The sequence below is a fragment of the Nymphaea colorata genome, chromosome 2 (assembly GCF_008831285.2).
Source record: "Nymphaea colorata isolate Beijing-Zhang1983 chromosome 2, ASM883128v2, whole genome shotgun sequence".
NCBI classification, from domain to species: Eukaryota; Viridiplantae; Streptophyta; class Magnoliopsida; order Nymphaeales; family Nymphaeaceae; genus Nymphaea; species Nymphaea colorata.
The window spans coordinates 4,722,502-4,793,921 of NC_045139.1; the positions used below are offsets into that span (position 1 = coordinate 4,722,502).

General features: G+C 37.2%; 5 protein-coding genes and 1 pseudogene across 8 annotated transcripts; 2 read left to right on the plus strand and 4 right to left on the minus strand.

Annotated features, from left to right (window-relative positions):
* Window positions 1–3,613: 3,613 nt before the first annotated feature.
* Window positions 3,614–6,648, minus strand: LOC116248756 (transcription factor MUTE). Of its 2 annotated transcripts, none has more exons than XM_031621720.2 (3): window positions 6,496–6,648; window positions 5,352–5,735; window positions 3,614–3,941 (listed from the first exon to the last, which is right to left on the minus strand). In XM_031621720.2, the coding sequence occupies exons 1-3, from the start codon at window positions 6,589–6,591 to the stop codon at window positions 3,876–3,878; spliced, it is 546 nt and encodes a 181-aa protein (XP_031477580.1). In that variant the 5' UTR covers window positions 6,592–6,648; the 3' UTR covers window positions 3,614–3,875. The 2 variants fall into 2 exon arrangements, with proteins under 2 accessions (XP_031477580.1, XP_031477581.1); XM_031621721.2 differs by having other exon boundaries at window positions 6,535–6,640.
* A 2,930-nt stretch (window positions 6,649–9,578) lies between these two features.
* Window positions 9,579–16,558, minus strand: LOC116248958 (dual specificity protein phosphatase 1-like). Of its 3 annotated transcripts, XM_031622015.2 has the most exons (7): window positions 16,407–16,558; window positions 16,141–16,260; window positions 15,565–15,741; window positions 13,037–13,172; window positions 11,656–11,776; window positions 11,070–11,215; window positions 9,579–9,983 (listed from the first exon to the last, which is right to left on the minus strand). In XM_031622015.2, the coding sequence occupies exons 3-7, from the start codon at window positions 15,670–15,672 to the stop codon at window positions 9,940–9,942; spliced, it is 555 nt and encodes a 184-aa protein (XP_031477875.1). In that variant the 5' UTR covers window positions 15,673–15,741; window positions 16,141–16,260; window positions 16,407–16,558; the 3' UTR covers window positions 9,579–9,939. The 3 variants fall into 3 exon arrangements, with proteins under 3 accessions (XP_031477875.1, XP_031477876.1, XP_031477874.1); XM_031622016.2 differs by having other exon boundaries at window positions 11,656–11,710; window positions 16,141–16,552; XM_031622014.2 differs by having other exon boundaries at window positions 16,141–16,544.
* Window positions 16,559–19,087: 2,529 nt separating this feature from the next.
* Window positions 19,088–28,116, minus strand: LOC116248215 (sodium/hydrogen exchanger 6-like). The gene is made up of 22 exons (XM_031620875.2): window positions 27,806–28,116; window positions 26,697–26,748; window positions 26,507–26,566; window positions 26,386–26,410; window positions 26,204–26,289; window positions 25,989–26,100; window positions 25,669–25,731; window positions 25,560–25,579; window positions 25,370–25,467; window positions 24,512–24,540; window positions 23,410–23,441; window positions 23,267–23,314; window positions 23,114–23,174; window positions 22,935–23,032; window positions 22,775–22,850; window positions 22,658–22,677; window positions 22,013–22,110; window positions 21,832–21,941; window positions 21,616–21,699; window positions 19,904–20,004; window positions 19,574–19,647; window positions 19,088–19,485 (listed from the first exon to the last, which is right to left on the minus strand). Exons 1-22 carry the CDS (start codon window positions 27,981–27,983, stop codon window positions 19,418–19,420), a joined length of 1,593 nt encoding a protein of 530 aa, XP_031476735.1. The 5' UTR covers window positions 27,984–28,116; the 3' UTR covers window positions 19,088–19,417.
* Window positions 28,117–42,909: 14,793 nt separating this feature from the next.
* LOC116246777 (uncharacterized) lies at window positions 42,910–44,309 on the minus strand. Its single transcript, XM_031618642.1, has 4 exons — window positions 44,235–44,309; window positions 43,653–44,188; window positions 43,206–43,552; window positions 42,910–43,148 (listed from the first exon to the last, which is right to left on the minus strand). The coding sequence occupies exons 1-4, from the start codon at window positions 44,307–44,309 to the stop codon at window positions 42,910–42,912; spliced, it is 1,197 nt and encodes a 398-aa protein (XP_031474502.1).
* Window positions 44,310–45,225: 916 nt separating this feature from the next.
* Window positions 45,226–51,042, plus strand: LOC116246779 (protein DETOXIFICATION 16-like; annotated as a pseudogene).
* Window positions 51,043–59,232: 8,190 nt separating this feature from the next.
* Window positions 59,233–66,377, plus strand: LOC116246781 (protein DETOXIFICATION 16-like). The gene is made up of 9 exons (XM_031618644.2): window positions 59,233–59,248; window positions 61,133–61,326; window positions 61,709–62,084; window positions 62,265–62,433; window positions 63,969–64,054; window positions 64,175–64,232; window positions 64,326–64,564; window positions 65,999–66,117; window positions 66,237–66,377. The coding sequence occupies exons 2-9, from the start codon at window positions 61,150–61,152 to the stop codon at window positions 66,375–66,377; spliced, it is 1,365 nt and encodes a 454-aa protein (XP_031474504.2). The 5' UTR covers window positions 59,233–59,248; window positions 61,133–61,149.
* The last annotated feature ends 5,043 nt before the right edge of the window (window positions 66,378–71,420 follow it).

Sequence of the window (71,420 nt, forward strand, 5' to 3'; positions counted from 1 at the left end):
CATCATGACACACTTCTCTAGCAACAATCCCAGGCAACCAGTATCAAAATTTGTGATGTTTGGTAAGTGTTGAGAAAGAAGAATGCTGAAGAGGCCTGGAGGGAATTGGCATGGCTCCGACAGCCCACCCTATGGCACAGTGGTTTGTTTAGTTGGGATGTATTGATCTAAGCCACAGAGTGGTGCGTCGACTGAGGTGCTAATGCAGCCCAACGACAACCCACTCTTGTTTTTCTTTTTTCATTTTTTTCCTTTTCCTACCTTTTTCTCTTTTCTTTTCCTTCTTGTCTCTCTCCTCCCTTATTTTATTTAATAAAACTTTGAATTTTGTATGAGATTAAGGTAACCATGATAAAAATTTTAAAATATAGACAAATAAATAAATAAATAAATTTTATATATATATATATATTTATATATATGCCTTCACCACTCCCGCATCCCACACACATGTGACTAAGCCTGGCATTGGGTTGGCCCGGCCTGGCCGATAAGGAGCCAAACTCGTCTCGAGTCTGGTCCGACTATTAAAACGCGAGTTCGAGCCCGACCCAATTAAATTAAAAATATATATTTTAAATATAAAATAATATATAAATATAATTAATTGTAATAAAATATAAGATATATATAAATATTAAAAATAAATTATCGGGTGCACTGAGGCCGGCCAGATAAATCGGTGCTCTTTTTTCGGGCCAGGCCAGGTCTCTGCCGACGGCCCGGGCCTGGTTCCCAGCCTTGCACAACGACAATAACAACAACAACGACAACTATAACAACACCAACAACAACAAACAACGACTCTTGATAGGCAAGAAAAGAAATGGTTTTTCTCTAGATATGCCTTTTGTCTTAACAACGAGGAGACTAGCATGCTCTCATCTCATGCTCGCACTTTGTCTACAGTTTAGGAGTTTGTAGCTAGAAAGTTTAGTGTAAGGCTTTCTCCCCCTTGAACAGTGGTCATGGCTCTTAAGCACTGGTTCTTATGCAGTTTCAAATGGGGCTGGTTAAGTAGGCGTAGAGCTACAATGAGTGGCAGGCGTCCCCCACAGATTTGGCAAATTCTGTGTGGCAACATGCTTCGTAGAATTCAGATTATGCAACAGAAGCCTGCACATTATACTTTGGTTTTGTTGATGCAAAAAATATAAAATCTGTCTTCCATCAGCTTTTGGTGTTTCCCTCTTGCGGTCTGCATCTTTTTTCCCCATGTAGATTCTGTGTTTTGCTTGGATGCTGATTCTTTCATGTATATATTTGCTGTTGGAATAAAAGAGGGTTTTATCTCCTCCCTTCCCCCTTGCAGAATTGGAGTTATTCTTATGAAAATATTGATTTGTCTGACCAACATTTTCTTCATCAAATTGTTTTTGTACATTTGACTGGTGAAGGCTTTTATTCTTTCTATCTGTACACATGAACATCAAATCATGTGACTGTGTACAGAGAGAGAGAGAAAAAGAGAGCATCAATGAAGATGAGACCTGTACTGGCACCATAAGAAGAAGATAAATGATAAACAATTCAGACCACCCCTCATGTTGTAAAAGGAACTTGGGCAGAATGAGACAAAATGTCTTCCTGAGTCTCATTAATAATGCTGTACCCGATTATGCTTAGTTCCACAACTTCGAGACTTTGACACAGACAGCCCCATGAGGCTGCAGATGAAGCCGTTCATAATTAATTGCAAGAAGACGAATAACAATGGCAATAACAGTAGCAGATTCATAATTAATTGCAAGAAGACAAATAACAATAACAGTAGCAGATTCACAATTAATTGTAACAAGGAAAATAACAATGACAGTGGCAGCAGAGAGTAGGACTAGTGACAATGGCTACATACAGTGATTTATTAGAAATGCATGAAAATGGCGTCAGTTTTGTAGATTACAAAATAAATAAATAAATAAATCACTGCCCGTATTGGCTGTATCGTTTCCTAAATCAACAATATAAAAATGATATTTAATTTTTAAACAAAACAAATCATGACTGTTATTTTTTGTGGGTGTCAACCAGCTTCGGCTTAAGTGGGCTTGCCAGCTTCATTTAGTAGCCGGCAGAGAGTTTGAATGGTCCCGGCGTGAACCCCTCTTGTGCCAGTGAGGTAGAACCATATATTGTACTCGTTGGCATGCAGCAAGGGTTGCACATGAGACAGTACCAAAGCAGCTCTTGACCTTGGAGGTTAAAGAGAAAGATGGGGAAAAGGTCGTGGGGGAGCTTATGCTCTCACTCGGGCAGTGGGATGCTCCTCCTCTCGCCTAAAAAATGAAGCCATGACAGAACAAAAGTGAATGATCTGTTGAAGTTTCGCCTAAAAAATGAAGCCATGACAGAACAAAAGTGAATGATCTGTTGAAGTTTTTGAAAAGTTTGGAAGGAAGAAGGAAAACTAATAATCAACATGGAAAAAAGTTTATAATTTGAGTATATTTAGACTCATCGACATTAGCCCGAACAGCTTAACTCAACACTCTTCAATACCATTAGGAGTGTGGAGTTAGGGTTGACAGTTTCCTCTCGGATTAATGTAGATGGGCCTTCTCTATCTTCTCTCTCTCTCTCTCTCTCTCTCTCTCTCTCTCTTTCTCGCCCCTTCAAGAAACTAAAAGGCAGTTTGGCTGAACCACCTTAACTTGTGTTTTCTTCTCTTCTATCTTTGTGTGTGATTGCCTCCTATTTTTTGTTCCTCGAGCCGAAAAGCATAGCACTTATACAGATATTATACATGTTAACACTTTAACAAAGCGCCTGAAAAAGTTTCAGGGAAAAAGTTTATGAAGTTGCATGGTAATATGCAAGCGACGGTTGGTATGATCCTGAACCATAAAGAAGAATTTTTTGGGTCTGTTCGTTTCTTCCCCATCGATTTGTTTCCTTATTAGTTCCTCTTCCCTTAACACTACGAAAAAAAACCGCCCATTACTGACAGTTCAAAACCGTCGATAAAAGTGCGGAAAATTTGAACCTGATGAGGATAATGACACATTGACATTTGAACTTAGTGATTGCAGACTTGCTGGTTGATTCAGAAATCAATTGAGTCTTTACGGAAGTTCCTGATCCTGGTCTGATCGTTCGTGCCAGCGGTCGAACAAAGAGGTAGTGACGTTTACGGCAGGTAGGGGCCTTGGCCACCCTTTATATTTAAAAAACTTCAAAAATTTTAGTTTAAAATATATAAAAAAAAAATGAAAATCTGTATTTCAGCCCCTATTAAAATTCCGAAACTAGACGAAAAATTCTTCGGTCTGCCTCTAGTGACCTTGAAACAAGGTGGATACACAATCAAATTAGATACTCAACTTTCTTGCATTTTAAATGGTGAGGATATTCGGGTATAATACGACAAGCTTGAAAGATATAAAAAAATACAATAAATTTTTAAAAAATTTTAAAAATGAAGAAATTAATAAAATACAAACATCAACAGTAGATTTGCAACAAACCAAAATTGGGAAATATTGGCATTAACCAAAACATAACTATATAATGCATAGAAGTGCTATATCGACTTAAAGAGTTAGATGTACGAGTATTTCATTAGATAAACACAAATATCATGAAAATCAATTTAATTAGTTTAACATGAAACAAATTGTATACTGTAAATTTGCATCTGATCATCATAGAAAACTGGTGCCTGGTTTCCTCCGCATCATATTTAACGACTTTGTAAATTTACACATTCTCTCATTTGGGCACTACAGCACTAACCAGTTCACTTGAACTGAAACATCACATAATAAACATGACAAACATTCGCAAAGACAGATAGCTTCAATTATACATAAAGTTTTCTTATTTGACACTGTTTCTGCTGAGAAAAATTCCATTCCTTCATGTCCACATCATGACATTCAGGTGAAGGTCTGCTGCACTTCATGAGCCAATTCCTCCACACTCAATTGGCACTCAAGTCCTATCTGTCAACAATTAAGTAAAAAAATGAGTTGAGAGAGAGAGAGAGAGAGAGAGAGAACTGTCAGAAACTGAAAGATGGTATACAAACATGGCAATGGAAATTATATAGAACTTTTGTCCCTTTAGGGAAAATAACCATATTGATGTGATTTACATCATATATTTTCAAAGACAATGTTGTTCAAGTTAGGTTTAGGTAGGTTTATAAGTGGATCTGAGCATCAACATATCTTAAAACTTTATAAATATTCTAACTTTAAAAAACTGTGTTAATTTTCCTTTACTAAAAGGTTCATCTATCATCTTTAGCAAATTGACCATGATAAATAAATTTGTCAGTGAAGTTGTTTATAAATTTGTTTTTCACAAGCCAAGATTGACCCCTAAGGTGTTTGGCACACCTAATCGGGCTAGTAGCTGGCAGGCAGCACTTCAATTGTTTGAGTGTCATGGACATTAACTCTCTTTATACCAATGGGTGAGACCAGTGAAACAAGCGAGACACTGACACAACCTTGGACGTTATGCAAGAGGAAAGAGAGTCACTTATGGAGTTTTATTCTCCCAATGAAAGGAACGCGGATGCACATTTTCTTACCAAAGGCTTGAAGTTGACATTGATGGGACACTGAGATAAGTTTACATTCAATCCACATCATACATTTCGCTTGACTAGTTGTACTTGAGCACCACTTCAATGAGGCAACGCATGTTGAGAATTTAATGAGAACCAATGGAATTTCATATGCAGTCATTGGGGAAGCCACAAATATTTCATCCCTTCCCCATACTTTTAACCACTGGATATAAATTCATATATTTGCATATAACAGTTCCTCAACTAAGAAAAACTATTTGAGTTTGACGTAGGTGGTTAGGTTAGGGATTGGTATGAAACTAGTCACTTGTTCAATTCCCATAGATGCCAACCTTGTATCCAAGACAAAGTAAGTATTAACTTGTCTTGGGTCTATATGTGCCCTCTGGATTGTATACTTGAGACTGAGTAACAAAGTCTCCCAATGCATTTGTGGATTTTTTTTGTCTCGCACACACAATATCTATATATATATATATATATATATATATATATATATATATATATATATATATATATATATAGAGAGAGAGAGAGAGAGAGAGAGAGAGAGAGAGAGAGGAGAGAGAGAGAGAGAGAGAAAAGTTCAATGGCTATTCTGCTTTTCAAAGTCAGCAACCATTTAACCCTATAGGGAGAGAGAGAGAGAAGTTCAATGGCTATTCTGCTTTTTACCCTGTTGGATGATAGACGTTTAATGAGCATCATCAATCACTCCTTATATATATATATATATACACACAAATTACATCTAGTTCTCTGAGTTATAGCTTGCAGAATTGAATGGTTTAAAAAAAAGATGAAGAATATGCACCTTGATTGTGAAGGAATAGAGAACCGTGTCATCCATGCTGCTGATGTTCAAGTGAAGGACCTCAAAGGAAAGCCTCTCCAGGGCGGAGATTATTCTTACTACTTGGCCGGGAATTCGCCTGGAAATGGTTCTCAGGAGGACATTGGAGCCGGACAGCTTGGCTTCGACGTCAGCGAGAGAAGAGTTGCAGCACGCACTCAGCTCCCGGATGTTGTCGAACCCGAAGATCGGTGGGCTGCCGGGAGGAGCCAGCGCCATCCTTGGGCTGGGAGATGGGCTTGGGCTCAAGCTCTTCCTCCTTTTCGCAGACTCAAGAGCCTGTAAGACTTGGTGCAGCTCCTTTATGAACTCGATAACACCACCTATGATCGATGCTTGATCTCCCTGAGATGGAAAAGCAGATTACTTTCATTTTTTTGGATTGAACACATAATAAAGAAAAGAAGTCTATGATTTAGAGTATAACACGTAAATATGTGTACTTACACGAGATCTTTTGAAAAGTCGTAACTCAAGGGCACAGGCGTATGTGTATCTGGTTTTTATGTTTGAATAAATTTCCATTTAATTGCTGATCATTCTGATCATTCTGTAAACGGAATTTAAAAAAAGAGTCCGATATTTCTGTACCTCCTAGTACAAACTTAGAAGAGAAGTAATTTATCCTACCATATAACCAACTTTAGATTAAAATGTCTCTAATACAGTGATATGGCGGTTTGTGAGGGAACTAACACTATTAAACTAACACACGAATACAGTGTTCGACCCCAAACACCCACCCTACTTAATTAAAGCCATGTAGGAAGTAAAAGCACCGAAAAGAGAAGATGAATTCATAAAACAGTTACGCGAAGAAGTATACTTAAGTAGGATGGTTCAATCCTGTTAAATGTTAGATGCTGGTAGATGACTAAAATTTAAGAATGTATCACAAAAAACTTTGTTTGGCATCAACTACTGACTTCAATGACAACTTATAATTCCTAGCAATAAATTGTTGAGTATCACAACTCTCTAGCATGATTGACTTTTCCTAATAAACACAATCTCGATGGATAAGCAAATAATAAATAATAAACAATAAGGATATCATATATGTATTTATATAAATAATACTTAAGAGAGGTATACAATTAGTTACCCTTTTTACATAGAAGCATGGTGTGAGAGAACGCAGGACCTTGAGGTGCTCATTCATTTGCTTCCTCCTGTTCCTCTCCACTGCTATGTGAGCCATCCTCGTCCCTCGCTTTCTTTGGCTTTTTTCGCTTCTTCTCTTTTAACACTGTTGCTCTCACCTGCCTCCTTTATATACTCATGCATCTCCACCCAAATCAATAGATCGCCAAGAACCACCTGGTATTCTCACATAAACACCAAAATGCCCCTCCACATTAAACATTTTAAGGATTTGTCTTTTTCTGTATACTGTCTGCCACTAGAAGATTCTTTTATATGCATTTCTTTGTGAAAGACTCAATTTTTAACTTATTTACTATGTTATTTACATATTTTTAGAAGGCCTATATATATATATATATATATATATATATATATATATATATATATATATATATATATATTTCTTAATCATCCATTATAATAAATCAAATAGCCCTACTTTCTATTTCTTTTAATCCTTAATGTTTTTCTTGTAAGTGTGCTTCTAAACACCAAAATTTTTTGTTTGTAGTTCTTAATAGTATAACAGATTTGCACACGAGAACAAGGACTTTTTTTTCTTGGCTTTAAAAGGGGACGAAAGGTTCATGAAATAACTTAATTCGGCATTTATCTAAGCTCGCTTGTTATGAAACTCAAAAAGAAAATTATATTTTTGCTTTAGGGAAGAACGAGGGCGCCACGTCGGGGGTAATTTGGTCTTAGTGGAAAGTCAAGGTATGAAACCGTCCAACTGATCAGGTGAAGGTGCCCTCGATCTTGGAGTCGGTATGAATAATCACGTGGAGTGGAGGGTGCTTGAAGTCATTGAATGGTCTTTGTCAATCTCGTGATCATTTACATCGCCCACATTTTCATCGTCTTGCTATTGAATTATCATGCATGACGTGCATCGCCCACATGAGAGAGAGGATATATATGGTGTAACTTAACATGTATGTGATCTTATGAAGAGAGAGAGAGAGAGAGAGAGAGAGAGATGGTACGACTTAACATGTATGTGATCTTATGAATACAAGAGAGAGAGAGAGAGAGTTTAACATCTATATGATCTTATGAAAAAGAGACGGAGTTTGATCGTTGGTACCACTGAACATGTACGTGATCTTATGAAGAGAGAGAGAGAGACAGAGATGGTGCAACTGAACATGTATGTGATCTAATTATTGTGTGTAAGAGAGAGAGAGATAAAGAGATTGACGGTGCAACTTTAACAATTACGTGTACTTATGAAATATATATATATATATATATATATATATGGTGCAACTGAACATGTATGTGATCTAATTATTTGATGTATTTTTTGTCTCTCTAGTCATGCATTGTGGCTTGTATGCGTGAGAGAGAAACAGAAAAATTTATGGTGCAACTTAACATCTATGTGATCTTACGAGAGAGAGTGAGATTGATCGTTGGTGCCACTGAACATGTAGAAAAACAAAAATCTTATGAAGAGACCTACAAAGAGAGAGAGAGATAGGTGATGCAACTGAACATGCATGTGATCTATTTATTTATTTGATGCATGGTTTCTCTCTCTAGCTCATGCATTGTGGCTTGTTGCATGGAGTCTTCGCTCCCATTTCCTGCTCTGTCTTCCTTGGGTTCTTCGCTTGCATGTACTCACGTGATTCGAGTGTAAAATGAGATACAACCAAACCCCTCATTCTTCCTCCTCGCCTCGTACTTAGTGTTCCTGTCACCTCAGGGATACGTGGCATACGCTTCTGACTTGTGAATGTGTGATTTCAACATTTATAATCATTCCAAGCGTGGCCCTAGCAACGCATGTTCAAGCTCAGATAGTAGAGTAGCCCCAGCAATTATGAACTCTCTCTCTCTCTCCCTCTTTCTCTCTCTTTATATATATATATATATATATATATATATATATATATATATATATTACTTGTACGTCCCAGTCGATCTGCTTTCCGCAGGCAGAATTCTTGTGGAGATATTATTGGATTCATTTCATTCATTCTGCATATGTTAATTAATTGGAATATTGATTGATGTGAATGACTACTGAGTTCAAATTGAGATGAGGGAAACATAAATTCCTTTGCAGATAACTGGATTCATATATGCTTCGGATTAGTTGAAGATCCTGTACTAATTTTGAGTTTCATAATGTTTCAGACTGGTCAGGCTCAGATTAGCGCATGATATATTGGTAATACTGAAACCATCATCACTCGCATGACGTTTGTTCACATAAATGATCAATATCAGTACTAGGTCGAGATGGATGACCAGGTAGGAAGCAGAATATGCATTGTAAATACTTTCATTAGTCTAATAAAACACCTGGAAAGGGGTGTGTGCAGTTTTTGTTCCAAATACTTTCATTAGTCTAATAAAACACCTGGAAAGGGGTGTGTGCAGTTTTTGTTCCTTTAGAGGTTTGTTTAACAAATAGAATGGTATGTAACTGTTTTATAAACATAACTCAAAAATTAAGTCAGATTCATGGAATACCTTAACAAGTATTATATAACTTTAATAAACAATTACAAAGCATTTCATTTGCCAAACAAGCCTTAAAGGTTAGAGATTTGAGTTTTTCACAATGATTCATGAAACAATTACAAACTGTTCTATTTGCTAAACCGAATCTAAAGTTAATGAATTTAGGGTTCTCACAATTATTCATAAGCTGATAGATGTATGCCTCAGGATTTTGGCATTTATTCAGAAAATAGGGTTATGGACATGGATTCTTTCTGCAAATCAATGTTCTTAAAAGAAAGATTACACTAAACACAATTTTATTACGATGTTATTTAAATATATAAAAAATTAATTTATGTTCAGCTCCATGTCAAAGCACACGCTATGAAGAGTACAGACCATAATAATGTCCTTGCCACATGTTTAATTGCCACAAAGCACCTGTATAATTGAGGCCTACCAAGTCAAGTAAGAACAAAAATTTCCATATTCAATTTGGATGTAGCAAGCTACGTATAATCTAATCAGGCACCCATTTTCATCATATGCCCAACTCAGTTTAAGGCATGAAATCAGGTTCACATGTAAACACCAAATTAAGCCATAATTTAACTATTAATCATGTCTGACATAGTTTGCTGAATCTGAATCAGACGATCCAAAAATCCAATCCACATCCTTGATGGGAGAATCACTTGACCTGAAGTTTGAGGTTCCCAGAGACATCTCACACGCACAAGCAGCTCAAAAAGAAGAAACGTCTCAGCAAGGAGGTGAGAAGAAAAGAAATCGACCTAATTAGAGTATATAGATTGAACAATCACTCACATTAAATGTATTCATATTTCAGAAATTTGAAGACAACAGTAAATTGACTGCACCTATATGTGTTAGATCAACTATACAAAATGCTTATTTCCTCCAGAGAAGTATGCGGGTGGAACAGTTACTGAGACGAATCTCCAACATTAAGATTTTTTGTTCGGTTTGCTGCACACAAAAAAAAAAAAAAATCATGAATCAAAATTTTCATGTAAAGTAAAACAAATCCAATAACACCTATGACCATTTTTTTCAGTGCACATATAAAGGGCACTTGGGCACTCGTGCTCCCAAACCATGGTGTTAGATTACAAGAAAGCTCATTTATTACCCTATCCATTTATGACAAGAACAAAGATTTCAAGGGTGCTGCATCCAGAGGAGTCTGATTATATTATATTCTTTGGGAGTAAAATAAAGTCAATGGCATGGCTCAAGATTAGGTAAATTGCACAGACGATTAAATATGTATTGGTTAATCTAGCCATTATTCTTGTTGATTACTACCATGGAACTGCTCCCAAGAATTAAATCACTAGCTTATACATAATATTTCCTTTGCTGGTGTATCAACTGTTTAATGATGCCGTGTAGGTGCCCAGAGGCACATAAAGTAGTTGCGTATCTGAAATTAGACACTTGGAAACTGACTGAAATGGTGTGACGCCTTTCAAGCACATCTGGATTTCCTAACAGCTTACTCATGAAGGCATCTATTTTCTTCATTCTAACATGATTTTTACAGTAGCCCAGACGTAACAAGCAACAATTTGCATATTATGCATCCATTTTCTACATCACTGAATTGCTGCTGCTTGATTTCAAATAAGCTTGATAAAATCTAACAGATAAAGCATATGACATAATCTATGGAAATGACAAATGGAAGGAAAGGAGGGAGGTTGCGGCTGATGTGAGATTCCACCTTTTTCTCAGAAAATAAAAGCCTTCAGTATCCTGCTGACATGACCAATGAGGCGTCATCATTTACAATTTTTTTTTCTTTCATTTTCCAACGGGTTGATCAAGAAATAATTAACTTCTCCATGTGGTAAGAACGACAGATACAGATGAGCATTTATATGTCATCAATAACCTAATATCTGTTATTATACGGCCCCATTTAAAAATAAATAAATAAAATAAACTAGGTCTATTGAACCACAAACACAATGAAGAAGTTCGAACCTAGAAAAATGAAATTAACAAAGGCTTCCAAATAAAATATTGAAAAAAGATGAGGACAGATGATACCTCCAAGAGACTTCTCAAAATTTTGCAGCTGCAAAATGAAACCTTCATTAGGAGCAATTTGGGGTCTCTTACTCTTCACATGACCTAGAGCCTCAGATAAGCTCATGTTTCGATTTTTCATCAAGTATGCAAGTACAATCGTGACACTGCAAGAAAGGCTAGAAATCACCAAAACTTGGAGATATATTCACAATGGAAAATGTCAATTTTCAGTAACTGACAAGCAACACCAATTTCACACTTCCCCAGTTAAGTGCTGATGAAGTTAACAACTACATATATGTTGCCACCTTCACCCATAAAACAAACAAACAACTAAAGTCATTCAGGTAAAACTTTATGCATCTTTTTGCTCCAGAAAAATCTGAAACAACATGGTGGTTTAGTAAATTAATTGTCATTTGGTATAAACTCTGTGCGAACTGAGTAAAGAGAACTCTTAATTTGAAAATATATCACCCTTTTGGATTTACTAGAGGCCCCAGTTGTATAGCAACTAAGCAAAGCAGCACAGTGGTTAGCAGGTAAGGATATGGAGGACCATATTCTAGAGAAATAAATGTCAGACATGTAAAAGGTAAACCACCTTCTGGATCTGCCTGCAAAACAATGCACTAGAACACCACCCCCTGCCGCTTTGGCTTCATCAATGAAGGAGAAACACTCATCAAAATACTGCTCCAAATTTGTATCACGAGTGTCAAGCACTGATATCCATGAAAATAAAAAAGTGAACGTCTAGAAAGACAAAAAAGTTCATGCAGCGTAAGAGTACCTAGGTGGCCTATTTCAGATGTCTGAAAGTTCATATAGCAAGTTCAGTTGAGAGGCCACTATGATGGCAAAAGAAAATAGAACCAAAAAGAATAATGGTCAATTTTGACTTCATATTAACGTTTTAGATGGCTCCCATAATGCCAAGACATTGGAGTTCTACAAGAGACAGAACCTCTTCACAACTGACAATTGACCAAGAAACTATCGGTCAAAATTCATTATCCACACCTTTTTTCCGAGAAAAAAGAAAAAAACCAATAAATTTTCATGTCAACTATTTGAATCCAGAAAGTGTAATCAATCCTAGTAGATAAAATTGTAAGGCTATTTAGAAAATTAGAACTAGGATCAAAATATTCATCTTTCAGACATTTGAGCTGGCAGTGACAGAATGATGAACCTACAACCACCAAATGTACTTCTTTGCAGAACCACTCAACAACATCACGATCAACTATTATAGTTCCAAACAGTGACATCATAAAGAGGATTCATAAACATCATTCCAACAAAAACAAAATATCATCATCAACTTAAATAAGGAAAATAATGTATCTTTCTGACATATGCTGACATAATAATAACTTGTTTGTAAGAGTTCAATCATAAATGGATCTGCAGATAACCACCGTGAAAAATATCCAATTTCATCCTATAGCAACTGGACATAAATTATTTAAAGATCTTTCTGCTGATCATTGAAGTTTATTTTGGAGGATTTTTAGCACCACCTTCACTTTCTAAAGTAAATTAAGCATTTTTTCATTCAGTTTCCATTTTCTTGTTTAAATGAAAGTGTAGCTACAAGCCTAGAATTGTTATGCCAAAAATGATGTTTACAAGCTGGTAGTTTAACATTTACAGTTTTCCAATATTTACAATTTTCGTTCACAATAAGTCACCTTGATCAGAGAACCTGAAGCATTTAAAGCATCCATTCATCGGTGTAAGGATGGAAACACAATTATTTATGTAAAATAATAATAATTGACAGGCTTAGTTATTTGTGGTTTGAAGAAGTAGCACACATTTTTTATCACAAAGAATAACTTGTTTCTGCCAAATGCTGATACTGTGATGGAAATCCAGACTACCATGTCACTGTATGCAATGTAAAGTAGTTTCTTGGTGACTGACTTATCTTGATATGAAATGCAGAGAAACCGGAAATCTAAGAGAAATTATAATACCTTCAATTTTCTTGTAATGAAAATCATCCGGATATGGAGAACCCAAAGACTTGGCCACCACTAGTATATGAGTGATATTGAAGTTCTTCAGTGCATCCTTGTTATAAGCTACTCCAACAGAACCCAAGAAAAGACCCTGTAAACTAGACATTGTATTATCATATCTTTGAAGAACAATTATTTGATGAAAACATGGTCAATTCTGACAAGAATATCAGCAATGAGAGAAAGGATAACATCTACAGTGAACTAAATTGCCAATATATGTTCACACTCATCCCATCCTAACTGCAAATATGTAGAATTTATTTCTGAAGCAATTTTAACACAACCATGGAACACGTGGTTAGAGAATAGCAGAGAAAAAGAACAACTAAACATGGGAAGCTGAAAGCAGAACACAAAAAATTAGTACCATAAATAGAATTGAAAATGAATCAAAATTTTAAAGATGTGAACTTCAGTCAATGACAAATTGAACCACCATGTGTAGTTCACAACTTAAAATATCCTAGGACTAGGAAAGTGAAACAAGATGTTGCAAATATGCTTAATTCTTTCTTTTCATCTTCTCCTTTCTTTTAATTGTTCACATTTTAATCCAGAACAAAAGGAATTAACAGTTACTGTAGTGCACCTGATTGCATATGCGCAAAACCATTTGAAGCTTTTCAATTCCTAGCCAAATAATGAGCCTCAAACAGCGTGAAGCCTTTCATAGAGTTCTAACTAAGTGTGTTCAAGAAAAATAAGAAGAATATCCATAAACCATTTCGCTGTCAATGAAATCCACATGCAACTTAAATTGTTCAGCTAGAATTTTCAGAATGGCTATTTCTCTGTCTTATGGAAGATCAAAGGGTGAACCAAGTGGAAGCATCACCAAAATCAAAACTGCAATCATGTCCAGATATGCAGTCTTTCTTGCAAATTCATTTCATCAGGTTATACCAGATAAGGGGAATAACTGTACATTATGAAGCAAGAGAAACAGGACAACATAGATTATATTCACCTTCAGATTAAGTTCATTTCAAATGAGAAAGCAAATACTGAAGAACATAGGAAGAACTTTGGGTATGGGAAGATTGGTTAAAACGGCCCGGTTAGCTATGGATCCACATTCACGTGGAGGCACACCAAAAAGTGAGAATTTTAGTAGACTTGGAATACATGCTTTAAGAACTAGTTTTACTTTTTCATTGTCTCGACACAAAAGATGGATAAACTCATGGCCAGTCTATGTGCAGGAACCGTAACTGTTATTATTATAATAAACTCTTGAGGCACACAACATTTCGGCTATGCCCATTGTACCTGAAACCAGCTGGTCAAAATGTTTAGGTAGGCATTTACCATTGGTGCCCTGTACCTTTGCCAGTTCTTTCTTTTGCCAGCATCGTCATGTACACCAATGACTTTTCTCTAATACTAGCATTTTCTATGGCATGGAATTTAAGACTTATTTTGCAGATTTATCATGAATCACAAGAATGTAAAACAGAGCGCATGTTAGCCTTTTATGTGATAAAGGTTGACCTACACATGCAATTTCATGGGCATATTAGCCTTTTCTTTCTTGGTTAAGAAGAAAGAAAATTTCCCCTAAATTAGAAAATTCTGCTACAAGTTGATTGCATAAAATATTTCGTAGTTTAGATTGAGGTCCAGGAAGGGAGAGAAATATTAGAAAGGACAAGGACAAAATAAGAACCGATTATATTTAACAAGGCTATCTTGCTGCAAGAACACAGCAGATTTAGGTATTCTAACCAGGCGATAATCAAACTCATTTCAGGGAGAACCTTCTGGCAACAATTGGGCCAAAAACCAATTAGAGATATGAATATGAACTCTTGGGCTTAAGAGTAAGGTATCCTCATCTACCAATCAATGCACAATCTGGTTATCTCATCTTTTTAACTGCTCAATTTGACATCTCCCTTAGAAAAAGAAAGGATAAAATAAAAAGTCTCTGCCAATGATATACGGAATGTAGAATGTGCTTTCTCAGAACAAAAGGTGATCCTGGAATTACAGCACATTGGTTCCACACATAATATACCCTCGTCAATAGCACAATGGCAGAATCACATACTTCATACAAATGGACATGTACAACAAAGTGTTAAAACCAGATTCTTTTGCCTTTTCCTTGAACTGTTACAGATTTATTGCTAGCAGATCACCTGAAGTGCATATCAGCTAGGTAAATGAATTGGTCCAGAGATTTATTACTAGCACTAAATAGCCAACAATGAATCATGAAAATTGAACTAAGAAACATGACCAACATTGGCAATCACTTTTCCGAATATTTGCATTTTACCAATCAATGACATTATAATCATACAGATCAATGCACTAAGAACAAAATTTAGCAGCAAAGTCTCCTCGATGAATCATAATAACATGTAGGACCTTAAATCTCATCACTTCTAAGCCATCCACATCCATCATCAACTACAAATAAGAACGGATTCACATTCTTCAAGCAGCTCAATGTATTTAAACGAATAACAACTTACCGGTTCAATCTGGCATGGCATGTTGTCAACCTTTGCATATTTTGCAGCGTAAAACGCCCTCAAGAATGTCACAATTTTGTTCTTGTATATCTCGTCCATATCGGCCATGGTTAAACAGCAAACTAGCAAATCAACAGCAAAGCGGCGTTGCAAGCAAAAGCATCCTCAAACGATTTTCTGCAGAACTCCTCAATCAGAACTTTATATTATCTGACTAAGAAATGAGATAACTATTACCACATTTTGAATATTACATACAACTGCACTAATCCAATCAAATGCTAAACATATTGATCCTATTATCGTTCAATGCAGTAATCCAACTAAATTCTAAGCATATAACTAATTCCTTTCGACTTGATCCTTTTATCTTTTAACCAACCACCGCACAAATATATTCAAATTAATTTTGAAGACACACAGGAAAAAATTAATGCCTCGCAAGAACCACGCGATCACAAAAACGCTCAATTGGTAAGCTAATTTTGCAAAAAAAGAAACATGCACGTGATAAATGGTAGTCTTTCAAATCACAGAATCATTAAACGCAAAGGAGACTCGATAAGGAAAACGTACCGCCAGAGGAAAAAAAAACAAATGTCACAAGGACAAATCATCAAATTGGGTTGTCTTCAGCGCAGCAAAGGCAAATTACTAAATGGCAGATTGAACCTTCACAGTCTGTTCATCAAATACCTGATTAAGAAAGAAACCAAGAAATAGTGAGAGAGAGGAGGGAGGGAGAAGAAGAGATTTAGAGCCCCAGAAAAAACGCCGCTTCTGCTTCTTCCGTGAGTGCGCTTGTGGATGCAGAGTTTTTTGAGGAGGACAGGAGGCCCCACCGAGATTGAGGCCCAACCACTTTCCCACCTCGCCTCTCGCCTGCACCACCTCAGGCCGACGCGTCCTCACCTCTAATTTGTTCACAGAGAGAGAGAGAGAGAACGAGAAGGGAGGTGCCTTTCTTTTGAAAAATTACGAGACTTGCGGGCAATTGACATCAACGTGTGCGCTTTTTTTTGTCAATTTTTTTAGTTACGACAATTGCAGTTAGGATTTTATCGTAGCAATGTAACATGATGTCCGACCCTTTCTTTCCTTTACAACGTCGTCCCATATGTTGGGGAGTGCAATTGCATCAGATTTGTCTCCGATTCGATACGCGTCGTATCGGTTGTGCCTAAGGTCCTCACTTGAATCTTCTCGACTTGTTGTTTTATGTGATTTTTTAAACAATTCAAAGTTCAAACCCAGACAGAGAGAGGGAGGAATAGAACATGGATATCACAAATAGAATATAGAAAGTTGCAGGTCAGCCAGTGAGAGGATTACAACCCATGACTCAGAAAAGAGATAGAGAGACAAGACAGCGAACCATCAACTTGGTATGTGTTTTATCTCATAAGAGTTGTTTGGCAACAATAACAGAATAATCGATGTATCTACCATAAAAATTAAGATAGATTCAACAGACAGTTTAAAAAGTGTTGCATAAATCTGTATCAACTTTTGGTCGCAAATAGTATAGTTTTTAAAGACAGGAATATAATGTCCACAAAAAATCTTGAGGTTAAAAGTTAATCAGTTGTTTGTTAATGTGAAGTTTAAGCTATGAGATGTCATGGACTCAAAATTAAAGATCTTTCTTTTTCTTTTGCCAAAAAAGTTTTAAAGTTGGGGCATTTGTTCAAGAGTTGATGCCTATAAGAATTGAACCAGATTCTTTTTCAAAGGCTACTAAGTAATATGGTTAACAAATTTTCATTTGACCATCAGGCAGTGACCCTGATATCTTGGGGCTATTTCATATAATTGGATTCAAGTTCACTCAAGTTTCAACACTAAATTAAGGTTTCAAAGAGGTCCCATGGGGCACCGCCACCCCTGAATTGAGCCAAAGATTAGGGACGTGGTAATACAACCTGCTACTCATTTAACGGAACGATGTAAGAATGTTGACACATGAGCATGTCCACTGCCTTCCAACTTTCTCATTCTTTAATTGACTAAAAGAAATATACCTAAAAAGAGACTATTATAATAAGCGAATTTTAAACTTGAATTGACTTAAAAAGGAAAAAAAAAAAGAAAATTATACAGTCTCATTTTGAGAATCATCACAATCACCTTCATCACCTTAAACAATCACCTTCATCATTATAGCAAATGATGAAACTCATGATATAGTGTAACAATGATGAAAAGTACTTGTATAGTTATATATGAGAAAAAGATTTTAATAAACAGTACTTTTCCAAATGTAATTTTGTTATTCAGTTTTTTCTATTTTTACAATGTGCTTATTTTTGTGATTTTGAAAAAAAATTTATCATAATTTCATCTACACATGAAAACAAAATTATCCAACAAAGTCGACAATATAGGTTTAGGTGCATCTTCTCTAATTTGTGTATTTGGAATATCGTGGATCTTATAATTTCATTGTTTTGTTACAAAAATTCAATCATCATTAAACAAAAAGAGTCAACAAAAAAAAAAAAATAGTAAGCAAACCTTTTCCTGCCAGAATAACATTTTTAGGTCGGCCATGAGAAACTTTATAGTATTTAATATAAAATGCAAATACCAGTATAACATTAGCATTACAAAAGGAACAATCTACAGAATCGATGGGTTAGGTGGCATTTCAATAAATAATATAAACTACGAAGCAAAACTAACCAAAAATATTTATTACTAATTCAATACACGCACACCATATATATATATATATATATATATATATATATATATAACATAAAATAAATCAACTTTGTGAGGCACCAGCCACTGGTGGCTACTAGATTCTCTTATGGGCCTCATCCCACCATTCATCTTGGATCAACATGCGTGTTTAAGGACACTAGGGACATAGCCCATGGTCTTCTTCCTTTCATCCCAGCTGAGAACTCGTTTACCAGGTCCCTCCGTTGCAAGCAAAATCATTTGAATAATCCATTTCCCCCCAGAAGTGTTCATGAAAGAATGGGGCGTTCTCGTTTACTGCGTTACCACCGGCGAATCACCATAGACTCGAAGTGCAAGAGCAGTTATACCACCTTGGTGGTTTGACATTTATCCATCCGGTGCAAAGATAGAAGAACAATTGAACAGATCACGCTCACAGATCGTAAATCACACTACAAACAACATGGGGGTGGTTGATTACTTCAAAGTTTAAATCCATGAATCAGATCTATCTTGCTTTTTGCTGATATGGCAACATGAGACCGTGAGAGAAGTGGCTCTCAAAGGGTGCCAAGATTCAAGAAGGTTTCATTCCATGCGTGGCGCCTGATGGCCCTTGGCGCTTCTCTACCCATACCTCCCAAAAGATAAACATTAACACATTAATTCAAGGTCCTGATGATATTATTATTTGTTAAAAGTTTGCGTTTTCAATCAATAAAAAGAAAAATGTTTTAGAATTTTCTCATATTCAACAAATCTTGCAGCTAACTCGAGTTTTCTCCCACCTATATCATACTTGAATGACGCGGCCTTTTCAGAATAACTCCCATCATAATGCCAATAAGAAACATGTCCCGTCGTGATTTAACTATAAACTGTGGTTTTTAATGAGTTCATCTCAACCATGTCCCCCTTTTTCTCTGCCGCTTGGCCTATAATCTGTATGCTTCAAAAACAACTCCCTTTTACATTTACACCCCACCTACTTACCTCCAGCATACAAGCAACGTCAAATTTTCGGCTTGATGATGCTGAAACCACCGTTAACTTGTGTAGTTGCTGGATGTTTATATAATTATATACATTCTGCAGACTGCAGGTCTAAAGATCCATTCCCACAGGCCCGCAGCATAGACCATCAGTTGCGGTGGATTTGTAATGCTCATAACAAGTCACCTCGTCTGCCAAAGCTGCTGCCTCTTCCACGGTGTGACGAAGACGACGACTCTTCTGGTCAAAGATTAAACAAAAATCAAAACATGAGATGGACTTTTTAGACACAATGGACATTGTAGGACTTAAGGCCTCGTGATCATACCATTTCCATCTCCATTCTGAGCTGTGAAGAATGGTGTTAGGTAATTCCTATCAAGTGCAGTGAAAGATGTAGTACTGCAACAAGAGAAACCAACATATATGAATCAAGTAATGTAATTATAAGAATGGTGTGAAGTGTTCAAACTCCATGTGTGTGCCACCCCCTGCATAAGCCATCCATTGGAGAGGGAAGGGATGGCAAGGGTAATCACTCAAACCCAGGTTGCAGTTTAAGTGCACAAAATCCAGGGGATAGAAAAACACTTGAAAGTGAAAAACGAGAAGGGGAATGGAGAATGAGGATGGAATTATAAGGTGATTTAAAGAGAACCTTTTGTGGAACTCTTTTAGTCTCATTTTCAAGTTCTGCCCAGGTGATGCTTCTTCCTCATAGGTCGGAGCAATGTAATTGTTCTCTTCTTCATCAAAGCTCTGAAATGGAGATATATGGAATTAAGTAGTGCAGTGCCCCTCAATGTATGTACTCTGACAGAAAAGAACGCCAGACAGACCAAACTCTGTCTAACGAAAATAAATTAACGAATGAAATAAATACGTATATGATGTGTGTCTGTATGGTGTATGGTTGGACTTCTAAGAAAATCACTGCTTTGGGGAAAAAAATTCCTCCAGAAATTCTAGAGTGAATTTAATCCTCAGAAAATGGTTTCTTTTTTTTTTTCTTTTTTTTCTTTGTCTGTTTTAAATGGCGAAGCCACGAAGGTGTGACCCAATCACCAAGCCTTAGCAAAACAACAGCATGGAAAAAGCACAGGCAACAGAGAGATGGGACTTGATCTCGGGTCTTTAACATTAGCCATAAGGATCAAAAAAAAAAAAAAGATAAAGATTCATGGTAACTGGTAACAGGCTTTGGTATGACCAATGCGATGTAAACAGGGATGGGCCCGTTAACTGAGGTATCACACTGGGGCTGAGTAGACAATCAGACTGTGTCTAACCAAAAGGGGAGATCTGCAGACATTTATTTTGTATTGCAGGTATGCATGGGGAAAGAGCTGAATGAGTCAAACAAGGTGAGTGCAGTATAATTTTTCTGAGAAGGTCAAAGTGTATCGTGTTTGTCATGAGCTGCAAGGTAGTCGTGCAGTGACAAATACAGTTCTTTTCACCATTCTCTCTTGAACTTTGGGTTTTAATAATGTTTTGAGTTTAAGCTGGATTGAAGCTTGAGCTTTAGGTCGGAGGTGTGACTTAACAACTGTGAGATCATATAAAGCATAATAAAGGCACAAGTCTCTTTTTGCTCGAGTTTATGTAAGATGACATGAAATTATAAATAAAGTAAATAAGAAATGAATTGATTTAGCGTGTAGATATCAGAGGGCAGCATGTACAAAGAACACATACATATACATAGAGGCCTTTGATTTTTCCATCCAGATTATATCTGTCATATGAAGGCTGTCCAGCTGGTTATCTGTCTAATTGTCACAGATCCAACCATCTAAATGGACACAAAATGTCCATCATTAAAATTCAATGTGTAGATCAGATTCTGAAAAGGTTTAATATTAATGGTCTTAGCTTTCTTAGCTCATAAATCTGCTCTAGACATTGAATTTTCATGCTTCTTTTCCATCCTACACTTTTTAAGCATCCCTGCATCAACTTGTATGACTAAGATTTTGGAAAACGACTAAAAATACCAGACCATGAATGACAAATCTACTAACTATATATATATATATATATATTAATGGGGCCCACCACTCACTTTTCCTTCACCAAAGAGCAAGGACGGGGCCCACTTTTTACAAAGAAAAAATGGCAGGCATGGTGTGTGAGTGTGTTAGACACAAATAAGTTTGAAAAGCCAATTGGTAGTTCATTTGGTGAATAAGCTTAAATGAGCTGAAACTTGAAGAAGGACAATTTGCTGGTGGTCGACTCACTAATTCTATATAGCCAACTTGATTTCAGCTCATCCGAGTTGACATGAGCACCATACCAGCTGAAGAGGTTCAACAACAAGCTACTTGGTTCAATTCGCAGCCCTAAACATGGGTAAAGGAAACTTGCCTCATCTAACCGACTGCTATAACCATCACCGACAACTTCCAAAGCTTCAAGCATAGTTCCTGTCGAACCTCCAATTAGCAGGACCTAAGGCATTTATGCAAAGTAACAGTCAGTAAACCACATAGACATACCATCAAAAGAAAATATCTGCAAGACAATATATTAACGAAACTAATAGAAATTGGCTGTTTTTCTTAGTAACCTCATTGGACATACCGATAGGACAACTATTGCAGTTGTAGCAGTAAATATTGTCTGTCCATGTCCTTCTGGAAGATCATGGACAGACTGCAGAGCGAGAGCAAATGCCATTGCACCTCTCAATCCTGTTCAAGATAACCTAACTGATTAAAATGAAAAGAGTCATCTAGAATGACAATAAAACTTCTAATCTTACCACTATACCAAAGTGCTTTTTGATGTTTTGTTGGTATCTGCCTGTTTGCTGGTCGGATCAAGTTGACCAGAAAGGCACATGAGAAAACATTTGCAGCCCTTCAAAATAAAGATAGCAAAAGATTAAATTAAATCTGCTAAAAAAGAACAATATAGCATTCATTGTCATTTGTCATAATGTAATAAACCAGAAAATATGATTGTTAGCCATTGTCAGCAGCACTATATGATATGTCTAAATCATCATGAACCCAATAGAACAGCGAAAAAGCAACAGCTCAATAGAAATTTAGAAACCATGGAATTACTATTATCATCTAAAAAATCCACTTGAAAAAACAAAATATTGCAAGCAACCAACATTTAGTCATTCATAGAGTTTTAGAGGTGAAAAATGTCAAATGCAACCAGCGGATTTGTTTGAAAGCAATAGTTTTGCTTCACTGTAAAAGAAAGGCTTTGTTTGGCTACTAGGCTGAATCATCCAGAAGATTGTTGACAAAGAAAAGTAAAATTTAAACAGGCCACGGTAAAGAAAAAAGAGTACAAGCAACAAACAGAGAAGTCTAAACATGCTATCTTTCTTGTTTGAATTCACCTATGAAGATAATGCAAATTAGTTAATCATGATGAGTTATCAATTTACCTTGCAATACCAATGAATAACTGGAGTCACAAGCCAGAAGGTCAAGGAAATGATATTTTTTATCAGCTTCTAGAGCTAAACTGAATGAAGTAATCTGCATGTAAGTATGAAGGATACAATTGAGAAAAAGATAAATCCAACGTGCGACCAGCTCTGTTGTTCCATTGCAATATCAAAGCCCATGTATATAAATCTGCACATATGGAAGAAGGGTACAAATATTTCATGAACATGAGAATAAAACACAATGTCCAACAGAAATCAAACACCATCTTACATGAAGGTCTCCGCCAATGACGATATCAAATGGAAAAATGCAGCAACAAATCTTTGGGAATTTTCTGATAAGTTCGAGAAAGTATAGTGTTTCATAACCTGAAAAAAACAAAAATTACAAAAAAAAAAACATGGGATGAACCCAACTAAGATAGGCCATCCATTGGGAAATGGACTTACTATTCCGGTGAACAGTATCGAGACGATGCCGGAAAGGCCAAGACCTTCAGCAAGCATGTACCTGCATGGCAGTAATCAGTTCATTATATACCAGACAAACAATAATTTCCATGAGAAACACAAGGACTGCAGGAGGCATATGAAGTTGCTTACGAGAAATAGGGGAAGAGGACAAACAGACAGCATTCTAAATTCTGAAGACTGAGCCAAAGAAGAAAATAAGCATGTCAAGGATTCTAAAAAAAAATAAAAAAGAAATAGACTGACATGATTAAAAGGTGTGAACTTGTACTTACTTGTCAATATCTAGACCAGCATATTTAAAAAGGTATGGCGATGGTTAAGGCTCCCAACACTTCTATTGAAAAGCATGAAACCCATGGACGAACAATATTAAATTATTAATATATACATGAAAAAACAGTTAGTCCAGAATCTCCAGATAAGTAGATGCACCAATACAAGGCTTCAAAGAAACCAAGAAGTCGTTAATGGCATTTTAGTTGTCAAGAAATTTTCTGTACTTTTCCTAGTCCCTTTTGCCAAAGAAAGGTAAACTTGTGAATTCGCTGGTTGCCTATCCACAGCTAGGCCAATTGTTTCCATAGTCACAAAAAACCCATCTTTTTTGAAAAAGACCTGACAAAAACATTAAAAGCAATGGAAAAAAAAACAAAAGAAGCCTGTCCTTTTCCTGCTTTTGAAAAGCAAAACTCCAAAACGACTTTTTCATGTTTTCATCACATTTTTTCTCATTATTTTACATTATTTTTGCTTTAAAGTTTAAAACTTAAGTTAAATATTTATCTTCATTTCTATCATTACTAGAAGATCATTTTTATCATTTATCAAAATATTTTTATGTTTTTTTTGTTATTTTTTCATTTATTTTACTTTTCTTAATTTTAATTTTTTTTTTCTTTTCTTAAAAAATTGCCGAAATTTTTTCCAAGATTTTCCAGCTTTGCCGCTAAATACCCAAGAAAAATCTCGACGCTTAAAACCCGTTAGCAATATTTGTAACTATGATTGTTTCACAACCAAGTAAACATTAGTAGAAGGAATGCCTCTTAGCATAACATGCAAACTCGAAATTTTTAGCGTTTGCCACCAAGGGGACACTAGCATGGTGAGACTGAAAAGGTAAGTACTTGTTTATTATGCCACTATATTATGAACTATAACCTAAATCACTCCAGCTCCTTAAGAAACCAAGGAAAACTATCCCTAAAATCCATACCCATTGTCTTAATGTCCAGAATTTTGGCATGTTTACATTGTTGATGGGTGAACAGACATGTGCTTCTAATGTAGTTCTCTCAAGCAGAAAGACGCACTACATAATCTGATACTGATTTTTCAGGTGCCTTTACAAGTGCAACATGAGTAGAAGGATATCAAAGCAGAAATAAAGCCCACGCTCACTCCTGCAAAAAAGGGGAACCCAAAGTACCAAAACAATTATTAATAAAGATGAAATGCACCTTCAATAGCACAAGGAAGCTTTAAAACGACAAAATCAAGATATATCTCAACATACAGCATGTTCATCAGAAAACACGGTTTGAACACATTGTCTTACTTAAATAATGTTTTTTTACTAATAAAAAAATGAACGGCTCTTATAATATCAAAATTTTGAGAGTTAAAAGATCGATTTTTTTTTTTTTACAAAAATAACTTGAACTAAATCATGATTTATATTAAATTAATGTTTCTAAACACATTAGAAGGTTCATATTTTGTTTAAAACACTTTTTAACACGAAATTAAGAGGTCTGTGGCTTTTATCCCTTACCCAGTGGTCTGGTATCCACCAATCACTCTATAATATATATATTTATTTATAATATCTCATGCTAAGGCAAGCACACGGAAGATAGCTAAAGTATATTGAGTTTGAACTTCAAAAGTATCATCACCAGCAAAACATTTCCTTCAACTGTTACGTTTTTAAGTTTCATTTATCAATTTTGACCTGGATCCCATATGAAATGCACCTCCAAAGCCCAAAATTAAGAAAAAAAAGTGGGCACACACATACACATGTCCATTAAGCATCCTGAATCTTACAACCTTAACAATAATATGTGTCAACCAGGATACAAACATAAGATAACGTGTTTCTAATTATTGAACGAGTGATGCTCAAGAAAAACTGAAACTATTAACAAAAGAACACTAAACAATCTAGAAAATCATTTATTCTTTATTATCGGCCTGCTTTAGAAAATAATCTGGATGCTGAAGACATACCGGATGACAATGAACCAACAAAAGTCTCAAGGAATCTTAGAATGATAAAGAAGATGCTTTTGCTGGATGTTGCATGACCATTTACAGATGACATCGTCCTGCGTATAGAAGTACTTACAGTATAAATACCAACTATCCATGGGAGAGGTTCAATTTTACAGTTCACAGAAGTAATAAGCTTGATACAAACCTGTACAATGAAATTGCCATCTTTGAATCGTCCAAAAAAATATATATGTTAAAAGTTTGGTCCATAAGAATAAGATATTGTAGATAGAAAAAGAGGCCACCAAACATACTGCATCATTCAGGACAGATTCACCAAACACCAGCGCATAAAGATTCACATCTGTTCCTAGTTCCTGCAGAAATTCCATATGATACGATAATCAGCTAGAACACAAATAATGAAATGCATTCAAGTAAACAGCAGACATCCAGATTTGTCATTTGAACTTCAAGCCATACACCAACATCCAAGTTGGGGGTAAAACAAAAGAAAAGAAGCTTGGATGCAGTAATAATCCACACATAGTAGATGAAGTTAATAGACATAGACCATACATGATGTTAGGGCATGCATCTAGTTTGACTGTTGCATCAAAAGAGAATATCATACCTGAAATATGGATAACACGGTCACAGGATCTGTTGCTGATATAAGAGATCCAAACATCATGCTTTCAACAAACGGTAGTTTATACATGAGAAACATTAGTCCACCAAGATAACTGAAATACAAATAGCATTCTCGTGAATTAAACGCCATTGCAGTGAAACTGTAGAAATACTATCAAGCGTAAAAAAATCCAAGAAAATGAAACATAAACTTACACAAGTAATCCTGTCACAATAGAAGCAATAAACGTCCCTAGAATTGCAAATGTGACTATGGCTCCAAAATTTGAAAAAAATGGTTTCTGCCAAAGAACCAAACTCAGGTGAATTCAGAATAAATATTGGTTCCAGAAAAATATGTAAATTTTCCAGGAATGATACAGATATGTTGCACTTACAGGTTGTAAGCTGAAACCTGATTGAGTAGGTACTTGTCAAGGAAAAAAAAGTTTCAGAAAATGAATCAGAACTGAATGTACGAATAAAAAGTAGCAAACAGAAACAACAGCTTCAGGATATAATATAATTGGTGGTAGCAAAAACAAGAAGAAAAACTCCTCATGAAAATTGAACCATGTTCTGCAAAACAGGGAAAATCATGAACAGATCAGATACAGTAATGTCTAATAAAGACAATGTTACTAATAGTCATGATGATAAACGATGATGATGATGATAAAGGTCAGTGTAAAAAAAGAAATGAGGAAACCTGATATTTGTTTCTGTGTTTGATATATTGGCAAGGCCACCAACAGTTAAACCTGTCACAAGGAAAAGAGCCAAATGAGTACAAGATGATTTGATCATACATGTCTTCTTTGTCCCAACCCTAAGAACAAAAAAAGAGGTCCTTGCATAAAGGCGTGACAATCAGTAAAAAATGTTATAAGGGAAGATACAGATACGGGTCAAACAATTCAGTAAATGCAAGTTGATTCTCCAGCTATAAAACGGAATCCATATTATATTGTTCTACTCGCTATGCCACCTTGCCACTAATAAGATCGCACCTAGTAGCAACAAAGGAAAGACTTGATGCTGATCCCACAAAACAAGAATGCCCAAAGAAGCCCAAACCCTGGTGTCAAAATTGTTAACCCAATTTCACTTGAGATGCATTATTCTAATGATAATATTAATATTAACATGGAAGCTACAAGCATCGGTTGCCCTCATAAAATTTAAGGTTCCTATTTGAATCCATCTTAAACAAAGAATAAAGGACGTCCCAGATATGAACGTTGTCAAATCTTTCTTTCTTTGCTCACGTCGACTTCCCATTTATGCACTCATCGGGGGGCGAGGAAACAATTCTCAAGGAGGTCAATAACCGGAAGCCCAGCTATTTTGACGCTTAAACAAGCAAGAAACCCTAGACCCTAGTTGAAAAAGAAAAAAAACAAACACCCTCCAGAAGGCAAAACAGGACGAAACAATGGCGTTAAAACGCAGCCAAATATTTCAAAACTTGAGTCCAGATTAAGCCTAAGGCCCAAAACAAGCATGAAATTTGAAACCTAACAAAAGATCAATTCATACGAAGAAATAATAGTCACAAAAACCACAAGCAACCCCTGGACGTATGAATTAGTTCAAAAAGACTAGTCGTTAGAGCCGTCCGCTTCATCCATTACTAGAACCCCGCACTTGGATAAACATGTGAACCCGCTCTTTTGGCAACTGGAAACATAAGGAAACTAGAATTTGATCGGCGCATTCTCAAGATGTTCAACAATTTTTTCTTAAGCCAAGAAGGGGAAACCAAAGAAAAGGGTTGATGGAAAAGGAAAAGAGAGGGTGAACGAGAGAGAGAGGTACCGATCAGCAGAGAGGCGCTGGCTTCAGGAAAATAATAGAACTTGTGGCGTCTGAGGACGTGGCCAAGGACGAACGACAGCACGAGCATCATGATCTGTAGCAGAATTCCAACTCCGGCAGCCTGCTGCTCCTTTCCCGGGGTTCCAGCCGACGGCGGCGGTACCGGAAGCTCCGCCATTCCGGCGATCGGTCGACGGCGGACCGCTTCCTTTTCCGAACGTTTTTCTCTTCTGTTTCCCTCTTATGGGATGGCAGGGGACGATGATGAGGAGTTCGCTTGTCCCCTGGGTGGAACTTTCGTCTCCTTCCTGCTCAACCCAGAGCCGCGGAAGGCTGTCCCTTTTATACCCCCAACAGGCTGACTAACGACCCCTGAATAATTCTTTTCCGGTTTTACCCCTTTTGTGGACCTTGAATCCCGCTTCCTTTCTCCGAGATTCGCTTCCTCGCTACGGATTCGCTTCCCGCTTGGGTCCGCTTGAAATTCTCCTATTCATAAATATTCTTCTAAATTTTTTATACATTTGTTGTTCCCGAATCACTTCTTCTAATATCGATGGTTTATAATTTGTAGTCACAAATAACGGAGTTTTAAACAGTAAATTTGTTTTAGTATAATACGACAAACTAAAAAAAAAAAGGAAAAACTTTTTAAAATTTTTAAAAAATTAAAAAAAGTAAAATAAATAAGAAACTAATAACACAAATATCAAAAGAGATTTACAGTAAATAAAAAATGAAAAAAAAATTGTGAAAATAAAAAAACTAAAAAAACACATAAAAACGTGTCAAAAAACGCGCTTTTTTTAACTTTTTTTTAAATGCATTTTTTAAGTTTTAAAGGACTAGTTAATTTATGACTTTTTTTTACATTAAAAAAAACGATTTTTTTTTTACTATGCTTCAGTAATTGTTGCGATCACTCGTCACAACGACTGTATTTTCTTTCATGTTTATACTTTGTAGTATAGTCTCAGAAAAAAAATGTGATAAATTAATTAGTCATTTAAAACTTAAAAAAAAGTGTTTTTTGAAAAAAAAAACATTTTTTCACTTTTTTTCATTTTTTCAATGTCAAACAGTGTTTTTTTTTTATTTGCTGCAAATTTATCAGTTTTTCACTTATATTATTTTTTTCTCATTTTTAGTTTTTAAAAATTTTTAAAAATTTATAGAAAAAACCTCACAAATCCAAAACATTATTTGTAACTATACTTTGTAGCAATATATATATATATTCTTTAGACTTATGAACCCCGTCGTCATTTCATTGGCGACTAGTGAACAGGTGTGGCCAAAGAGAGTGAAAGAGAGAGAAGCAAAAATGAAAAGGCAAGTCATTATCCTTCTTTCATTTGTTGTTGCCTTCCTTTGTTTCTTGTGACATAAGTCCTGATTTGCGTGGTCCCAAAGAACACATTATTAACACAGCCATCAAAAAATATCAACATTAAATTGGAGAGAACCCAATTTTTTTTTTCATTGGGTACTAAATATATGATTAACACATTTTCAATTGGTTTTGGAGTAGTGACTCGGATTTCGTGGAGCTGCCCCATATAATTGGACCTAAACTCAGGACCAACATATGTATTTAAGGTTTCAGATTGGGCTCCACGTGTATTTAAGTTTCAGATTGGGCTCCGTGGAGCGTACACCTTTCGGAAATGGGGTCAGGTCAATATCTCTCTCTCTCTCTCTCTCTCTCTCTCTCTCTCTCTCTCAGACACATCAATTTTTACTATTTTTATTTCTCTTTCATGTTGAATTTTAGGATTTCAAGTTCAATTGTTACATCATGGGTTTTCCCTTGTCATTTTTATGTATCATCACAAAGTGTGAGAACTAAACAGTTGCTTACAGCCATATCAAGGGATGACCTTGAAAAAGTCCCCATTTGTTGGGCTAAACATCATGTTTCAATCATTGTTTTGGTACTACAAATAAGTGGAAGAGCCAAAAAAAAAATTTGCTGAAAAAGCACTCATTTAAAAATACTCATATCTAGTGGGACACTTTTATATATATATATATATATATATATATATATATATATATATATATATATATATATATATATATATATACTCATTTAAAAATAAAAAAATTTTAAGAGACTGGTGTGAGCAACATGTGGCTGCGCCACTTATTACAATCTGATCTAGTCACCAGCAGCTTTTTTCATCCCTTTATCCACAATTCAACAATGAGCAGTAGCACTGGCGGACCCCGAAATTTTTGGGTGGAGGGAAACTAATTCAATATCTTTAATGTTTTTTTAGGGACACTTATATATATAAACAATAAAATATATCAAAGCATTAACATAAAATTAAACAAACTTTGGGTGCCATGAGCACTCCACATATGAGAGAAAGAGAGAGTGTGTGTGTGCGTGTGAGAGAGAGAGAGAGAGAGAGAGAGAGAGAGACCTACCTTTAAAAATTCTGCCTTGCATGCTTTCAAATTGAAACAAAGAAACTTAAAGGGGTTATGGGAACTGAGTTGCCCATGAAGAAGAGAAGGTTTGAGAAATGTTAACCCAAGAAATCAAACACTCCCTTTTGGTAGAAAACGTTAACTTTGAATTAAATAGAATTTTCAAACATCACAATATCAAGGTTTTCCCACACCTCAAGATAAGAAAACATCATTTGGGCTCATTCTACAGCAGTTTTTTGGGCCTGCAATTTACTCAACTAGACAATTTAACATGGTTCTTTCACGTTTTTTTCGTTTTAACGTTTTTTTGAAAAAAAAAAGTATTTTTTTTAAGTTTTAAACGTTTAACTTGTTTATCGAGTTTTTTTTTTGAAAAAAAACCTGTGTTTTTTGTGTTTATATTTGATCATTTACATAGGGAGTGAGTGAAACAATCTTGCAGCCCTTAACCAGCTCTTAGCTCTTTTAACCCAAAAAAAACCTCGTCGTTAAAAAAGCGAGAAAGTTTTTTGCAGCTATGATATGAACTGCCTACCTCATTGATACAAACCATTCTATCAATTAGATTGTGTTTGATTGCTCACGGATCTCATATCTATTGGTGTATGGAACTTGATCCATACTGGACACTCATATGTAATACCGCAGTTTATGTAAGGTTGGGGGTTCGGGGGCGTTAGCCCCTGATGGATTTTTTTATTATGTAAGGGCATTTATGTTATTTTGTACTAATGTGGGTTTCGCTCTAATTCTTATGTTAAGAGGAGGGCCGTAGTTTTCTTGGGTCTTCTTTTATAAGAGTGTCAGTGTTCATCTATGAGTGAATAGTGAAAGTTTTGTGCGACCATGGACGTAGGAGATTATTGCTCCGAACCACGTAAATCTTTGTCTTCTTCTTTGTTGCTTCTAACCCCCTCTTGAAAGTGCTGAGAGAAGAATTTGTGTTGTTCCTAACAATATCTGAGGGGATCTGAAACCCACATTAGTTGAAAAGTATCCACCCCAACATGGATTTGAGATCGAATTGTAAGGGGGAGGGGTGGAGAAGTCGGACCTCAAAACTGCAGATCTGACACCTAGTAATGAAAAAAAGTTGAGTAACTAAATTTTGTATGGGATGTGCAGATTAATGAACTCTGCAACCTGCGCAATTTCTGCAAACAATTAGTTGTATAGGGTGTTGTAAGCAACCCTTTCAATGTCATAGCTTTGTCCATATAATTTATTCTATATTTGTGGGACTGTGTGGGCAACTGCCTAAATGTGGCTCCACCCTGGGTGAAGCAGTATTGGTCTGTCTCATAGACCCCATGTGCTGCACATAGAGATCTAGTTGTTGTTTTGTTCATATGAACCGAAAACCTTTTATCTTGGCCGGCACATGGGGCCGATATGCCCCCCTTAGAAAATGGGCCAATGTGAGATGGAATCAGATTATATAGCACTGTGGCAGTTGATATATTAATATAAAACAATTTAAAACTTTTTATAACATAGAGACTGGTGCTTATTATGGATCGAATTCGGATCGGATATAAATCACACCCACTTTTTTTGGATATTTACATATTCGGATTTGAATTTTGGATTTGGATTCATATACAAATAAAGAAAATAAGTCATATCCGAATGAATCCGAATATTAAATTTGATTTTACAATCCAAATCCGATTTTTATATTCATATCTGAATCCAAATTTTACTAATTTTCAAAATTTAAGAGCACTAGATATAGGATATTTGTCTAAAACCAAATTTGATCTGAATCGATATCCAAACCCGATTGAATATTCATGTATGTCTGAATCCGATCAAATGTCATTATTTAAATCCGAATCCGATCCAAATTATTAATAAAATATAAACTTTTTTTATACCCAGTTCAATCTAATATCCAATTCAAATCCGATATATTGACATCCCTTTAGTGCTTTCTGCCCTAGCCGTTAGTTTATATGGCAGTATGCACCTGCCACATACATTGGCTTTTGAAAGTCCAAAGCCAAGACTTTGGCTCAAATAATAATATGACATCACATTCTTCCATGCAGCATTATAACATTAAGATTTTCCATGACTTCGGCTTTATTAATAAATAAATCTGCTTTTTCAGTCCCATTGACTTCACATCCGACACGTTTTCCCCTTTTATTTGTTTAATTGGCCTTCATCCTAAAACCCCTGAATTAAAGTTTCTAAATTTTGATTAATGCCGAAATATCATTTTTTTAAAAATTTTATATAAAACAAGTGAAATTTTCTAAAATTTACCTATAAATTCTTTTAATTTTTTCTAGGTGAGGTCAGAGCTATCGCAGGCCCTACCTTGGGTTCCGGTCCCGAGTATACCTATCAATTGGAGTGTTTTATTTGTGACTGTTTGCAATTTAGATGAATGACACATCGAAACGTGACAATTACCACGAGATTTAAAGCATTGGCCTCTTTGATGTGAGCCACCTCGCTGTCCGGTTGTGTTGTGCCTCTTAATGCTTAATGAGGTGCTATATTTAGGATATTAGAAATTAAACTTAATTAGTTAAGCTGCTAATTCTGCGATTGAAAAGTTTGGATGAATTAATTACGAATAGGAAAAAACGTACTGTTAAGAGCATATTTAAAATATGAAAACAATAAAAAATAACTTGAAATTATTTAAACAGTGTTAAACAATGAGTCGCCACCAATTTCAAATATCATGAAACAATTCAAACCGATATCAAAAAATGAAATCTGTTGGATAGAGAAAGTTCTTTTGATTTGTTTTTTGAGAGACATCCGATAGATGCAGAGATGATTGTGTCCCTTGGCTCTGTGGCTACTTTCTTTTGATTCATGCCTTTATATATATATATATATATATAACCCTAACTCTACATTTTCTTTAACATTCATAGACATCAAATATGAACGGTCCGATCTTAAATCAAACGGTTCAGGTGTTCCTCTCTCCCCCCCTCTCTCTCTCTCTCTCTCTCTCTCTCTAAGAATTCTCATAAAAATCTTGGGGTGCATGAAACGTCAGCCTAAGCAGCAAAAATAAAGCATGATGAACACTTGTTTTTCTCCTGATAAAACTATTGCGAATGATAAAACTATTGCGAACGACTATGTCCATGAGACCGAGTCAAGTTGGGCGTTGGCCTCACCTCAATTTTTTTAATTTATATTGTAAATTTTTAAAAAAATTACTTGTTTTATATAAAATTTTTGAAAAATGATATTTTGGTTTTAGTCAAAATTTAAAAACTTTAATTTGATTCCCCTCATTAAAAATTTCTAGCTCTACCCTTGATTATGTCGCCAATGATTACCAATCGAAGATGATAATTAATTCAAACATATGATTTTGAGTTATATAAAACCAAACTATCAATTTCATCTGCATTGCAATTTCTCTAGGAAAACTAATGCAAAGAAACTTTCGTTGAGCATTTCCAGTAGTGTCTTGGAAAGTACTTACTGAGACTTGTATTTGTTCTTTTCCCTTGAACCAAAGAAAGTTATGCTTGAAGCACGAGACTTTTAGTCGTGCGCTCGAAGGCATAAACGTTCAACTTTTAAGGCCCGCTTAGACTTGTTAAGAACGTGAAGTCTATAAAATTTATTCTCTTCGAGGACTTTCTTGCCAAATGTTCCATAGAAAAGTGATAGAGAGGAGCGAGTTGTTAATTAAGGGCCGTGCTTGAAAATCAGTTAGATTCGGTTTAAAATTTAGATTTGGATTTGGATTTGAATAAAAGAATCGGATTCGGATCATATTCAAATTGTGAAATTGGATTTAGATACAACTTTTCTTTGTTCATATTTGAATCCAAAGTTCAAACTGAATCTATGGATATATATAAAAAAAAACGGATAAGGGTACATCCAATTCAATTTTGATTTGATAAAAAAAAAAAAAAACGATACAGTTAAGGGTACATCCAATTCAATTTTGATTTGTTGACATCCCTACTTGGTTGAAAGAGGCTCTAAAGAGATAGGAATCTTGGAAGGCAAAGCTGTTCAAAGCAGTGGCCGAGGTTTCCTCATGATAGATAGGCCTTTCTTGGGATTTATTCTGCATTGTTGGGCTTATAGCCTTCCGCTTTTATTCGTCTATCTGATAATGCGTGTGAAACTTTTATGTCGTGTTTGGATGACATTCCGAAACGGGGTTTTGAGCGGCAAAAACTTCATTTTGCCTAAGAAATCCCGTTTTGGGGTGTTTGCTTGAGAAATTCATGGATTTGAGACCCAAGAGACAGGGAAGGTTGGATGGTAGGAGTATTTCAACATATGTGAGAATCTCAAATCGCCTTAGATCCCGAACACAAGACTATAAAACATGGCCTAGAACATTTGTCCTGGACAATAGATTTATGATAATCCAGTATTGTGATAAGGGGCGGAGCCAAAGGGGGTTCCCGCATGGGCCCTTGACCAACATCAAAACTTTGATTTAAAAAAATTACATGTAAATTTTAGAAAATTTTATTTCTCCTATATAAATATTTTGAAAAATGATATTTTGGCCCATGTCAAAATTTAGAAACTTTAATTCGGCCCCGCTCATTGAAAAATTTTTTGGCTCTGCCCTTTTTTGCTGTGATGTCATCCTTGCAAGTGATTAAACCACCACTCAAGTCATTTGTCATTGAAACAAAAAGAGATCGCGATTGATGTGACCTTTCATATGAACAGATGAGGTCAAACTTCTTTTCGATGCCGTTCATCTATTCTTCGATGAATCGAACGACATCCAGCCACTTGTCCTCAAAACACGATCCATGAAAACTTTTCAAAAGTCGTTCAAATGAGTGGCTGCAAATGAAAACTGTTCATCCATGGCAACCAACATGCAGAAGAATCAGCACTTCCACTCATTGAAACTAATATGCAAACCAAAAGACCAAGAACAAGAGCTCTTGGATCTCAATATTGTATTGTTCCCTTAACAAAATGTAGAGGTGATTTGATATGAATCAACCCTCAAATTATGTTGGTGATGAGAAAAAATGTGTTTCAAACATCGACATTTAATTGTCAAACTAGATGTTTCTTTGTGAAACCATTGTGAGTTAATACAATATGTCAATTCGAAGATTGATTCTTACCGAGTCAATCTTCAATCATCTTATGTGGCATAAAGAAACACAAATTCGAGATTTGAAGTGCATCTGTGGAGTCATCTGCAGATCCTGACTAGATTTGGATGTCTGAAGCAAATGTTAGCTGGATTAGTCGGATCTGCCAAGTCAAATTGAAGTTAATTTAAAAATGTGCAAATCATCCGAAACTTGTGCAGAATATCGCTGTGTCCTCAGGGTTTTGTTTGGAGAAGGGGCACTAGTTATAAAATTATTAATTTTTAAAGGGCACTAATATGTAAATGAACAAAATTTTCTTCGAAAATCAATATGAAAAGAGAATTTTTTGTATGTTCATGTGGGCAATTGCCCACACAGTGCCCACCTGCCTCCGACCTTGGTTTCGAGCCATAAGGGTGTAGCTTAACTGGGCGGGCGGTGTGGTGCACATAAAAGGGAGTTGTCTAATCTGTCCGGCCCGGCCTCTCTGTTGAGTGGTGGGCTTCACAAACTTCCTGCCCACCCAGAAAAAAAGAGAAAAAAAAGCGCCAAATACCATGATAGAACTAAAACAAATATAACTTCGGAAAATGAAAGTTCCTCATATCAAACTGTTTGCTAGGAAAAAAATTCTCTCGGAGAGGCTTTCCATCTGAACTTTTTCATCTGGTGTGAACAAATATCGTTAATAGGCAGTTAGTTTTTTCTTGGATATTTCTCAGCAAGCTTGAAATCATCGGGCAGTGGGATAAGCCTCTCGCTCACCCGAAGTATGTAATTAAGAAGCCTCATGAGTTTGGTACAAAAGTAGAATGAACCAAAATAATGGTGTAATTATGAAGAAGTGTTGAGGTGTCATGTTAAGAGTCATAAACAAATAGCAAAGAAATCAATAGAAATTATGGTTCTTAATGAAGTATGTTGTTATTTAAAATTCAACCATGTATTTAAATGAAATTAAGTAAATTTTAGTTATGAAGGAAGCTTTCTTGTTAACTTTCTTCTTTTCATTTATACGGTTGGTGCGCGTTTCTACTTCATGTGCTGAAGAAACTCCAAAAATTAAGAGACATTTCACTCAATTATGAAGAGCAAATGAGTGAGCCTTGAATTTCTAAGTTAGAATGACAAAGTGGTGTAGACCTCTTGAAAATGAACTGATGACAATCAATCTAGTGACAAAGTGGTATAGAGCCAATGGCTTTGCTTGGAGTTACAAGTGGCCGAACTATACTTTCAAAATTTTAACAGGAGCAGAAATAAAATTTTTATATAGATTAAGTGATTTAAAAAAAATTATATGTATTCTTTTTATTTTGAGGGGGGCCAAGGCCCCCTGCGTGCCTCCCCTCGGCTCAGCTGATTCGATTTTTGGCGGAGGGGCACTCGAGTCACCAGCCCAGGTAGGGAAGTCAGGCAGACGCAGAGAACAACAGGGAAGGAGGAGAGATGAGAACAGTAGTGTCGACAGACGCAGAGACAAAAGTTTCCTCCCCAAAAATTACATGTACATTTTTTTAAAAATTTACTTGTCCTATATAACTTGCTTATAATTTCCGTTGAACTTTAGTAAATGTACAGAACCAGTTTTTGCCCACTTTCTACTCATGGAATTTCTTGATTTCAGCAGGTTTTGTAACTTGTTTTTTTTTTCTCAACATAGATTTTCAAAGTTAAAAAAAATAATTTTTTTGTCAGACCAGAAAATCCAGGTCAACTAAATGAATATTATTATTGTTTTTTAAGTCAACAAGTATACGCACCACTGGATGTAACACCATTAGTCTTTTTGCCTTTTCAGAAACTAAATGGAAAAACTGAATCTCAAACTTTCATAGGAGAATCCATTATTTAGATATGTTTATATATAAAAAGCACGACAGGGGCGACCACACGAGTTACATCAGGGGTGGCAACTGCCTCCCCCTCTGCCGTGCCTGTGATGCCAAGAGTCGTCGGCACCGCAGAGGGGCAGACAGGGGCCTTTTGCCCCCTTCAAAATTGTTTGTTTTTTTAATTTACATATAAATTTTAAAAATGTTTATGTGTCATATACAAATATTTTGAAAAATAATATTTTAGCACCTGTCAAAAACTTTAAACTATAATTTGGTCCTTATGGCTATGCCCCTGTTTCTAAATTGCAAATAAACATTGCCTAATAAATAAATGAGGACATTTTTTGTTGTTCCAACTTTCAACTTTCAACTTTCAATTCATTGGGATACACAATTAGCTCTGTAAAAATAAAATATTTATTAAATAAAAGAATGTTTGCTGTCCAATGAAGTATCTGGTCTAAAAAGGGTGGACAGCAGTGGGGGTGCCAAAAATTTCTACACTCTAAACTTAAATTTCAAACTAAAGGAGCACTCATATGTAAAAAAAAAAAACTAAAAATCAAGAATGTTTTCATATATAAATAAGGTAAAATTTGTGGGCGGTGCGGGCAATTGTCCACACCAGCTATAACGTAGCTCCGCCACCGGTCGACAGTAATTCTTACCAAGCAGCTAGGGCTGAGGGTCTACCAGCTCTCTTATTTTTTTCTTTTTTATATGTATTTTTTTTAAAGGGTCCATTGGCTCCTTAAATTACATGTGTTCTGGATTAGAAATGACCAAAATGACCCTGTTCATTAAATGGAAAAACCCTACTATGAGGGCAAAAATGGTATGGTCATTTTTTTTTATAAAATTATCAAAATTCCTTTGCTCAATGGTTTGGCCCAGGGGCACTGACCAACCTCTGGCTTACTGAGTTGGGTGCCTGCAAAATTTGTAATTTTTTTTCTTTTACCTTTATCAAAATAAATGAATAGAAAAATTTTACCTTTTACAGGAAGTGAAACATTTACCCAAAATAAATGTTGACGGTAAGAGAGAGGGAGAGGGAGAGGGAGAGGGAGAGGGAGAAGGAGAGGGAGAGAGAGTCGATAAAATGAAAATATATAACAAAATTTAGGAACAAAAATCCCCTAATTATAAGAACAAAACCGCAAAAACAAAATAAAAGAACAGAATGTACAAGTTAACAACACAATAAAACATAAAAAAGGGGAGGATAGAGAGTAGACAAACGGAACAATAAAGTCACCCAGCAGTAGACGAAGGACGGCGCCGTAACCAAATAGAAAAGTGGAGATCTATCTGCACAAGGCATGCCATAGACTCCGATGATGAGAAGTGCCCCTGAAGACTTTGTTGTTGCGCTCCTCCCAAATGCGTTACCAAGAAGAAATGAGCCACAACCTCCAAACACGACTTTAGGAAAAGGACAGGTGGGATGAAGGACAAAAGATGAACAAAAACCGAATGGAGGGTGAGTTTGAGAAGTTACTAACAAAGGAAGACCATGCAGAGATAAAAACACTATAGAAAAAATGACAAATGGTAAAAAGGTGAACTCGAGACTCAGCCACAGCGAGATAGAGGAGACATTGGTTAACTAAACTAATACCTAAGCGCTGTAGGTGGTCAAAAGTATTGATGTGACAAGTAAGGAGAAAACAGACAAAAGTAATGGCACGAGGAGAGGGACTAGAAGACCAAAGAAACCAGGGTGAGAGCGATGCAACAGAAGAACCAAAAGAGGTCAGGTAATAGGAAGAAAAAGTGAATTCACAGGAAGACGAAATACGCCAAGATGGGGGGGGCAAGTGGTGGGAGGTCAGTAAGGCGGATGAAAAGAGGAATGGCAGAAAGCAGACCACAAAAAAAGTGTGAAGAAGAGGTGTGAGAGATGAAAATATTTCGGTCACTAAGGGAAGACAGGTCATATTTGGAACAAATGAAAAGGGAGATGAAAGAAAGCACAGTTGCCAAATGTCACCACCAAGAACACAAAAAGAACTCACACGCCCGACTAAGGTTGACAACCCCAGTACCCTCAAGAAGATGGGGAAGGGCAACCATATCCCAACGTGCAAGATAATCTGAAGGGTGGTCACCATCCCAAATAAAGTTATGAATGATTTTACCAAACCTTCTCAGTACAACCATAGGAGGTTGAAAGACTGCCAATGCATGAAGGGGGATAGATGCAAGAAAGTGCTTAGCAAGAGTAATACGTCTTGGTAGGAAAAACAGATTTCCTTGCCAACAATTCTGACAACTTCTGCTCCACTCCATCTCAAAAGGAGGCGCAGGAGGAGACAACGTAATATGAAAACCCAAGTAATTAATGGGCAAGCCAGTATCCTTACGCCCAAAACAAGGTTCCGCAAGAAGCACCGTGGCCGGATCTACGTGAATGAGAGAAAGGTGACACTTCGAAAAATTAATAGAAATACCAGAGACAAGTTCAAAAACTCGAAAGATGAGCCAAGTTCGCACAATCTTTTTGGCGAGAAGTAGTGCCAAACAGAAAAAAGTTGTTAGCATATTTGAGGTTGGAGAAGGTCTGCAAGTGGGGTAGTGAATGTGTAGTGATGAAGCCAACGACTACAGCGTGACGAAATAAGGTAGAAAAGCACTCGACAACTAAATTGAAAAGCAACGGTGATAGCGGACAACCTTGACGGAGGCTGTGACTGAGACAAAAGAATTCGCCACACATCCCATTGAAGGAGACCACAAGCTGGGCCCCAAGAAAAAAAGAAAGAGAGAGAGAGAGAGAGCAAAGGGGCTACACGGTAGAGGGCAGAGGCTGAAGAAAATTCTTTCTTTCTCTTCTTTCTTTTGAGCGCACTCCACTCAACTACACGATAAGGCTAAATAAAGAGAAACATTAAAAAAAACAAAAGCAAAACTTGATCCTCAAGAATAGCAACTGCTGATCGTGCTTTCCCATGATCCTCTTCTCTTCCACTTTTCACTCCCACCAATTTCTCCATTCTTCTTTAACTACCCAGGATTTGGAACCGATGGAACTCATGTCCCCACAAGCTCCTTCACGCACTCACACTTGCACACGTTCCCACGAGCTCCTTCACGACAGGAGTTAGAGCAACATTCTCCACCCAATCCTGGTGTGGCTCGAGATCTCGAACACCTAGCAAGTATCGCATTGTTGCCAACCTTACCGCAGACAACACCTTTGTCAACAGATCCGCTCGTTGCTCATCTGTTCGCACAAAATCCACAATAATTTGTCATCTTTCAACACATTCGTGTATGAAATGAAAATTTGTGTAAATGTGTTTGCTGCGTCCATGAAAAACTGGGTTCTTCATTAATGCGATTGCAGACTTATTATCCACATGTAACTTTACCACCTGCGGCTCTTTTTCAACTAGTTCAGCCAGTAGTCCTCTGAGCCAGAGTGCCTAACATCCTGCCACAGTTGCTGCCATGAACTCAGCATCGCATGAAGGCAGAGCAATGGTCTTCTTCTTCTGCGAGTTCCATGAGACTAGACTTTCATTTACATAGAATGTCATGCCTCCAGTGCTTTTTCGGTCATCGACGTCACTCGCGAAGTCACTATCCATGAACCCGACATTCACCTCTTCTCCTCTTCCTCTGGTGTATACAAGATCGAAGTGAATTGTACCTTTTAAATATCACAAAATTTGTTTAACTGCCTTGTGGTGCATCACCGTCGGTCTCTCCATAAATCTGCTGGCTACACTGATGGCATATGAAAGATCTGGTCTTGTGTGGAGAAGATACCTTAGACATCCGACAACTCATCGATACTCTATTGCATCCACCGGCTGTCCTTCGGGATCTTTGTTCAGTTGTGACCTTGGTTCCATAGGGATTTTAGTGGGATTGCAATCGAGCATGCCAAATTGAGTCAATACCTCTTTGGCATAGGCTGCCTGCTTGATCTGGATACCGTCTTCACCTTGTGCCACCTCAATTCCAAGGTAATAGTTGAGTAGGCCAAGATCACTCATCTCGAACTCAACCATCATCTGTTGCTTGAATGCCACGATTGCCTTTGCTTTGATCCAGCCGCGTGTTCCAAGCGCGTGGTGCTTATCGAGAAACCGTACAATGCCTTGCTTAGTTTGAGTACCATATGTTCCTTGTTCTTCACCGTGAAAGCCTATGGCTGGGCTATATACACATCCTCCTCAAGTTCGCCATTGAGGAATGCTGATTTGACATCGAGGTGATAGACTTGCCATCCACAATTGGCTGCAACAGCAAGGATGACTTGTACGGTGTCGAGCCTGGCGACCGGCGAAAACACCTCCTCGAGGTCAATTCCTTGCTGCTGGACATAGCCTTTTGCGACTAGTCTAGCCTTGTGCTTGATCACCTCTCCTCTGAGTTTTTTTTTTTCAATTTGAATACCCATTTGAGTTCGATTGCTTTGGTTCCAGCCGGTAAGGTTGTCAGAGTCTAGGTCGAGTTTTTCTCAATTGACTCAATCTCCTTGGCCATAGTTTCCTCTCATGCTGGCTGGCCGGCCGCCTCTTGGTAATACGACGACTTCTCTGTTGCCACGAGCATGACCTTTTCTTCGACATCTTCATTGTCGAGCTTGACACGCTGAGCGTCTCGCATGATATCATCGATATGTCTATACTGAACGGGTCCGTCATTACTGTCCTCCATTTTTGATGCCACGGCAATTTCATCCACTAGCAATCTTCTAGCCGGCGTCACCATCGGCATTGCTTCGCCACCCATCAGTGTCGATGAAGAAGCCGGGTACCCTAGCTTCATGACACCGACCTTCCTATTTGTCTGTCTGCAACTGAGTTGCCCACTGCCGACTCAGGGTTAGACTCCTCTTCAACAATGAAATTTGATGGTTCATTGCCTCCTGCATCCATGTTTCAATTCCACTTTAGTTTTTCTTCAAATTTAGCATCACGACTTACATGAATTATTTCGCGTCGGGGATCGAATAGTCAGTGTGCCTTGCAGCCGTCCTTGACACCGAGATACACTATTGGCTGGCTGCGATCATCAAGCTTCTTTAGGTGTGGTGTCATCACCATGACATGTGCCGTGCAACCGAACAACAGAAGATGTGCAAGATCCAGCTTCCTGCCACTCTAAGCTTCATACAAGGTGCCTCGCCCATGGCTTTCGTAGGGAAGCAGTTCAACAGGTAGCCCGCGTACCGTGCCGCCTCCCCCCAAAATCTTCCCAGCATGCTCATGCTCTTGAGAAGGGACCTAGCCATCACCATCACCGTCCTATTCATCCGCTCTACCACACCATTTTGCTGTGGTAAGTATGGCGCGGTGAGGTGCTGCATAATGCCCACCTATTCACACACATTGGCGAACTTGAGAAAGAGGAACTCGCCCCCCCGATCGGTCCAGACCGTCTTGACGCGATGTCCGCATGAGTTCTCGGCCAGCGCCTTGACTCTCGTGAACGCCGAACATGCTCGGTCTTTTGTTCTAATCACACACAACCACATCCAATGAGAGAAGTCATCAACTATTAATAAGAAATAACTATTACCGGCAGGGTTGGGTGGTGTGATTCGTCCGCAAAGATCAGTGTGCAAGAGTTCGAGTGGCTCCTTCGCTCGATAGTTGGCTGCCGACGGGAATGGATGTCTCGTCTGCTTCGCCACCAAGCACTCTTGGCATAACTGAGCGGGATGAGTGATTGGTGGTACCCTGGTTGCCATCTTCGTGTTTACAAGCATCTTCATTGTTTGAAAGTTCACATGGCCTTAACGAGCGTGCGACAACCATGCCGGATCATCGAGGTTTGCCAAGAGGCACACTGGCCTAACAATCTGCAGCTTGATGCGGTAAAGACGATTTGGTGTGCGGCTCACCTTCATGATCAACTGCCATGGATTTTTGACGAACACCTCCAGTTCATCTTTATCCATAAACACCTTGTCGCTTGCCTCAGTGAGTTGCCCAAGACTCACGATGTTGATGCGAAGGCTTGAGATATAATATGCTTCATGGAGCAATCATTGATCATCATTTTTGCATCTAAAAAGAATTGAACCCTTACCAATGATCTGCACTGATGAGCCGTCGTTGAACCTCACCTTGCTGGTGATTGCCTCGTCCAACTCACGAAACTTGACATTGTCTTCGGTCATGTGGTTGCTGGCGCCATTATCCAGATAAAAGATGTCAATAATTTCGTTACCGTGCTCGGTCCCGTGCAGTTCGGGCCACACCTGCTTTTCATTCAGTAGGACGACATCCTGCCGTTCCTGCCATTCTTGTCGCTCAAGTGCTGCGGACACCACTTCTTCCAACTCTACAAGCAGCAGAGCTCGCTCGGTGTCATCAGCTTGTGTGAGTTGCGCCTCCTCCTTCTTCTTGGAAGCCTTGCATCGATTCGCGTAATGCCTCAATTCATTACAATTGAAGTAACAGATGTGACTCTTGTCATGACCACCACTCCCAGAGCTACCTGCTCTGTCCTTGAGTGGGAAGTCACTACGTCCACCTCTCCCGCGCCCTTTGCCGTGTCCGCGTCCACCCCGGCTCCGATCCCCTCCATTCCCTGGAGCCCTCTCCTTTTCTGGTCAATGAGGGGTTGGCGCTGCTTCTCTTCTGCCGTGCCTCCCACTCGGCCTGAGTGAGAAGTAGTTGAGCATCATCGTTGCCATTGGTACCAAATGCTCGGGGACGCGAGCGTTCTTCGTAGGTCTTGAGTCGTCCCACGGCCTCTTCAAACAACATAGTGTCGAGGTCGCAAAACTGCTCTATGCCGACGATTGCGCTAAGAAATCGGTTTGGGACGGTGCCAAACAACTTCTTCACCAGGGCGGCGTCACTCAAGGTTCCCCGCAAGTTGGCATACTTGACGGACATCCTGATGAGCCTGCCTGCATGGTGATCCAACGTCTCTCCTTCTTGCATTCGCATGGCGTCAAAGTCGCTCTTTAACGTCTGCAGGAGCGCATTCCTCACGCGATAGGCCTCGATGAATCTTGTCTTGAGGCAGTCCCAGACCTCCTTTGCCGTCGCCTTCTTCGCCACCTATTAGGAGATCCTCTGGGAGGGCTTAGAGAAGATACGACCTCGCCTTTTTGTCCTTCCTCATGTCGACTACCACACCGGCCGCTGGCTCGACTGCCTCCCAGATGCCTTGATCTTCCATCATAGCCTGGACCTTAATTACCCAAGTGGTGTAGTTGGTTGGTGTGAGTAGTGGATATTAGAACGTCCCATCGGCAACCTCCCGTGCTGGCTCATTTGTGATGATTGACATCAGCTTGAATTGAGAGAGCTTTGACATACAACCTGGAAGCTCTCATAAGAAATGTTGGCGGACTCCCTTGAATCAAGCTCAATGGCCTCCCTTTTGGTAATTCGTAATGGCAAAATGAGGAGGGGAGAACGTAGGCGTCAACACACCAAGGAGAGGGAATGCAGAGGTGCAGTGAGAGGAAGCTGTACGACAAGGGCAGAGAGTACATGGCAGGGGAGAGAGAGAGTAAGGACAGCAGGAGAGAGAGCAAGGGGGGAGAGAGAGTAAGGATGGCAGGAGAGAGAGAGAGCAAAGGGGCTACAGGCAGAGGGCACAGGTTAAAGAAAATTCTTACTTTTTTCTTTCCTTTGAGCTCACTCCACAGATAAGGCTAAATAAAAAGAAACATTAAGAAAAACAAAAGCTGAGAATAGCAACTGCTGATGTGCTTTCCCACTATCCCTTCTTCCACTTTTCACTCCCACCAATTTTTCAATTCCACTTTTAACTACCCATGATTTGAAACCCATGGAAATCACGTTCCCACTAGCTCCTTCACTCACTCATACTTACACACGTTCCCACAAGCTCCTCCACGACATGAGTTAAAGCAACCAGACATGATCAACGAGGCCAAACAGCAATTGCAGTTAGCCGGTCCACTGGTAGTTCTTCCACTTTTCACTCCCACCAATTTTTCAATTCCACTTTTAACTACCCATGATTTGAAACCCATGGAAATCACGTTCCCACTAGCTCCTTCACTCACTCATACTTACACACGTTCCCACAAGCTCCTCCACGACATGAGTTAAAGCAACCAGACATGATCAACGAGGCCAAACAGCAATTGCAGTTAGCCGGTCCACTGGTAGTGGCGAACCTTCTTCAGAAATGCATACAGTTGACATCCGTAATGTTCGTCGGCCATCTCGGAGCTCTTCCGCTTTCCGGCGTTTCCATAGCGACTTCGGTTGTCCATGTCACCGGCTTCAGCTTGTTGGTAGATGCGAGAAACGTTGGCATACCTCTCATACGCATTAACATATTCCCAAATTTGAGATAGATGACATGAAAGAGGCAGCCACTTAGTTTGAAACCAGATCTGATCTGGTTCTGTGATAGATTAAAGCCAATATTCAGGAGATCCCTTTATCAATTTAGACATGGTTTTATGATTCGCATTAGAGTGATGTTTTTCTTTGATTAGAAGAAGTTCAAAGGGGATTTAACACGATACTTCTGAAAAACGGTCGCCAATTTCAGTCGCCGCCCTCTTCAACTCATGTCGTCCAGCTTACTATCACTGCAAGATCTCTATGCATCTTCCTCCCTGCATTGATTTCTGATAAACTTTTTCTCTTGGACTTGACAGTTCGGAATGAGCAGTGCACTGGACACACTGTGCGGACAGTCCCATGGAGCAAAGCAATATCACATGCTTGGTGCACACCTGCAGACAGCCATTCTGGTCCTCTCCATCGTCAGCATCCCCTTCTCCATTCTCTTGGCCTTCACACAGCAGATTCTCATGGCGGCCGGCCAAGACGCGGAGATCTCAAGAGAAGCGGGGATTTACTGTAAGTGGCTGATCCCAAGTCTCTTCTCCTACGCCCTCTTGCAGTGCGAAACCAGGTTTCTGCAGGCCCAAAACATCGTCTTGCCCACGATGATAAGCACCGGATTCTGCACGCTGCTGCATCTTTTCACCTGTTGGACTCTGGTTTTCCGATCTGAGATTGGCTTCAGAGGTACTGATTTGTCTCTCTTTCAAGACCAAAACATCATTTGTGAGTCTCAACAGTTTGGATTTGGATAATCCTGCATATTTTTCTGGCTCTACCACTGTTTATATGCGGAAAATTTGCCACTCTAAGCTGACTTACTGTATATATATGAAACAGAAATTCAATTGATGAGGTTGCTTGCAGGTGCTGCTCTCTCGATTTCGATCTCTTACTGGATAAATGCACTGTTCTTGGCAGCGTATATCAAATTTTCTCCGGCATGCACAAAGACGGACTGGTTTCTCAAAGCCTGCCCCAAGAAGCACTGTGAACTTTCTTAGATTGGCAACACCTTCAGCTGCCATGATCTGGTAATGTTCATTCAACACTATATATATATATATATATATATATATATATATATATATATATATATATATATATATATATATATATATATATATATATATATATAGAGAGAGAGAGAGAGAGAGAGAGAGAGAGAGAAAGAAGCTGTTTGACCATTCTATATTAGACTTGATAATTATTCAGAGGATCGATTCCATGAAACTGTGGAGATTTAGTTGAAAATATAGGTGAGAGAGAAAAAAAAAAACAAATGAGCTTCTTTAAAAATGACATCTTGCCTCATTGAAGGGTATTTTGAGTATTCTTAGAACACAACTTTGCTTACATATTTTAGGACTTAATTTTTACCATCTTTCAAATATATACATATATATATGTGTGTGTGCTTGAAAAATTAAAATCTGCCAGCAATATGAAACAATTTTGCTTGCGATGTTAATATGTCGTTTGATTTGTTCTATAATCACATGCACCCATTCAACGGATTCAAAACCAATTGGGTAATTGAATATATTAAGTATCCAATTCATTTATATCTTTGCTTCCAGCTTGGGTCTCAATGAATGTCATAATTAAGTGTGCATTTTTGCTAAAAAAAAAGTACCTGTTGAAGTTATCTGGTTGTTAATTTCTTAAAATGACTAACAAGGTCTAACCTTTTAACCTTTGCTTAGTTTGGGATTCAGCATAGTTGAAGGAATGCCAACAACAGTACCCTCTTATAATAAGCTGAATGTGTATTCCTTGTTTGAGGCCGAAAAAAGTTTCTCGAATATGATGTGATATATTTACAAGAAAATAGAAATCTGAATGTTGCTGTATGGCTAAATCTTTAAATAAATGCAATAAACTATAAAATAGAAATCTGAATGTTGCTGGATGGCTAAATCTTTAAATAAATGCAATAAACTATCGCTAAAAACATCATAATCCCCTGTTATACCATAAACATCGGCTTGTGCTTCCAACATTGGATAGTACTTTTAGCGATGGTTTTAAAATTTTTTATCATATGACAACAACCAGAATATATATATATATATATTGGTAAAATACGAGATCCTTTAAATATGATTTTAAAATTTCTTCTTTTTTTTTTTAAAAAAAATCTAACCATACCAATATGACTTAAGGATAGGTTGATGGAAAATATATATCAAGTTTATCATTTTTTGGGTTTTAATAGTGTTTTTATAATAAAAAAGAATTGAATGGCTCTCATAGCATCAACATTTTGACATTATAGAAAACTCAACATTTTTTATAGAAACAACTTGAACTGAAAGCATATGTTATATGAAAATAGTTTTCATAAACATAGTATATTTTATTTAAAGTAACTTTTAATAAAAAATAAAGACTCATGTTTTTATCCCTGACATAAGTGTCTGGCTTTTACCAATATATATATATATATATATATATATATATATATATATATATATATATATATATATATCAGCCAGCTGCCTCCTTATGGTTATTTTTTATTTTGTGCAGCTAAAAACCAATGCAAAAGATATATTTGTGATGACTAGTTACTTAGTTACTGCTTCTAGCCATAGAATATACCTTTGTGATGGTTTTTCATGATACAAAATAAAAAATAACCATCCGTTCAAAAAGATAGCAGTCTGATTTCAATATTTCCTACCGGAGCACATTGTTTGAGTCTGTTCATCTAGTTTCTTCCGTTTGCTTTTCGTCTTCATTTTCTCAGCTTAGAGTGGTGGGCCTTCGAGATCATGATCCTCATGTCTGGACTGCTTCCTAATGCGGAGCTGGAAGTATCGGTGCTATCCATCATGTAAACTCATCGACCCTACTTTCATTATGAATGCGGGTGAAGTTCACATGATGATGAAGCAGGAAACAAAATCCAATCTGCCAAACATTACTAATGTTTAATGCTCTCTATATGTAGCCTGAACACAAGCTCAGCTGTCTACACCATCCCTGTGGGCCTTGGTCAAGCTATAAGGTACAAACCAATGTTCAAGGCCATTAAACTCTCTGTTATAATTTCTTCCTCATTCTCCAATTATGTATGAATGTTTTCTTAGTCTCTTTTCAGCACAAGGGTATCAAATGAACTAGGTGCGGGAAAACAGCAAGCCGCGCGCCTAGCCGTGTATGCCATGTTGCTTATAGTGGTGATAGAAGCTGCATTTGTTGCAATAACCATAGTTCTGGTTAGATCAGTCTGGGGATACGCTTACAGCAACGACACAGAAGTCGTTAAATACATATCAGTTATGACGCCGCTGCTTGCAACTTCAACTTTCATGGATGCAATCCAATCGGTGCTCTCAGGTGGAAGAATTGAATACCATTTGGTTCTTACAGTAGCATTAATATTATATTGATTAGGAGATATGAGACTATGAATACTGCTTCTAAGCTGTTTGTTTCCAACTTTGATTAGAAGAACTTATAAGTTATTATGTCCTCAAGGGGCATAGTGCAACCTGGCAGCAAAGCAGTTCACATCCAAGGGGTATGAGGTTCGAATCGTGTGACTGCTGTCACGTTCTGGTGTGTTATTGTTAAGGACAACAAATGTAAGCAAGTGCAACACTCGAGTTGAAGAGTATATCATAAGTCCACCTAGAGCTAGAACCTTGGAGGCATAAGGTTATGACCTTAGGGGTTTTATGCTAAAGATGTTTTCTCCTAAATAAACATTAAAAAAAACTATAAGTTATCTTGACCAGCTGTTTTTTAATATTTACAAAAAAGTTCTTATTAACATAATATCTAGCGAGTCACTTGACTAAATTTATTTGATGCCACATATTTTGTTAGTTAACATACTTCATTATCTCTCTGACAGGGTATCTAAAACATCAAAACTTGACTGTGGGGATTACACAAGCGTAATCCCAGATTGATCAGTGGGTAAGCCAAAAAAAAAAAAAAGTTACCCAAGTGTTGATTTTATGTGACCAGGAAAAATGCAAATACACATACACACACAAGTAGAAAAATGAATATTTCTCATCAAATCACTCTTAAGATCATATTTACATGGTTAGATTATAAAAAAAAAATCTTAATAATTAATTTTAGTGAAGTCTGGCATTTATTCCCTGTCCAAGTGGTCTGGTATTTACCTATATATATATATATATATATATATATATATATATATATATATATATGAAAGGAGTGCTAGCAAATACTTTTTTAAGAGAGAACACACCGACACTTCAGCAAATTAATTACATTCCACTGTATTAATCAACCAATTAGCTTTGCATTAGCATTTTAATTATGTTGCAGCCATGAATAAAAAGAGCTTGGATTCCAAGGCTAGAGGTGCTATGTTCGTCTTAGTGAAAGGAAGTTTCATCTAATAATAGCTGAAACCAGTAGAAGAGATGTCATTCAAGTTCTTTATGCTTGATATGAACACTTAGGTGACATACCCAAAACAGTTATTCCATCATACGCAAAAAAATATATCTCGTTATTAAAATAAAAATAATATTAACAAACATCGAGCCTGTACATTAGCAGGCAGAGTAGCCGGCCCGGTGCAGGATTATTCTTTTATATTCATCTCTAGAAGAAAAAAAAATCAGAAGTCTTTTTTTTTTCCATTTTGGACCTTTAGGTATTGCTAGAGGCTGTGGCTGGCAAAAGTTTGGTGCATTGGTTAATGTTGGAGCTTATTACATAGTGGGAGTGCCATCAGCTGCTTTTTTAGCATTTTTTTTTCATCTAAGTGGAAAGGTTAGTCCCACATATCTTTCTCTCTTCAACTCTGTTACATTATGCAGAAAATATCATTTATATTTACATTAATATTAATTATTATTCATGTATCTTTTTTGATTTATTTATTAATCACAGGGGCTTTGGATGGGAATAATGTTTGGGACTTTCACACAACTTGTCTTCTTTCTCTGCTTCACACTTTCTGCTGACTGGGAAAAAGAAGTAGCTTGTCCACTGAACCCACTTCTTAATATATTATTCACTCTCCCATCCTGACAATCTCATCATTTATATTTTATAAGATTCAAATGTGCATCTCATAACTTGTGTCTTTCTTAATCCTTTGCTTTCCATTACTTAGAGAGTGATCCATCCAAGAAACATGTTCAGAAAAGTTACAAAAATCTGCATAATTTTTTAATCAAATAATAAATCACTGATCAAGTTTTTATGGTCAAGAAATATTAGATGCGAAATTTGAAAGACCCACCTTCGAATGAATGTCAGATGCTTAACCGGCCCAGCTCGAACTCGACTCGGCTCGTGTTCAGGCCTAAACAACATTGTGCGCTCTAGCATATTACGAGCATGCATGCTATAGGACAATATCAACCTGATCACGCTCCTTTGGCATGCAAAAGCATGGCAAGAAGGATTGGTCGTGTCTACAAACTGAATTTCATTTTTGGAGAGAGAAATTATTTAGATTACCATACATTTTGGGTCTGATGATCACATTGCTGTTTCAGGCGAAGAAGATAGAAGACAAAGTTCAGGTTCTCAGCTTGCCAATGGAGTGTGAAGATCCTGTGATGAATGCCAAATGAAAACAAAATTATTTTATGCATCTTATCAATAGAAACAGCAAAATACTATGAGCAAGAAATAAGCAGTTATGTCATGTTCTCTGTTTAAATAGCTTTCTGCACTTTCCAGATTGAAGTATGAATCCATGAGCAATTTTGCTTGCAATTCATGTTAAACGCTATGTTCTAAAGGATGCATATATGAGATCACACCAAAATTCACCACAGATAAAGATAAATTTGAGAAATAACAAAGCCGGTTATTGGAGTTCTGGGACACTGTTTCAAAGAGTGCAATGTTTCTACCAGCAAAGAACAAAAGGTTTCTTTGGGGGATAAAAAATTTGAAAAATTCGTTCAAACAAAGGGAGATTAATTTGTTCAACAAAACGCCGATTGTATTTGTTTTCATCAAACAACCCCTTGCAAAAAATATATATCAAATGAAGAAGGAACACCTCTTTCTTGTGGGCCACTTGGGTGTTAGGGCATTTCATTTGTGATGGCTGATTGATTCAATCTCTTTTCTGCTGCACCTCCTTTTCCTTTTAAGAAGGTCAACAACGTGTTTATCTGCTCAAAAAAACAATATTACAAACTCAAACAAGTACCATTTCTCAATGTTCTCCATTTGATTGTTAAAACAAAGCTATATGCCAACTGCATGAGAAAAATTCAGACCTGCCTCTGCAATCAAAGTTGAAGGGCTGGTTGTTAAATAAATGTTCTGCACGCTATAGCTCTTTTTGATTTCCAGGATGGATCTACTTTAAGAGGCATTTGACAATAAGAACAATATGTTTTTCGTGAGTTAGAGACAAAGGCGAAGCAACATTGTAGCCCACAAAACTGACTTTATTTATGTATATAAATTTAATTAATTTCTAGTCTTTTACATTTTTGTGCCGCTTAAAGTTTGAAATTTAAACTTAAACTGCTCCTCAGCCAAAATTTTTCGGCTCGGCCACAGACTGATTTTTAAAATAATATGTGCATGTATTTTATTGTATATCATAATATATAGTACATATGATAATGGATTATTATATTGTTGGACAGAACCACGTGAATCATGTGAATTGGCTGAATCGACTAAGTCAACAAACAGTTAAGAGAGTGGTTAGATATCTGAAGGGAATAACTGGGGACAGTCTTTTTTGTAAACAATAAAAAATGAAGTAGCAGATATACCTATAAATAGTTTGCATTTTGTTCTTTTTTGGAGCCTCCTCCTCTGTTTGTAGGTCTATATATATATATATATTACAATAAAGGAGGGGATTACCCAAGTTTGGGCTTGGCTAGACACCCTAAACCTCACCCTGGGTCCAGCCCTGTTAAATTAAAAAATATAAAATACAATTTGTTTAAATATAAAATATATTTTTAATAATGAAATGAAAATAATATTGAATAACTTATCATATTGAATCGGGTTCCGTCAGGTCGACAAGGACCTGCTTTCCGGGCCTGATGCCAGTGGCGGAGCCAGCATGGGGCTGGCGTGGGCGCTTGCCCATGCCAGCCCAAGGTAGCTCCATACAGTAGCGGAGCTAGCCCATGCCAGAATTGGGTCGCGCCCCACCACTTTCCTCTGCCTCCAGCCCGCTTTCCCTTGTTATGCTTCAGCCTCCAGGCGAGGTTAGTGCCTCCGTCTATCATGAAAGAATCTACAAGCATCTCGTTCAGAACTTTTCTCTTCAAGACTTCAACCAAGAATTTCAAGTCAACACTGAAATCACTGGCGGTGGGGTAAATGTCCGAGAGTCTGGCATTTAATCTAATCTGTCTGTTTCGGCGCAGCTCTTCGCTTCTGTCTCCGCCTCTGCTGCTCCTACCTCCTGCAATGCTTCTTTGTTTCTTTTCTTAACTATTCGTGGAAACTTAAGAAAAAGCGGTGAATCTGATAGCACCTAACTTATAGGATTTTTCCTTGTAGTGAATCTTAGTTTTCAAATTTGTCTAATTTATGAAGGATTTTTGTTTGGCGATCTGAATCGTGCTTGACGAATGAGGAGATCAAAGCTTTGCCAAACATCCCATCATGTTTGTTTATTTTTACATTAGTATCTTCAAATATTTGCTTTCTTCTATATGTGAGTGCCCCTTCGTATGTGAAAATCTATGAATCGGTGCCCCCTCCAGAAAACTTTTCTAGCTCCGCCACTGGGTTCAGATAAACATAAATATCAAATCGGATTTGTTTTTAAATAAGTATTCTATATCTAATGCTTTTACATTTTGAAAACCAGTCAGATTCGGTTTAAAATTTGGATTTGGATTTGTATATGAATATAAAAATCAGATTTGGATCATATTCAAATTGTGAAATCATATTTAAATACAACTTTTCTTTGTTCATATTTGAATCCAACATTCAATCTGAATTAATGAATATCTGGAAAAACAGTTACAGTTAAGGGTAGATCCAATTTAAATTTGATTTTTTGACATCCCTACCTGGTTGGAACAGGTTGGAAAGTTGACATTTGATCAGATTCAGATTTAAATACAACTTTTCTTTGTTCATTTTTTAATCTGACATTCAATCTGAATTTATGAATATCCGGGAAAATAGATACAGTTAAGGGTACATCAAATTTAAATTTGATCGGTTGAGATCCCTACCTGGTTGGAACAGGTTCAAAAGTTGACATTTGATCAGATTCCTATTTGGGTTCAGATAAACATAAATATCTAATTGGAATTGTTTTTAAATAAGTATTATATATCTAATGCTTTTACGTTTTGAAAATCAGTCAGATTCGGTTTAAAATTTGGATTTGGATTTGCATATGAATATAAAAATCAGATTTGGATCATACTCAAATTGTGAAATCAGATTTAAATACAACTTTTCTTTGTTCATATTTGAATCCAACGTTCAATCTGAATTTATGAATATCCGGAAAAAGAAATACAGTTAAGGGTCCATCCAATTTAAATTTGATCTGTCGACATCCCTACCTGGTTGAAACAGGTTCGAAAGTTGACATTTGATCAGATTCAAATTTGGGTTCAGATAAACATAAATAGTTGATTGGATTTGTTTTTAAATAAGTATTATATATCTAATGCTTTTACATTTTGAAAATCAATTAGATTCGGTTTAAAATTTGGATTTGGATTTGGATATGAATATAAAAATCAGATTTGGATCATATTCAAATTGTGAAATCAGATTTAAATACAACTTTTCTTTGTTCATATTTGAATCCAACGTTCAATCCAAATTTATGAATATCCGGGAAAACAGATACAGTTAAGGGTACATCCAATTTAAATTTGATCTGTTGACATCCCTACCTGGCTGGAATAGGTTCGAAAGTTGACATTTGATCATAGTCAGATTTGGGATCAGATCAACATAAATATCTGATCGGATTTGTTTTTAAATAAGTATTCTATATCTAATGCATTTACATTTTGAAAATCAGTGAGATTTGGTTGAAAATTTGGATTTGGATTTGGATATGAATATAAAAATCAAATTTGGATCATAATCAAATTGTGAAATCAGATTTAAATGCAACTTTTCTTTGTTCATATTGGAATCCAACGTTCAATCTAAATTTATGAATATCCAGAAAGACATATACACTTAAGGGTACAGCCAATTTAAATTTGATCTGTTGACATCCTACCGGGTTGGAACAGGTTCGAAAGAGATAAGAATCTTGAATGGCAAAGCTGTTCGAAGCAGGCTGAGGTTTCCTCAGGATAGGTAGGCCTTTCTAGGGATTTATTCTGCATTGTTGGGCTTATTGCCTTCCACTTTGATTTGTCTATCTGATAATATGTGTTAAAACTTTTATGCCGTGTTTGGATGACATCCCGAAACGGGCTTTTGAGAGGCAAAACTTCATTTTGCTTAACAAATCCCGTTTTTGGATGTGACTTTCCATATGACCAATGAGGTCAAACGTCTTTTCGATGCCATTCATCTATTGTTCATTCTGACGAATGGCATACAGCCACTTGTCCTTGAAACGCAAGCCCTGAAAAAATTTCAAAAGTCGTTCAAAAGAGTGGCTGCAAATGAAAGCAGTTCATCCATGGCAACCATCATGCAGAAGAATGCGCACTTCTTAATCTGCAGACCAAAAGACCTTGCACAAGAGCTCTTGGATCTCAATATTATATAGTTTCCTTAACAAAATGTAGAGGTGATTTAGCATGAATCAACCTTCAAATTATGTTGGTGATGAGAAAAAATGTGTTTCAAACATCGACATTCAATTGTCAAACTAGATATTTATCTGTGAAACCATCGTGAATCAATACAATATACAAAGTCCTCAGATTTTTGGCAATTCCAAGAATGATTCTTACCGAGTCAATCTTCGATCATCTTATGTGGCAAGATCCGGATAAAGAAACACAAAAATTCGATATTTGAAGTGCATCTGTGGAGTCATCTGTAGATCCTGACTAGATTTGGATGACTAAAGCATATTTTTGCTGGATTAGTCGGATCCACCAAGTCAAACTGAAGTTAATTAAAAATGTGCAAATCTCCCTTTTAATTTACATCTGAAACTTGTGCCGCTGTATCTCCAAGGTATTGTTTCGAGAAGCAGAGCCATATAATTCTGGCTAAGGGGCACTAGTTATAAATTTTTTAGTTTCTAAGGGGCACTAACATGTAAATGAACAAAAATTTCTTTAAAAATCAATATAAAAAAGAGAATTTTTTGTATGTCCATGTGGCCAATTGCCCACACAGTGCCCACCTACTTACACTCCTGGTTTCGAGCCATAAGGGTGTAGCTTAACTGGGTGGGTAGTGTGGTGCACATAAAAGAGAGTTGTTATGTCGATCGCCTTGACGGCCACCTCGCTTAGGGAACTGGCCCATATTGGTTGAGTACTCTCGTGACCACCACTTTGCTTAGGGAACTAATCTGTCCGGCCCCTCTTCCGAGTGGCGGGCTTCACAAACTTCTCGCTCACCCAGAAAAAAAGAGGAAAAAAAAATAGTGCCAAATATCGTGATAGAACTAAAATAAATGTAACTTCTGAAAATGAAAGTTCCTCATACCAATCTTTTTGCTAGGAAAAATTCTCTCCGGAGAGGATTTCCACCATCTGAACTTTGTTATAATGATTTTTACACATTTATGTTTTTCTTGGATATTTCTCAGAAACCTTAAAATCCTCGGGCGGTGGGATTAGCCTCTCGCTCACCGGAAATATGTAATTAAGAAGCCTTTGAATTTTGTATGCAAGTAGAACGAACCAAAATAATGGTGTAATCATGAAGAAGTGTTGAGGTGTCATGTTAGGAGTCATAAATAAATAGCAAAGAGAAATCAATAGGAATTATTGTGCTTAGTGAAGTAACTTTTAATTTTGAAGGAAGCTTTCTTGTTAACTTGCTTCTTTTCATTTATACGGTTGGTGCGGTTTTTACTTCATGTCCTCAAGAAACTCCAACATTAAGAGATGGCGTGATATCAGTACCGCTTTCTACTTAGAGACATTTTAATTCTACCTTCCATGATTCCCAACTTCTGCTAATTGTGACATTTCACTCAATTATGAAGAGCAAATGAGTGAGCCATGAATTTCTAACAGAATAATAAAGTGGTCTAAATGACAATCAATCTTGATGAAAATCAATCTAATGACAATGTGGTATAGAGCCAAAGGCTTTGAATGGAGTGGCAAGAGGTATACAGCAGAGGCGGAATTTAACCATGCCAGTAATTTTTCATTACAAGGGTCAAACTATACTTTCAAAATTTTAACAGGAGCCAAAATAAACTTTTTCAAAATTTTTATATAGATTAAATGAAAACTTTTTATGTGTGTTTTTTTTTTTTATTTTGATGAGGGCCAAGGCCCCTGGCTCTGTCTCTATATACAAGGATGGTTCTGGCTTGAGTACTTTGTAGATTTTTAGTGTACCAGTTGATACGATTTTGACTGATGGCAGAGCAAGATTTTTTTGACTAACGAGTCACCAGCCCAAGTCTAGTTAGGGCATGATTTTTTAATAATTATAGTATAATTTCAAGCACTCTAAAAGAAAATTTTCCATATATCTCTGCCATTGATTCAGACCAGGGGTGGGGTGGATCTGGGGGGTGGGCGGCTCATTTTATGTAAATTTTAGAAAGTTTTAGTTCTCTTATATGAAAAATAATATTTCAGCAAAAAATATTCTGACACCGCCCCTGAAGAACTCTAATGTATTTTGCTGCATCAAATCCGACATGCTTTCTAACTTTAGCTTAGAGAGATTATTTCGTCTTAAGTTCCATCTGTTAAATGCAGTACATCTTTAGTGCCAAAGTAACTTTTTGTAGGCACTTTTTTATGTATGTGATGATAACTTGCTTATAATTCCCATGGGACCTTAGTAAAAGTACAGAACCAGTTTTTGGCCACTTTCTTATCATGGAATTTCTTGATTTCGACACGTTTTTTATTTTTTTCTGAAAATAGCTTTCGAAAGTAAAACAATAATTTTCTTGTCAACTAAATTGTTATTATTATTTTTAAGTCAACAAGTTTACGTACATTTGGATGTAACCGCATTAGTCTTTTTGCCTTTTCAGAAACTAAATGGGAAAACTGAATCTCAAACTTCCATAGGAGTATACATCATTTAGATATGTTTATATATATAAAAAAAAAGTCTTCCCTCAGACCAAATCATTGAAGTTACTCCCCCTCCCTCAAAGTTGTTTTTTTTTAATTTACATATATAATTTTAAAATGTTTATGTATCATATATAAATATTTTGCCAAATGATATTTCGGTGCCTATGAAAATTTTTAAACTATAATTCGGTCATACTCATAAAATTTTTTTTCTCTGCCCCTATTCTCTAATATAAAAAAAGACATTGCAAAAGAAATAAATGAGGACATTTTAGGTTGTTTCAACTTTCAATTGAATGGATATAAATAATGTGAGAAAATGGGGTTGAACCCGTACATGAGAGAGAGATTGAAATTAAAAGAGAGAGGAGAAGGGGGGGGAGGGGGGAGAGAGAGAGAGAGTCAATGGTGTTATATTGGAAACCATAAATCAAGAAAATGAAGGTTTTTCACTTGAAGATCTGATCTCTAAGAAGGCATTTGATGGAGTGAGAAGGACAGAAGAAGAAAAAAAGTTTCAAAGTTTTGAAGAAAAACAATTACATGTTTTTGAAAAATTGGAAAAAATTCATACAAGTCTAAGAAGAGAAAGGAAAATATCTCAGTAATAGAGATAGTTTTGAAAACATGGCTAGAAGCTGCATAACACATATGGAAATAACAAATAACCACCTAAATTTTCAAGTCTAATAAATAGGCCCTCTACATTTTTATATAATTCTCAAATCGCAGCCTCCACATAAAAAACGTTAATACGAAGGGATAATATACACAATTAGCTCTGTAAAAACAAAATATTTATTAAATAAAAGGATGTCTGCTGTCCAACGAGGTATCTGGTCTAGCAAGGGTGGACAGCAGTGACCGTGCCAGAAATTTCTAATGAGGTACACTAAACTTAAATTTCAAAGTACTGGTGCACTCATATGAAAAAAAAAACCTAAAAATCAATAATGTTTTCATATGTAAGTAAGGTCAAATTTGTGGGCTGCTGTGGGCATTTGTCCACACCAGCTATAACGTAGCTAAACCCGGCCCGGGTTGGCCCCCCGGGCCTGAAACCCGGGCCCGAGCCCGGCCCGATATATTGTCGGGCCGGGCTGGGCCGGGTACCGGGCCTGGGCCACAGAAATCAGGCCCAACCCGGCCCGTTTGGTGGATCCGACCCGCGCTCGAGCGTCTCGTCCAGGCCCTCCACCGCTCGCCTGCCGAACGGCAGGCGGGTGGTGGTTTTTCACCGGCAGGCCACCCAACTTCGTGGGTGGCCGCCAGCGGATGCCGCCAAGACTGCCGGCCATCGCGGCGGAGAGGGAGGGGAGCTGCGGTGGACGGAGGCGGAGAGGGAGGGGAGAAGGAGGGGCTGCGGTGGACGGAGGCGGAGAGGGAGAGGGAGACGGAGGCGGAGAGGGAGGGGAGCGAGCGGGGCTGTGGTGGACGGAGGCGGAGAGGGAGAGGGAAACGGGAGAGGGAGCAGAGGGAGAGGGAGAGGGAGACGGTAGGGAGAAGGAGGAGAGGGAGAGGGAGAGGGAGACGGGAGGGAGACGGAAGGGAGAGGGAGCAGAGGGAGAAGGAGACGGAAGGGAGAAGGAGCAAAGGGAGAGGGAGACGGAAGGGAAAGGGAGATGAGCAGAGGGAGATGGAGAGCGAGTCGAGGGCTCAGGGCGGAGGCCGCCCGACCGTCCGAGGGCGGGAGTTGGGCCGGCCGGGCCGCCGTTGGGCCGCCCTTCCCGCCCAGGCCCGGCCCGATTTGGTTATCGGGCCTGGCTGTCGGGCCCGGGTCCGGCCCGGGATTTTCCAGGCCCAAACCCCGCCCGGCGACGGCCCGGCCCGACGCCCAGCCTTAAACGTAGCTCCACCACTCGACAGGGGCTGAGGGTCTACCAGCTCCATTGGCTCCTTGACATTTTCTGTTTGGAGGCAGCAATTTGGAAATTATATGAAAAAGTGGGTGACCTACAACAAGGTTCATGTGTTGTGGATTAGAAATAACCAAAATGACCCTGTTCATTAAATGGGAAAACCCTATTATGAAAAGTGGGTGAAGGAGATTATGCCCTACGATTAGAAATGACCAAAATGACCCTGTTCATTAAATGGGAAAACCCTATTATGAAAAGTGGGTGAAGGAGATTATGCCCTACGCCTACAACAAGGTTCATGTGTTGTGGATTAAAAATGACCAAAATGACCCTGTTCATTAAATGGGAAAACCCTATTATGAAAAGTGGGTGAAGGAGATTATGCCCTACGCCTACAACAACGTTCATGTGTTCTGGATTAGAAATGACCAAAATGACCCTGTTCATTAAATGGGAAAACCCTATTATGAGCGCAAAAATGGTATGGTCAAATGGTTTTATAAAATTATCAAAATGACCTTGGTCAGTGGCTGAGCCAAAAAAATTTTAGCCCAGGGGCACTGACCAACCTCTGGCGTAGTGAGTTGGGTGCGTGCAAGCTGTGCCCGAGTCTAAAGCGGACACTGCATTACAATAGAAAATCTTATGATAAATTGGCATCGGCAGTGGACCTCATCAGCCACACGGTAGCTTCGCTGCTGCTTGAGGTTTATGTCATAGGATAACAAAGAAATCATTCTAAAAAATGAGTGCCTATTTGTTAGACTTGTAAAGTCTAACAAAATAAATTTGTTAAGCAATTTGTAATTTTTTTTCTTTTAACTTTATCAAAATAAATGACTAGAAAAAATTTTACCTTTTACAAAAGTGAAACATTTACCCAAAATAAATGTTGATGTTGCATCGATTAATGTCTCCTAATAGCTTCATTAAACCATACATAAATATTGTTCCTTGACATGCAATTATTGTGCAATCAAACGCTTTGAAAGGGTTTGAATATTTATCACCCTCGTAATTAGTTTCAACTCATAGCTTCTTTCAAACTTATTTTCTCAAGAAAAAAAAAAAAACGCATAATCCTCCCAATTGAATATCCACTATCCTACAACAAAACTCTTCTTATTCACACCTAATCGCCCATTAAAATATATCTCTATGTAATGTAACTGAAGCCAGGTCATTAGTTAAATTTCTATGGGTGTTATTATTCTGAACTAAAAACACGGCTAGTTGATGAATATCACACTCTCCATCTAAGTAAAGGAGAGGGACTTCGTCCTTTTCAAACATAGTACACTTTTATATAAATACATAACTTGCTTTTAAGATAAATTAATAAAATAGATCCATGATATACATCCATGCCATAAATAAACCTGCATCGTTAGAAGAAAGTTAGTACGTTACACATATATGTATATGTAAAAAGATTGTACACCTAAGCTTTCATTCTCGCACAATTTTTCAACCACACAAGGGTACACTTCCTTCTCTTTCAAAGATAAATAACCTCCAAGATCTCCAAGCACTTTTTAAATCTGTAAGTTGGAGATTAGTAATGGGGGAGGAGAACGATGTTGGTCCTGAGGAATCTCTTCTATCTCCAACTTTTGATGGAGAAAAGATCTTCATCAGGGACAGGGTCACTTCTGCAGACATGATCAACGAGGCAAAACTGCAGTTGCAGTTAGCCGGTCCACTCGCCGTCGCGAACCTTCTTCAGAAATGCATACAGTTGACATCCATCATGTCCGTCGGCCATCTCGGAGCTCTTCCGCTTTCCGGCGTCTCCATAGCGACTTCCGTCATCAATGTCACCGGCTTCAGCTTCTTGGTATATGCGAGAAACATTGGCGTCACTCTTTTACCCGTGAACATATTCTCAAATTCGAGATAGATGGCATGAAAAAGGCAGCCACTTGGTTTGAAACCAGTTTAATCGCTAATTGATCTGGTTCTGTGATAGATTATACCCAATATTCAGGAAATCCCTTTCTCAATTTAGACATGGTTCTATGATTCTCATCAGAGTGATGTTTTTCTTTGATTAGAAGAAGTTCAAAGGGGATTGAACACGAGTACTTTGAAAAACGGTCACCAATTTCAGTCGCCGCCCTCTTCAAGTCATGGCATCCTGCTTAGTGTCACCGCAAGATCTCCGTCCATCTTCCTCCCTGCATTGATTTCTGATAAACTTTTTCTCTTGGACTTGACAGTTCGGAATGAGCAGTGCACTGGACACACTGTGCGGACAGTCCTATGGAGCAAAACAATATCCAATGCTTGGTGCACACCTGCAGACAGCCATGCTCGTCCTCTCCATCGTCAGCATCCCCTTCTCCATTATCCTGGCCTTCTCACAGCAGATTCTCATGGCGGCCCGCCAAGAAGCGGAGATCTCGAGGGAAGCGGGGATTTACTGTAAGTGGCTGATCCCAAGTCTCTTCTCCTATGCCCTCTTGCAGTGCGAAACCAGGTTTCTACAGGCCCAAAACATCGTCTTGCCTACGATGGTGAGCACCGGATTCTGCACGCTGGTGCATCTTGTCACCTGTTGGACTCTGGTTTTCCGATCTGAGCTTGGCTTCAAAGGTACTGATTTGTCTCTCTTTCCACACCAAAACATCATTTGTGAGTCTCAACAGTTTGGATTTGGATAATTCTGCATATGTTCCTGGCTCAACCACTGTTTATACGTGGAAACTTTACCACTCTAAGCTGACTTACTGTATACATGTGAAACAGAAATTCAATTGATGAAGTTGCTTGCAGGTGGAGCTCTCTCGATTTCGATCTCTTACTGGATAAATGCATTGTTCTTGGCAGCATATATCAAATTTTCTCCCGCATGCACAAAGACATGGACTGGTTTCTCAAAGCCTGCCCTTAGAAGCGCTGTGAATTTTCTTAGACTGGCAACACCTTCAGCTGCCATGATCTGGTAATGTTCATTCAACACTATATATATATATATATACATATATATATATATATATATATATAGAGAGAGAGAGAGAGAGAGTAGGTAGCTGTTTGACCATTCTATATTAGACTTTATAATTATCCAGACGATCGATTCCATGAAAACGTGGAGATTAAGTTGAAAATATAGGTAAGAGAGAAAAAAGAAACAAATGAGATTCTTTAAACATGACATCTTGCCTCATTGATGGGTATTTTGAGTATTCTTAGAACACAACTTTGCTTACATGTTTTAGGACTTAAGTATTATCGTCTAATCTCCAAATGATTCCCTTTATATATATATGTGTGTGTGTGTGTGTGTTTTTGAAAAATTAAAATCTACCAGCAATGAGAAACAACTTTGCTTGCGATGTGAATATGTCGTTTGTTGATTTGTTCTATAATCACATGCACCCATTCAACGTATTCAAAACCAATTGGGTAATTGAATATATCAAATATCAAATTCATTTATATCTTTGCTTCCAGCTTGGGGTAAAATAAATGCCATAATTAAGTGTGCATTTTTATTAAAAAAAGGACTTGTAGAAGTTATGTGGTTTGTTAATTTCTTAAAATGACTAACAAGGTCTAACCTTTTAACCTTTGCTTAGTTTGGGATTCAGCAAAGTTGAAGGAAATGCCAACAACAGTACCCTCTATAATAGGCTGAATGCGTATTCCTTGTTGAGGCCATAAAAAGCGTTTCTCGTATATGATGTGACATATTTACAAGAAAATAGAAATCTGAATGTTGCTGGATGGCTAAATCTTTAAGTAAATGCAATAAACTATCACTAAAAACGTCGTAAACCCTTGTTATACCATAAACACCAGCTACTTCTTCCAACATTGCACGGTAATATACATCAAGTTGATCGTTTTTTGGGTTTTAATAGTGTTTTTATAATAAACAAAAATTGAATGGCTCTCATAGCATCAACATTTTGATATCATAGAAAACTCAACATTTTTTATAGAAACAACTTGATTGAAAGCATATTTTATATCAAAATAGTTTTCACAAACATACTATAATGTTTATATCTTATTTAAAGAAACTTTTTAATAAAAAATAAAGGCTCATGTTTTTATCCGACATAAGTGTCTGTTTTTACCAATTTCTCTCTTTCTCTTTCTCTTTTTCTCTCTCTCTCTCTCTCTCTCTCTATATATATATATATATATATATATATATATATATATATATATATATATATATATATATATATATATATATACACACACACGCACACATATCGGCCAGCTGCCTTTGTGGTCGGATGGTTATTTTTTATTTTGTGGTAGCTAAAAACATATGCAAAAGATGTATTTGTGATGACTAGTTGCTTAGTTAATGCTTCTAGCGATAGAATATACCTTTGTTACAAATAAAAAATAACCATCCGTTCAAAAAGATAGGAGTCTGATTTCAATATTTCCTATCCGAGCACATTGTTTGTGTCTGTTCATCTACTTTCTTCCTTTCGCTTTTTGTCTTCATGTCCACAGCTTAGAGTGGTGGGCCTTCGAGATCATGATCTTCATGTCTGGACTGCTTCCTAATGCGCAGCTGGAAGTATCAGTGCTATCCATCATGTAAACTCATCGACCCCACTTTCATTACGAATGCACGTGAAGTTCACATGATGATGAAGGAGACAAAGTAAAATCCAATATGCTTAACATTACTAACGGTTATGCTCTCTCCATATGTCGCCTGAACACAAGCTCAGCTGTCTACACCATCCCTCTGGGCCTTGGTCAAGCTATAAGGTACAAACCAGTGATCAAGGCCATTCAATTCTCTGTTATAATCTCTTCCTGATTCTCCAATTATGTATGAATTTTTTCTTAATCTCCTTTCAGCACAAGGGTATCAAATGAACTGGGTGCAGGAAAACAGCAGGCCGCGCGCCTAGCCATGTATGTTATGTTGCTTATAGCGGTGATAGAAGCTGCATTTGTTGCAATAACCATAGTTCTAGTTAGATCAGTCTGGGGATACGCTTACAGCGACGACACAGAAGTCGTCAAATACATATCAGTTATGACGCCGCTGCTTGCAACTTCAACTTTCATGGATGCAATCCAATCGGTGCTTTCAGGTAGAAGAATTGAATACCATTTGGTTCGTATAGTAGCATTAATCTTATATTGATTAGGACATATGGGGCTATGAATACTGCTTCTATGCTGTTTGTTTCAAACTTTGATTAGAAGAATGTGTAAGTTTCAAATCACGTGGCCGCTGCCACTTTCTGGTGTGTTATTCTTCTGGACAGCAAATGGAAGCAAGTGAAACACTCGAGTTATTATGTCAAACCAAAACAAAAGTTTAGCAGATGTTTTTGAATATCTACAAAAAGTTCTTATTAACATAATGTCTAGCGAGTCACTTGACTTGATGCCACATATTTTGTTAGTCAACATATTTCGTGAGCTCTCTGACAGGGTACTAAAACATCAAACCTTGAATCTGGGGATTACACAAGCATAATCCCGGATTGATCAGTGGGTAAGCCAAAAAAAAAGAATGTTACCCAGGTGTTGATTTTCTGTGACTAGAAAAAAGTTGGAAGCATCTATATATACACACACACACACATATACAAAAGTAAAAAAAAAAAAGAATATTTCTCATCAAATCACTCTTAAGATCTTATTTATATGGTTAGATTACAGAAAAATAACTTAGTAATTAATTTTAGTGAGGTCTGGCATTTGTTCCCTGTCCAAGTGGTCTGATATTTACCAAATTATATATATATATATGAAAGGAGTGCTAGCAGATACTTTTTTTGAACAAATGAAATGGAAGAATTCACCGACACTTTAGCGAATTAATTGGATTCCACTGTTGGCTTTGCCTTAGCTTTTTAATTGAGTTGCGACCATGAATAAAAAGAGGTTGGATTCCAAGGCTAGAGGTGCTATGTTCATCTTAGTGAAAGGAAGTTTCATCTAATAATAGATGAAACAGTAGAAGATTCAAGTTCTTTTGATGAGGACTTTTGCCAAACCCAACTTGACATTCAAAAGAGAGAAAAAAAAAAAGCAGAATTAAGGATGCATGGTATAAACACTTAGGTCGTAATTTGAAATAAAAAAGTAGTAATGTGAAATTAGTTAGTGAAAAAATGGTTTTTTTTTTACATTTTTTGGAAATTGGATTATGCGTTTGGATGACATACCCAAAACAGTTATTCCATCATACCCAAAAAAATATATCTCATTCTTAAGCCAATACATTATCAGGCCGAGTAGCTGGCACCATGCCCAGCCCTAGGTGAAAGTTCCAAGTTGTTGAGGGGCATATAAAAAGGTGCTTTAGTCCTTTGACCCTTTCCTCATCTTCATATCATTTTCCTCAAGTGTAACCATGTTTGCCATTTTGTATATCTAAAAATGTAAATTCATTAATCCTCTTATATAGTCATCTTTCATGCATTTGTGTCTCTAGGCAGGATTATTCTTTTATATTCATCTCTAAAAGAAAAAAAAAATCAGAAGAGTTTTTTTTTTCCATTTTGGACTTTTAGGTATCATTAGAGGCTGTGGCTGGCAAAAGTTTGGTGCATTGGTTAATATTGGAGCTTATTACATAGTGGGAGTGCCAGCAGCTGCTTTTTTAGCATTTTTTTCCCATCTAAGCGGAATGGTTAGTCCCCATATCATTCTCTCTTCACCTCTGTTACATTTTGCAGAAAATATCATTTATATTTACATTAATATGATTCATTATTCATGTATATTTCTTGATGTATTTATTAATCACAGGGGCTTTGGATGGGAATAATGTTTGGGACTTTCACACAACTTGTCTTCTTTCTCTGCTTCACACTTTCTGCTGACTGGGAAAAAGAAGTATCTTCTCCATTGAACCCACCTCTTATTATATTACTCACTCTCTCATCCTAACCATTCTCATCATTTATATTTTATAAGATTCAAATGTGCATCTCATAAGTTGTGTTTTTCTTAATCCTTGGCTTTTCCATTAATTAGAAAGTGTTCCATCCAAGAAAAATATTCAGAAAAATTACAAAAAGCTGCATAATTTTTAAGCAAGTAAGAAATCACCAATCAAGTTTTTATGGTCAAGAAATATTAGATGCGAAATTTAAAAGACCCACCTTCAGATGAATGTCAGATGCTTAACCGAACCAGCTCGAACTCGACTCAGCTTGTGTTCAGGCCTAAGCAACATTGTGCGTTCTATAGGACAATATCGACCTGGGCACGCTTCTTTGACGTGCAAAAAAGCTTGGCAAGAAGGATTGGGCGTGTCTACAAACTGAATTTCATTTTTGGAGAGACAAATTATTTAGATATCATACATTTTGGTCTGATGATCTCATTTCTGTTTCAGGCCAAGAAGATAGAAGACAAAGTTCAAGTTCTCAGCTTGTCAACGGAGTGTGAAGATCCTGTGATGAATGCCAAATGAAAAGAAAATTATTTCATGCATGTTATCAGTAGAAACAGCAAAATACTACGAGCAAGAAATAAGCAGTTATGTCAATAACTTCCCTGCACTTTCCAGATTGAAGTATGAATCCGAGCAATTTTGCATGCAATTCATGTTAAACGCCAAGTCTAAAGAATGCATATATGAAATCACACCAAAATTCACCACAGATAATGATAAAATTGAGAAATAACAAAGCCGGTTATTAGAGTTCTGGGAGACCCTTTCAAAGAACGCAAAGTTTCTACTAGCAAAGAACAAAAGGTTTCTTTGGGGATAAAATTTTTTAAAATTTCACTCATGAAAAAAGGAGATTAATTTGTTCAACAAAATGCCAATTGTTTTCTTTTTCATCAAACAACCCCTTTCAATATATATATACATATATATATATATATATATATATATATATAAGGAAGAAGGAACACTTCTTTCTTGAGGGTCACTTGGGTGTTAGGGCATTTCACTTGTGATGGCTGATTGGCTCAACCTCTTTTCTGTTCCACCTCCTTTTCCCTTTAAAAAGGTTAATATCTGCTCAAAAAACAATATGACAAACTAGAACAAGTTCAAGTTCTCAAAGATTCTCCATTTGACTATTAAAACAAAGCTATATGCTAACTGTATGAGAAAAATTCAAACCTGCCTCAGCAATCAAAGTTGAAGGGCTGGTTGTTAAATAAATGTGCTGAAAACTGTCTTTTTTTAATTTCCAGGATGGATCTACTTTAAGAGGAATTTGGCAATAAGAACAATTGGTTTACAATAATATGTGGATGTATTTTAATGTATATCATAATATATAGTACATATGATAATGAGTTATTATATTGTTGGACAGAACCGCGTGAATCATGTGAATTGGCTGAATTGGCCAAGTCAACAAGCAGTTAAGAGAGTGGTCAGATATCTGGAGGGAATAGTTGGGGACAGTCTTCTTTGTAAACAATAACAAATGAAGTAGCAGATATACTTATACACAGTTTGTATTTTGTTCCTTTTTGGAGGCCTTCTGCTCTGTTTGTGGGCCTTGAACTTTGTTCATTCCATTATTTTATTTTATTTCTACAATAAAGGAGGGGATTAGACAATATTTGCATCGGAAGCAACAGATATACAAACATTCTATTTACAATGATGCAGATTGGTATGAGATATCAAGATAATAGAAGATCACTATCAAGGTATATTGTGTGTGCATTAAACAAAAGCTGGTCTTTTAGGACTAGTTTGACAAAAGGAACAGTTTGAAACTGTTCCATGAATCTACCCTAAAATTGGGGTAAATTTATAAAACACTTATTCTATGAATATGTCCCAAACTTTGGCCATATTCATGGAACATTTAAATAATATTCTATTTGCAAAATAGACTTGAAAGATTGAGGCAAATTCATAGAACACTCTACAAAATGTTCGATGAATTTGCCCCAAGTCTTTGGGCAGATTCATGGAATAGTTTGAGAGGTAAAAAATTGAAGAAAAAGAAATTAATGAACTGGAATATCAAGTAAACTTATTCGCTAAAGTATTGTTTGGCAGCTAGAACACTTTGCAGCATAGTTGGCAAACCCATAAATCGATCTCGGCATGTTGAGTTAGGTCTTTTATTTTGGGGTTTTCAAAGATGAAAATTTTTAAAAATCTTTTGAAAATTTACTAAAAGATTTGGGGTCATTTATAAATCTTAATGGAAATCATGTGAGAAACTACTGATTTGTCCTCATCCGCTGGCCTACATTTTGTCTGTGTTGAAAGTATTTGTAAAAAAAATAAAAAGCTTTTTACAGGCACATTATTAAATGTTATCATAATGAACTTCTTTTTTGAAAGCTCTTTTTTTAGGCTTGGGCATCAGGCCGGCCTGGCCGGACACCCAAAACCTGAGCTTGGGCCCGATCCTATATTTTTTTGATGGAGATAGAGATATTCACTTTTACACATAAAAGTTTCCCCTTTTCAACTGAGAGGGGGAGAGAGAGTGAGATCTCATTTTTCTCACTCTTCTTTTTATCACTCCTCTCTTTTTTTTTCCCTTTCTCTCTCGTTAGCTTTTTTTTTCAAACGTAACTCGGGCGATTCTGCCCAGATCCAATGGCAATTCCAAGCGATGAGATTTTGAAAATCTGCTGTAAAAGAATTGAATCTTGAATCATAGCTAGGTTTTTAGTGGATACAACCTGACTCAGGCTATTCCCAATTTAGATCAACAAGTTTGCAAACTGTGCTCAATCTGTAGTGAGTAGTCCATAAACCTGCCCTGATCTTCAAGGCAAATGCATGACACACTTCTAGAATGTTCTTGCTGCTAAACTGCCTCTACATCGGATGGATACGCTGTCAATTTTCTTAGATTAGCAAAATGAATAGTAAAATTACCTGTGTCTCGTCCACTGCCTGCACCATCCCATCAAATCTTTATGGGGCGGACCCACCTCCCCTTCAAGTTGGTGCACATATATCAATTTGTCCCAACTTGTTGGCAACGTTATGATGTTTTTCTTTGCTGAGAGCTTTTGTGAAAATATCGGCCAACTGATGTTCGCTTGTAACATGAGGTGTTACAAAAATACCACTTTGGATTTTTTCTCTAACAAAGTGACATTCCACTTCCATGTATTTTGTTCTTTCACGAAAGATAGGATTAGCACCAATATGAATTGCCGCCATATTGTCACACATTAACTTCATCGGTTCCTCAGGCTCAATGTTTATGTCCTTCAGTAAGGCTTTAGTCCAGATTAACTCACATGTGCAAGCTGTCATGGCTTTATACTCTACCTCTGCGCTTGATCGAGCTACTATAGATTGTTTTTTATTTTCCATGATACCAGATTTTCACCCACAAAAGTACAATATCTAGAAGTTGATCTTCAATTGTTTGGATTTCCTGCCAAATCAGCATTTGTATATCCAATGACATTGAGACAATCATTTCTTCTCATTAAGATTCCTCTCCCTGGAGTCCCTTTCAGATATTTTAGAATTATATGTGCAGCTTCTACATGAGTTGACATTGGCTTATGCATGAACTGACTAACAAGATTGATAGCATAATGTGATGTCTGGCCTGTTCACAGTAAGATAGATGAGTTTTCCAATGAGTCTATGAAAACTTTGAACATTTTCCTTTCCCTTTTCCATTTCTTAGCTTGCAATTGATTTCCATGGGAGTATCAGCACACTTAGTTCCCAAGTAGTCGGTTTCTTTGCGAAGATCTAGAGTGTATTTTTTTTTTACAAATAAACACTCTTTTATCAAATTGTGCTACTTCAATGTCAAGAAAATATCTCAATCTTCTTAGGTCTTTTATCTCGAATTCTTTATTGAGACACTCTTTTACTTGTGTCATGTTTTGTATGTCGTCTCCCGTTATAATAATCTCATCCACATAAACCAGTAATATAGTGATCTTTGAAGCACGATTGCAGATAAACATGGTATAGTCAAATGTGCTTTTAAAAAAATCGATTTTCACAAGAGCCTCACTAAGTCGGGAAAGCCATGCTCAGAGAGATTGTTTTAAACCATATAAGGCATTCTTCAGTTTACACACGTATCCCTTTTCATTTTTTATGCTTTCCAGAGTTTTCATGAAAACTTTTTCATTTAAGTTACCATGCAAGAATACATTTTTTACATCCAATTGCATAAGTTCCTACCTTTTGTTTGAAGCTACTGAGTATAATATTCTGACAGTGCTCATTTGGCAATTGGAGGAAATGTCTCATTATAATCAATCCCTTAAGTTTGCGTAAATTCTTTTCCAACCAATCTTGCGTTGAACCTCTCGACAGATCCATCAATCCTATATTTTATCGGTATACCCTCTTGCACCCAACAACATTTTTTCCTTCTCGTAGAGACACCATTTCCCAAGTGTCATTTCTTTGCAGTGCTTTTAGTTATTCTTTCATCGCGTCTCTCCATCTTGGGTCCATGTTTGCCTGCAAGAAATTTTTAGGCTCTTCATAGTGGTAAGTATTTGTTATCACCCCAAATTTTTCAAAAAAAAAAAACTATTATTTTAGTATTTGAATTTAAATTTTAAACCCCCAACAAATTTGCAACTATCTGATCTAAAATGAATTTTTTAACCCAAGTTTAGATCCAAATCAAGCATTTCAAACTCAAAATCCAAAATCAAGTTCAAAACGACAAAGTTTGGTGCTATGAACGCAGCGTGCGCATGCACAAACCTTTTCTTTGTTTCGCTCTCACATCGAGATGTATTTTTGAAGCTTAACCCCCTTACGAGAATGCGTCGGTGGCCAATTGAATTGAATCCTGATTCAAAACGAGGCAGAGTCACTCAAAGATGGAATCGGCCGCCCATTTATAACGCAACCTATTTCTATACACATTTAAAAAAAAATGTTTTATACTTTGGACCTAAACAACCATTTTTAGATTCGGATGAAAATGTTGTGAAATTAAAAAAAAAAATCAAATTTTGAGTTTTGACTCCAAAATTCTCTATAAATACCCCACA

Bases quoted from the DNA above. Each gene is read 5' to 3' on its own strand.
- LOC116248958 (XM_031622015.2), bottom strand. From the start codon at position 15,672: ATGGCCGATATGGACGAGATATACAAGAACAAAATTGTGACATTCTTG. The intron at 13,173-15,564 runs GTAAGTTGTTAT...TCTAGTTTACAG, and splicing joins TGCCATGCCAGATTGAACCG to GGTCTTTTCTTGGGTTCTGT. The intron at 11,216-11,655 runs GTGGTTTACCTT...CCTTTCTTGCAG, and splicing joins TTTGCAGGCAGATCCAGAAG to TGTCACGATTGTACTTGCAT.
- LOC116246777 (XM_031618642.1), bottom strand. From the start codon at position 44,309: ATGGAAGATCAAGGCATCTGGGAGGCAGTCGAGCCAGCGGCCGGTGTG. The intron at 44,189-44,234 runs GCGAGGTCGTAT...ATCTCCTAATAG, and splicing joins ACATGAGGAAGGACAAAAAG to GTGGCGAAGAAGGCGACGGC. The intron at 43,149-43,205 runs GTAAGGGTTCAA...TGCTCCATGAAG, and splicing joins CTCATCAGTGCAGATCATTG to CATATTATATCTCAAGCCTT.
- LOC116246781 (XM_031618644.2), top strand. From the start codon at position 61,150: ATGATCAACGAGGCAAAACTGCAGTTGCAGTTAGCCGGTCCACTCGCC. The intron at 62,085-62,264 runs GTACTGATTTGT...AGTTGCTTGCAG, and splicing joins ATCTGAGCTTGGCTTCAAAG to GTGGAGCTCTCTCGATTTCG. The intron at 62,434-63,968 runs GTAATGTTCATT...TCATGTCCACAG, and splicing joins CCTTCAGCTGCCATGATCTG to CTTAGAGTGGTGGGCCTTCG.
- LOC116248215 (XM_031620875.2), bottom strand. From the start codon at position 27,983: ATGGCGGAGCTTCCGGTACCGCCGCCGTCGGCTGGAACCCCGGGAAAG. The intron at 25,468-25,559 runs GTTTGTATCAAG...TTCTATACGCAG, and splicing joins ATGGCAATTTCATTGTACAG to GACGATGTCATCTGTAAATG. The intron at 23,033-23,113 runs GTAAGTCCATTT...TGTTTTTTTCAG, and splicing joins CGATACTGTTCACCGGAATA to GTTATGAAACACTATACTTT.
- LOC116248756 (XM_031621720.2), bottom strand. From the start codon at position 6,591: ATGGCTCACATAGCAGTGGAGAGGAACAGGAGGAAGCAAATGAATGAG. The intron at 5,736-6,495 runs GTAACTAATTGT...TTTCCATCTCAG, and splicing joins CATGCTTCTATGTAAAAAGG to GGAGATCAAGCATCGATCAT. The intron at 3,942-5,351 runs GTGCATATTCTT...AATTGTTGACAG, and splicing joins TCTATTCCTTCACAATCAAG to ATAGGACTTGAGTGCCAATT.